General features: G+C 33.8%; 1 non-coding gene and 1 pseudogene across 1 annotated transcript; one reads left to right on the top strand and one right to left on the bottom strand.

Annotated features, from left to right (window-relative positions):
* Window positions 1–22,990: 22,990 nt before the first annotated feature.
* Window positions 22,991–23,681, bottom strand: LOC143380658 (vesicle transport through interaction with t-SNAREs homolog 1B pseudogene; annotated as a pseudogene).
* A 9,145-nt stretch (window positions 23,682–32,826) lies between these two features.
* LOC143380890 (U6 spliceosomal RNA) lies at window positions 32,827–32,932 on the top strand. Its single transcript, XR_013088759.2, has one exon. It is a non-coding gene; the product is annotated as a U6 spliceosomal RNA (small nuclear RNA).
* Window positions 32,933–72,089: the final 39,157 nt, after the last annotated feature.

Genomic DNA, 72,089 nt, shown 5'->3' with positions numbered 1-72,089 from the left:
CCCAATCCTTTTTAGATTCTATTTTGAAGCAGGTCTCATTAAGTGGTCAAGGCTGAACTTGAACTTGTGATATTCCTGCCTCCACTGCTAAATTGCTTGGATTACAGGCTTGTGCAACCACACCCAGTTTCATTCATCAGCCTTGCCCTTTGATCAATGCTACTATCCAAATCTCAGTATAAAACAAATATCCATTACCCAGATTATCCACTAACATGATCACAGAATTGCTGATAAATAATGGCATAGGATATTCAGGATATCTATATTTTAAAAGTAACGTCTATCACATCAAATAAAACTTTTGAAAAGGGAAGCAGAAAATGGATTTTTTTTTAAATTTCCAAACTCTAGATTATCAGTTATGTGGAAAGCCAAGAATGTTAGGAATGTAAGTTTTTCAGTTCCATTTTCTTTTTGCAATGTTAGTGAATTTAAAAAATTGACACATGACATTCTATTTATCTTTTCTTTTTTTGTGGTACTCAGAATTGAACCTAAGGCCTTGCACATGCTAGGCAAGCACTGAGCCACATCTCCAGCCATTTGCAATTTTTTTTTTTAATTTTGAGACACAATCTCATTATGTTGCCTAGGGTGGTCTAGAATTTGTGATCCTCCTGCCTCAGTCTCCTGAGTCACAGAGATTACAGGCATGTGCCACCAAGTCTAGTTATTTACCTATTTTTTTTAAACTAGTGGTTATTCTAGATGCTGCCTTCTCTCATATGTGTCTTTTCTCCAATTAGTAATTTGCTCATTTCTATGTGAAATAGAAATTTGCTCATTTCTATGTGTCTTAGCATAAGTTATTCAAACTTTTCCTAAAATTTATAGAAGAATATTTACTTAGAAAAATCAGTTTATAATATCATTAAGGGTCTTATAAAAAGATACATTAAAACCTCTAAAACATTGATATTCTGTAAGTTTATATTAGTTATGAAAATAAGAACTCAGTCTGAGATTAAACAACAATCAGATATTTGATGTTTTTCTTCTCTGAGTGCTTCATTATTTCTAAACCTATCTCTCTGAAGGGCTATTGAAGACATGCAGTGAAAGCAGAGTTTTCTACCTTGTGTGTGGAAGATTTAAAACAGAAGAAAATAATGGAATCTTATGAAAAAAAAAGTTACAAAGTGTGTGAGCAATTTAATTTAGTTCTGGTGCCATTGTTGAATTATTTGCAAACTGTGATTTTTAATGCAATTCTATTTTCTTTATCAAAGATGAACATTTCACATCTATGCTTTCAGATGAAATCATCATGACACTGATCATCCCAGCAAGCTCTTATTGTGGCATTTTTGATAGCACAGAGATTGAGATTCAAAGGACTAACAAAGACCCACAGGCCAACCTGTGTACACACTGTCTCCAAGAAGTCTATTTTATAATATGACAGAAACTTAGATCATAGACAAGGAGAGGACATTCATACTTAGTGTTGATATAAAGGCCACATAGATGTTTCTCTGTATACATAAATGCATAGATGTGGACTACGGCATTTCAAGAGTACATCATGAACGTGTGATGAATTAATTTTGAAATCTGTTTCAATATTCAATCCCTCTATTAGGGTTTGTCTCTTTCAAACTATGAACCACATTAATTCTGTAGGCTCATTCAAGCTACATAATCTGCACTACTTCTGTAGCTTCAGGATAATCAAATTATTTTCTCAGCAGATCTAAAGCATAAAACATTTATTCTGACACATTCATATTTTTATTACTTTAAACCTTAAAATGATGAGATATGAGTATGTCTTTTACTTTTATTTCTTAGTAGAGACAAGCAAATAAATTTTATAATAATTTCATTTTTACAGAATAATTTCCCCTATTTTGATTTGACATTATCATTTTTTTAAGAATCAATTTTCATTTTTTTTAAGAATCAATTTGTGTGTTTGTGCACTTACTTATATACAGTTCTGTCTAGATAGTTTGCAATTGAAAAGAAAAAGCCATTTTATAACCAGTTCTCCTTAACAACAATGGACTTTTTAGTATTTATTTGCTGAATGAGAAGCTGGTGATTTCCATTTTCACATGCCATCATTTTAATTTTTTCAATTCTGTAGTGAGCACAGGTTTGTAGCTTTGCTATTTCATAACATCACCATCTTTGCTGCAACTCTATCTGGCCACTGAATATACACAAAAGAATTATTATTGCCCAAACTTATCGATGTGTTGATTCAGGACAGATGAACAAAAGTTAAACTTGCACCGGTCATGGTACACATCTAATCCCAACATCTCTGGAAGCTGAGACTCCCAAGTTCAACACCAGCCTCAGCAACTTAGTGAGACTGTGTCTCAAGATAAAATAATAAATAAATAAGTAAATAAAAAGATTTGGGGAAGTAGTTCAGTGGTAGAGCTCCCCTGGGTTCAATTCCCAGTACCAGAGTAGGGGTAGAAAAAGCCAAAGTTTAAAATTTGGAAGGCAGGTTGGAAGAATAAAGAAGAAACAGTTGTAAACGAACATCATAATTTTTGTCATTTGGATAAACATTATTTCTTTTCAAAAATATGCTTTTACTTATTCAATTTCCATGCAAATCAGCTTTATAAAACCAGAATTTATATTAGGGAATAAAAAGTTCTCAACAACACCACAACTTCAAAACATCAATTATTCGACACCTTTGCTTTTGAAACGAACCCATTTCATACAGACAAGGATTTACATGTTATCAGATGAACAGACAGTCTTCAAAAAATATGACTCACACATAATAATTAAAATGTGTTTCCCAAAATAAAAACTTGGTCTTTTTTTATGTAGATAATTTTTAATGAGTTTTCCTTTCATGAACTTCTATCCTGGAATAAAGCAGGTATCGAGGTCCAAAGGTAAATGTGTTTTATTTTTTCTTGTTTGTTTTCTTGGAAAGAAAAGAAAACTGACATAATAGCTCAATGGGAGATACTAATCTATTCCCTTATATAAACTAGTATAGGACGACATTGATCTTTTTCCAATTTAATTCAGCTTACTTAAAAATGATACTTTTTAATAATTAATGATTGAGCAGCTCAGGAGGCTGAGGCAGGAGGATTGTGAGTTCTTAGCCAGCCTCAGCAAAAAGAAGGCACTAAACAACTGAGTTTTTAAATAAAATACAAAATAGGACTGGGGATGTGGCTTGGTGGTCAAGTGCCCCTGTGTTCAATCCCTGGTACTAAAAACAAACAAACAAACGAATGAATGAATATCTATTCACTTTTACTAAGTAAAGCCACACTTTACTCTGGTTTCCTTGATCTTTACCTAATGTTCATTTTCTATTACAGGATCCCAGTCCAGACACCAACACACTGAGTTCTCAAGTCTAGCCAACTATTGGTTGTGACATTTTCTCAGACTGTAGATTTGATAATCTTGACTGTTTTGAGGAATATTGATTAGATATTTGGTGGGATGACTCATTGGGTAATTTTTCCTATATTGTTCTTGCGTTAGATTGAGATTATGGGTCTGGGAGAGGAAGATCACACTGATTACATGCCATTCTCATCACATGCTATCAAGAGAGCAGATGATTGACATGATTTATCACTATGAACTGTGATCGCCTTGCTGAGGTAGTATTTTTCAGAGGTGTCCATTATAAAGTTATCCTTTTCTTTTTATGTTTCCCTGCTGTACTCTTTAGAAGGCAGTCACTATGTGCAGCTTATACTTTAAAACTGGAGTTATATTCTCCCTTCTTTAGGATGGAACATGCACATAAATTTAAAATTAGTATGCATTGATTATTTTTTTCATCTCTCAAATGTATTATATTTTATTTCTTTAATTTTTTATTTATATTGGTATGGAATCATGGACATTTTTATTAAACTTTTTTATATATCCCAATTAATCAAACACTGCTTAGTTTGTTATGTTGTGTAAATTTTTCCAGATTTGGTCACTGAGAACTGTTGTATCCCTTCAACACACTATCAAAGTGGTTTTCCATTACTTTTGAGCACTTACTAATTTTCAAAATATCTTCCAGGATTTTCTTCTTTATTTTTGTGTACCAGGTGTTGAATCACCCATTATTCCAAGGCGCAATTTCCTTTTATTGAGAAATAACACATTTTAAAAAAATTATAATAAAATTGTTTTAAAAATCAAACTCTGGGTTCTAGGAGTGTTTATTGGTAACTAGGTTTTCTGTGCTTTTACGATCTCTTTGTTGGCTATTAAGAATATAAACAACAACAAGTGTTGGCAAGGATGTGGAGTGAAAGGCACACTCATACATTGCTGGTGGGACTGCAAATTTGGGCAACCAATCTGGAAAGCAGTATGGAGATTCCATGGAAAACTTGGAATGGAACCACCATTTGGCCCAGCTATCCCACTCCTCAGTTTATACCCAAAGTAACTCAGTCACATCAATGTTTATAGCAGCAGAATTCACACAATAGCTAAATTGTGGAACCAACCTAGATGCCCTTCAATAGATGAATAAATAAACTGTGGTATATATGCATAATGGAATATTACTCAGAATTAAAAGAGAATAAAATCATGGCATTTTCAGGTAAATGGATAAAGATGGCTTACTTCACTTAGCATAAAGTTCTCCATCTCCATCCATTTACCTGCAAATGCCATGATTTTATAAGCCAATCCCAAAAAACCAAAGGCCAGATGTTTTTTTTTTCTGATATGAGGGTGTTGATCCATAATGGATATGGGACAGTGGGAGTAAGGGAGGAATAGAGGAACTTTAGATAGGGCAAAGAGGAGGGAGAGTAAGAGAGGGGGCAGTGGGTAGGACAGAATGTGGAATGAGATAGAAATCATTACCCCAAGTGCATGTATGAAGACATGAATGGTGTGACTCTACTTTGTGTACAACCAGAGACATGAAAAATTGTGCTCTATATCTGTATTATGAATTAAAATTCATTCTGTTGCCATATATAACAAGTTAGAACAAATAAATAAATTTTTAAAATATAGCTCTTTGTTGAACAAAGCTCTGAAATATGTGTGCATACTAGCACATTTATAAACACACATCCATAGTTTATGTTTAAAACCATAATCTGTGTCTCTTTTAAGATAAATGTAAGTTCATACTTATGCCTTCAAGTCCAATCCATCTCAGATGGATAAGTTTTGCCTCCTGCCCTTGTTTATCTGAAAATTCTCGTTCCTAGAATGAGAGACGTGACCTCGACCATCTACATCCATTTACTTGCTCTCTCAATCCCAGTATACATATATATAGAACAGTATCAGACTCAAAAACTCATAGTTTCATTGAGAAGTAATTTTACCAAATATATAATAGCACATTCATAAAAGTGTTTTTACCTTTCACTGTCTGATGCTACTCTTTTCCAAAATGACTTTGGCTGGTCCCTTATCCTCACTTATTTCACTAAAGTTGTTTCATATAATTGTAATACACTGACATGGTTTCTGTCAGTTTTAAATTTTTGCCTTGAATTTACCAAACTTCCTAAATGTTTTTCATTGCATATGTAAAAGTCTTATTTGTGTTGTAAAGTACTACGGATTTTCACAAAGGAATTATGTCTTGCACCCAGTCTGACAGAGTTATACCGAAGAGTTGCACAACCCTTAAGATTCACTGTCAAGCCTTGTTAGATCAGATAATTCTCAGCTTTGTAAGAAACCAGAAAATTCCCTTGCAAAGATACACACATTGTATATACATATTGGCAACGAGTGAGGGTTTCTCTTGTTCTGTATCCTTAGTAACAATTTGTATTCCCAGTTCTTTTTTCCCTTCACGTTCTAAAAGGAGTGTGGTGTCATTCCATTGTTTTAATTTGTAGTTCCCTATTATGAATGATAGTGACTTTCATCTATCATATGCCTATTTGCCATGTGTCTGTCTCTAGTGAGATATTCATTCGGCTAATTCTACCCATTTTTAAAGCTGGGCTGTTTCTTGTCTTATTGTTGAGTTTTAAGAATTTTTGTTACTTTTAAATATCAGTCCTTTATCTGAGTTTTGAAAAGATTTCTCAGTCTATAGTGTGTCTTCCCAACCTCTTAACACTGTCTTTTTCAGAGAAAATGTTTTTATTTTAAAAAGTCCTACTGTACTTTTTTTTTTCTCTATGGATCATGCTTTCAATATTTTATCTAAAATCTAATTGCCACACAATCAGACACCATTTCATGTTTACTAGGTGGTTGTAATAACACTACTCTTATGAAATAGAAGATGACAGGTGTTGGAGAGAAGGTGGAGAAATTGGAAATCTCTCATATTGCCAGTGGTGATATGAAATGGTGCAGCCATTGTGGAAAATGTTCACTCCTTAACAGATCAAACATAGAATTACATATGACATACTAATTTCACTTCTAGACATATACCCACAAAATTGGAAACAAATACTCAAATACTTGTACATGAATGTTCGTAGTAGCAAGATTCACTATACCCATCAATAGATAAATGAATGCACACAATGTACTATATACATGCAAAGGGATATTATTCACTAAGGAAAAGAAATGAAGCACCAAAACATGCTACAATATGGATGATTATTGAAAGTATAATGCTTGATTTTTCTACTAGAGGTTTCATAGTTTTGGTTTATTTTTACTTAGTGACTCGAACTAGAAGATAATTATTAAGTAATAGTGAATGTTACATTCTATGTGTTTTCACAATATATTTCTTTCAGTTATCTAATAACATTTTGTGCACTTATAAAAATCCAAAAAACTTTCATGTTATAAGTTAGGTATGAGTTGTTTCCCAAAACTCATGTTTGAGACAATGCAAGAAGGTTTGGAGGTAAACTGATTAGATGATGAGAGTTGTAACCCAATTAATGAATTAATCCCCTGAGAGGGATTAACTGAAGTCAGACAGGAAATAGTTGGAGGAGATAGGTCACAGGGGGCATACTTTGGGGTTTATATTTTGTGTCTATTTTTATTTAAAAAATCCAAATGATTATTTTTCCTAATAAAATGTGAGTTTATGGGGCAATCTAGGAAATGAAGTCAACAATATTGTTATATGGTACCCATCAGAAATTAAAACATACAGAAATGAAAGTTTACTTGATTACTATAATGAAAGACAAGGTCAATTAGTATTTACTGGTTTTTAAAAGTTTACATAATTTTCATATCACTATTAAATCTATAAGCATAAAAGTTCAAATTATAATGAATTAAAATATAATTGGGTTATAAATTATTTCCATGAAAGTGAAAGCAATTTAAAACAGTATTCTTTCTAACTCAATTGTTCTTTATGAAACAGGAAAGAGTATTATAAATATACAATGTATGTTCAGAGTAGACAAATAAGTAGGTTACATTTTGCTTATATTGGGAATCTAAAAAGTTATTATTAGGAGGTTACAGCCATCATCAATGTGCTACTAATAAGCTATTATGAATTAGCTATAGTTATTTTCCTTTAGCCAAACTATATTTACAGAAAACTAATATATGTATAGAAAAATAATATGTAATATATTATATATATTTTATACATTATATGTTAAACTAAACTATATTATATATTAAATTATTATTATTATTATTTTGTACTGGGGATTGAACCCAGGGATACTTTACCACTGAGCCACATCTTCAGCACTTTTTAATTTTTTTAGTTTGAGGCAGGGTCTCACTAAATTGCTTGGGGCCTCACTGAGTTGCTAAAGCTGGCCTTGAACTTGTGATTCTCCTGCCTCAGCCTCCTGAGTTGCTGGGATTACAGGCATGTGCCACTGTACCAGACAGAAAACTACTTTTTCATGTCTAAAATAAGTCTTTGTATCTTCTAAAATGTTGTATGTTCTTGTTCAGATACACAACTAAGTTCACTAGAGTTGGAAAAGGAAATAAGTGCAATAGAAATGACTGAAAAAAACCTTAGTCCTATCACCAGAGGACCTTCTTCAGTGCCGTCTAACCCTCCACTGTAGCCCTTGCTGGAATGCAATAGCTGATTCCTTGGACGAATTATATGCCCTGCTTATTATTTTATACCATATTTGGAATTTGACAGTATTAGTATATTTAGTGCCTCTTAAATTTTCAAAAGTTCTGGAGATGAATTTAGATAATTAAAATAATATTTAAAGGTGACAAGTGAAAGATAGTGCTCTGAAGCAGGTTCTTTCATCATATATGGAAAACAAAATATTCATGGGGAATGAGGATAATTTTACTGTGAATGCCTGTGAATAGTTACATCACCTTCAACAATATAAACAGTTGAAACCCGGTATATCTGAAATTCTTAGAAATAAAGATCTCGAGATTCCTTAGGTTTTTCAGAGTTATCTTGTATATATGGTTTCTTCATTGTAAAATATTTTTCTGGCATTTTGGATCTAATGAGACCCTGACCTGGCTCCTTCATTCAATTTAGATCATGTCGTCCTTGGCAGAAACTATATACATGACCCATGAGAAACCTCAGTTTGCTTGCTTTTTGATCAAAGCTAACTTATTAATTTCTGGTGACTGATTCTCATTTGAGTAATTAATTAATTCCAAAAAGGGAAGATTTCTTTCCTTCTAAGTTCTGAGTAGTGAATACACAATGTGTTTAGAAGCTATCCACTCTAATCTGAATACAATAAGACCTTTTAGAGTGTGTGTGTGTGTGTGTGATTTCTGTGTTACTACCTTTATAGTTCCCTGGTGTAGTTAAACATGTTGGAAGTGCATGATAGGGAAATAAAACGTGATGGAGCCTGTAATATGTGAAACCAATTTTCAACAATATTCACTTCTTTTTCTAATGTATGTCAGTTATTGTTCCAGACTCTCAAAAGCTGAACTGTTGAGGTAGAAGTAGTCAATTAATATCATTCTTCTCATTCCTGGTTTTACACTAATAAAAACACAAAGTAGCAATATATTATTGGTAAAGCTGAAATTGGACAATGAAGCTTTTTTCCTGAGCAAGTATATTTCTTTATATTGAAATTTGCAATCAGACAGATCCACCAATTTGCATATGTTTCTTGAAGAACAACTAAATTTAAGAGAGGAAAGAGTGAGTCAGAGGTGAGCATTATGTGGATACTTCCTTGTGCCAAGTTACAGAAAAAGACTAAATTTATTATGTTAATGAGTTTTCTCCAACTGACAGAAACATGGAGAGTAGGAAAGAAATTTCTGTCCCTGCCACCACATTTTGCTGAGATTGGACTGAGTAGCTGGATCAGAAGGGATGGCTTCAATTCAGACACTCAACAGGCTCTCAAGCCTTTCTCACGCAGAGGCACTGGGCTCTTGGCTCACATTGCATAACAACACAAGAAGGCAGGCTCAGTTCTCACAAGGCCACACCATGAAAAAGGCTCAACTTAGCCAGGAAAGACCTAGACCTAGGCTGCTAGCTCCCCATTTGGATTGATTTGCTAGCAGAAAGCTCAGCTTTCCTGAACAAATAGGACTGAGAAATAGGATGGGACACCACTCACTCAAATCTCCCTGCATTTTAAAAATGGAAGATGAGAAACTTACTTTCAAGTAGACCATTTCTCTTGTTGAACAAATTGAATAAATACCCAAACCCACACTTTGCTATGTGTACACTGTAATGAATGAGGTGCTGCGTTTATCTCCTGGGAGGGAAGAAGTACAGATTTTGCAAATCAGGTTTCTGTAGCAGGTGTGTCAATGGAACCTGCTTTCTGCTTCTAATACAGCTGCACAGGCTTCTGGCAGGCACCTTGAATCTGTGCCCCTCAACGTCAGTGATTTCATCTTGCTTGGCTCTAGGTCCTGGCATGTCTGTGCATAAATTGTCAATTTTATCACAGCTATAAAAGGCCCAAGTGTTAACATCAAGCGTGCAGATGCAGTGCCTGCCTGGCCAAGCACACTTCCTGGGCCACCAAACTAGTGCAGCTGCAGTCATTGTGTGCCATTAGCAGTGACAATCTGTAAATCTTAATCTGTTAAACTGTGGCACTGTCATGAGTTGATCCAAGGTAAACATTTGCTATTTCAATTAGCTAGTGGGCAGAACTCCACAAATAACATGCCATGTTTTCCCTTAGAGATTGTTACATATTTAAAAATCCAAGTATTATTTATTAAAAAGTGTATAATTTAACAATCACTGTAATGATTTTCCTTTTAGACTGTGTTCTTTGCTTCCTCAAAGTATCTTGTCTGTAAATTACAGTATTATTTTGAGATCAGGATTTCTGTTACATCTGTTTCTATTGTGTATAAGTATTTGTTGACTCAATTGACTCAAATTTATTCAGATCATTTTGTTGAAGAATGCTACAACCAATATACGATAAACTGATATAACTTGACAATCAATGAAAATATCACACTATAGATAGTGTCAGGCTTTGATAATCAAAAAAACAATAAGCCAAACATTACCTTTGTACTAATTTATTTCAAGTATTTGTTATGCAAACTGGAATTAGGATGACTGAAAAAGAGAATTACGGACCAAAGGGAATATGTCTTTATAAATTTAAAAGTCATTAACATTTTTTGTGTATAAATTTAATAATATGAGATTGAACACTTCTCAAAAATATTTCTTCAAAAATTCATATATATCACTTATGTACTATGTTCGAGAAATATGATGGTAAAGAAAATACATAGAATCTGTCCTACCTCCTAAAACTTATATTCCATCATATATTTTGCTGTGATTACTAAATGAACTTCTTAATTCATATAAAGTCATTTCTCTAAATCAGACTATAGGTTAGCTGTAAATATCTAAATCAGTAGGGATAGATTACAGTATTATTTTTCTATGATTCTGGCTTAAGGTATCATACAAAACTGCAACCAAAATGTCATTCAAAGATACAACTGTAAAAAAAGGAAAAAAGAAAAATATTGCAATTGTTTGAGACTTGACTAATACTGGGGATTATGATTCCACTTGCACTCAGATGGTAGTTAGTTGGAGGCTTCAGTTACTTGCTTTAAGGACCTCTCAATCTGCTGGTTCACAGTGACATCTGGATTACTGCAGGGAAGTGGTCTAAGATATAGAAACAAAAACCATATTGGCTCATATAGGAAGGATCCTAGTCATACAGTGTTGCTATTGCCTTTTTATTCACTAAATGTAGCTCACAGTCAAAGAGAGATGAATATTTTTAAATTATTTATTTATTCTAATTTGTTCTATATGATGGCAGAAGGCAATGCATTTCATATTACATATATACAGTACAATTTTTCAAGTCACTGATTATACACAAAGTATTTTCACATCAATTGTGTTTTCATACATGTACTTAAGATAATGTCTAGCCCTTGGCCCTGCTGGCTCCATGAAAGAAGGTTTGAATTGTGAGAAAACGCTAGGGAGTTTTGAATCAAAGAGACAAGACTCTAATTACACACCTCTGCATGGACAAGCCCTTGGACCTGGAGAAGAGTGGGGAAAGCTCTGACACAGCTGTGTCTAAGCGCCTCTCACCCAGCCAGGGAGGTAACTCAAATCACTTGCAAGGATGGCCTCCCACAGTAATGATGTGTAACTCATTCCACTATCATTCCTACCCTCTTATTCCCTCCTTTCCCCTCCCACCCCTTTGCCCTATCTAAAGTTCCTCCATCCCTCCCATGTTCCATCCCCCAAATCACCATTATGAGTTAGCATCCTCATATCAAAGAAAATATTGGACCTTTGGTTTTTTTAGGATTGGCTAACTTCACTTAGCATTATATTCTCCAACTCCATTCATTTACCTGCAAATGCCATGATTTTATTCTCTTTTAATGCTGAGTAATGTTCCATTCTGTAATACACCAAAGTTTCCCTATCCATTCATCTACTGATGGGCATCTGGGTTGATGCCACAATTTAGCTATTGTGAATTGTGCTGCTATAAACATTGATATGGCTGTGTCTCTGTAGTATCCTGTTTTTAAGTCCTTAGGGTGCAAACGAAAGAGTGGGATAGCTGGGTCAAATGGTGGTTCCATTCCAAGTTTTCCAATGAATCTCTATGCTGCTTTCCAGATTGGCTGCACCAATTTGCAGTCCCACCAGAAATGTATGAGTGTGCCTTTTTCCCCACATCCTCGCCAACACTTGTTATTCATATTCTTGATGGCTGCCACTCTGACTGGAGTCAGATGATATCTTAGAGTAATTTTGATTTGTATTTGAGGGATGAATATTTAAGAATGTAAATATCTGAAGCAAAGGATCGTTGGGGTCTGTCTTGGAAACTTATTACCACATGTACTTAGATGAGTAAAATATGTTAAAATATTTGTTAATTATGCCCTATAGCTTACCTTGGTAATAAGCAAAGGTGGCAAACTATATTCAAGAAGTCAAATGCATCTCAAGAAAAATATATTTATGACATTTGAGCTGAGAATTTTTTCCTTAGTTAAAGGGTTTAAAAAATGAACAAAAAAAGACAAAGATGTATATGTGACAATACCCCAATAGCCACATGTTTACTGTCTGTTTCTTTGTGGAACAGGTTTGCTAAACCCTGGTAATCAGGAGTAGATCCCAGGCAAAGTCAACATCATCATATTTACCTGATATATGTCAACCAGATAAAAGTCTGTTAACTGTACTAACTTAGGTTTATGTTTTTCTTTTCATTTATATGACCCAGGAGTAAACTTTTGTTAGTATTGTTGGGGTGGATTTTTTGTTGTTTTTAACTTTGTCCTATCAGCTCACTCTAATGACTCAGGACACTGTTGTCAACTCATAAATGAAATCATTCTTATTCAGGCAGCATTTGGTATCACATTCAGACTAAATCTCATTATGTCTACAGGAAAGCCAGCCCAAGAATAGAATAACCACAAATGAATCATAATTAATGCTTCTCAGTGTTTCAAAATTTCTTGTATACAGCTTGGTCTCTCCTACTCTATCCCCACCACACATTGTTTCCTTTTGGGGGCTACTGTGTTCAGAGTCTTATTTTTGTTCATTTCTCAGAATGACCATTTAATCTGGATCAATATGTATTTCAGAGACCAATTTTTTCACTCTGAAGATTTTACCTATTTGTCCCCCAAATTCCACTCTTTGAGATATTTCTCTACTGCATACAATATCAAGTGAGTCAACAAATGCTTATTATAAATAAGATATCAAATAGATCATTTTATGTACTGAGGGGATTACAAAGAAATAAAAAGTGTCACAGAGGAAATCTTAGGCAAATAGGCAAGCATGTCTTTGCAAAGGTGAGGTTAGCTAATAACCAAACCAAGTGAGTGAAGTCATCAGTATATAGAAAAGAAGAGGGATAGGAAACTTGTCCAGTCAGGTCTCTTACATATTAAAAGTAGGTCACTGTGTGATATTTAACCTTAGGATCATGTTAGAACATTTTTGTTAAAATCCAGAAAGACCAGGATTTTTTTCTTTTCTTTCTTTCTTTTTTTAATTTGTCAGAAATAGGTGAATGAAAACTCAATATTCAATTTTGCCTTCTTCCATCTTTAATATTTTCTTCAAGATCGATGGCTCAGAATGATAAAGAGCTTTCTGTCCCAAACCTGTTTTTAGCAAGTACCTGGTAATTATATATATATCATAAAAATTAAACCTATTGACCACTGTTGGAATGATATCATGAATATTTTCATCATCTTTAAACAGCTGTCCAGCCAATATAATATAACTGAGTAGGTGAGAAATTGAACCTATAATTGTTGCAGATGTACTAAATAAAGCCTGAGAGAACATTAGGCATACTGAATCAACAGATTATTTTAAAATGGCTTTGTGCATATGTGTTTAATCGCACTAAATTTTAATCCATATATGAGGAATGCAATTACATATGTTGAATCCTTTTATAAAATAGGAATCCAAACACTGTTTATTCTGTTAAAAATTGTCTTCTTTTTTCCTTTTTCTTTTTGTAAGGGAAAGCACATTTGCTTGGAGTAAGTCTCTTCTGGGCACTTGATACATGTGCTTTTGTGAAACTGACATGAGAAATGAGGAAGGTGGCTGTAGGAAATGAAGCTGCTTTCTCTTCTCTCCAAAGTTTTGTTAACCTTATTCCCACCTTATCAAAGCAATTATCTGATACATACAAATGTTAAATTGGAATAAATATAAATGTATATTTGCAAGTCTACCTGAACTTTCTCTCTGATTTAAACATTGGAAACTCTTTTTTAGAAGGGAGACTTGTTTGTGTTCTTAGGAGAAAATCTAATGTCACCTACTTATTTCAGTCAGAAAGAATTTTCTGAAAAGAACACTGAGGAACCAAAGGCATGATGAAGTATTCAGTTCTAAGAGTTCCTAGACAATTTGAAAATGTCAAGACACACATTATTCTGTTTATATTAAACAACCTGTCAGCCCAGCGCATTTGTGAAAAATAACAGTGGGGTTCTGTTTGGTATTTCCAATGTCTCCACATTTAACTACCTCCTCTCCAACCTACAGCCTGAATTAATATGACATAATATAATATATATTCTTTAAAGCCATTAGAACCCTTCAGTCACAGAATAACTTTTTAATGTTTAAATTAACAGAGAGTTAGTGATAGCATGATGCGACTCAAAGAATAGACATGAATAGAAAGTAACATTTTTAAAAACACCAAAAAACAGGGTGAATATAAAGAAAAAAAATGACTTTCATCTGAAACACAATACCCAGCTATTGGCAGTGTGAAAGAACACATTGGTTGTATTAAACATAACTGATTCAATTTCCCTCATGACCTTATATAACACAAACAGCTCTGCTTCAACTAGACCACTGCATGTACTTTTTTTGTTTTCTTTTGCAGTACTGGGGATTGAACCCAGGGACTAGAGCATGCCAGGCAAACACTCTACCACTGAGCATCATCTCAAGCCCTTTTCATTTTATTTTGAGACACAGTCTCCCCAAATTGCACTCTGGATGGCTTCAAACCTGCAATCCTTCTGCCTCAGTTTCATGAGTAGCTGAGAGTCCTGGTGAGCACCACCATACCCAGTATGGATATACTATATGTATATGATATTATACCAATCAATGCAAAGGTCCTGAATGCTGTATTCTAATTAAGAAATCAAACTAGGTAGGTACTATGCAAGGAAACAGGGCCTTTTGTTTTACATATGACAGTAGAATGCATTTCAACTCATATTATACACATAGAGCACATTGTTGATATCTCTGGTTGTATACAAAATATATTCACACCAATTCGTGTCTTCTTACATGTACTTTGGACAGTGATGTCCACTTATTCCACCATCATTTCTAACCCCATGCCCCTTTCCTTATCTAGAGTTCATCTATGCTTCCCTTGTTCTCCCTTCCTACCCCACTATGAATCAGCCTCTTTATATCAGAGAGAACATTCGGCTTTGGTTTTTTGGGATTGGCTAACTCCACATAGCAATATTGTCTCCAACCCCATCCATTTACCTGCAAATGCCATGATTTTATTCCCTTTTATTGGTGAGTAATATTCCATTTTGTATATATACCACATTTTTTACCCATTCATCTACTGAAGGGCATCTAGATTGATTCCATAGTTTACCTATTGTGAATTGTGCTGCTATAAACATTGATGTGGCTGTATCTCTGTAGTATGCTCTTTTTAAGTCCTTTAGGTATAGAGTGAGAAGAGGGATAGTTGGGTCAAATGGTGGTTTCATTCCCAGTTTTCCAAGGAATCTCCAAATTGCTTTCCAAATTGGCTGCACCAATTTGTAGTCTCACCAGCAGAATATGAGTGCACCTTTTCCCCCACATCTTCACCAACACTTATTGTTGTTTGTATTCTTGATGGCTGCCATTCTGACTGGAGTGAGATGAAATCTCAGAGTAGTTTTGATTTTCATTTCTCTAATTGCTAGCGATGATGAACATTTTTTCATATATTTGTTGATTGATTGTATATCCTCTTCTGAGAAGTGTGTTCAGGTCCTTGGCCCATTTATTGATTGGGTTTTTTGCTTTTTTGATGCTTAGCTTTTTGAGTTATTTATATATCCTAGAGATTAGGGCTCTATTTGTTGTGTGATGGGTAAAAATTAGCTCCCAATCTGTAGGCTCTCTATTCATCTCACAAATTGTTTCTTTTGTTGAGAAGAAACTCTTTTTGTTTGATTCCATCCCATTTATTGATTCTTGATTTTAATTCTTGCACCTCAGGAGTTTTATTAAAGAAGTTGGGGCTTAATCTGACATGATGGATATTAGGGCCTACTTTTTCTTCTACTAGATGTAGGGTCTCTGGTTTTATTACCAGGATCTTGATCCATTTGAGTTAAGTTTTGTGCAGGGTGAGAGATAGGAGTTTAATTTAATTTGTTGCATATGGATTTCCATTTTTCTCAGTACAGTTTTTTGAACAGGCTATCTTTTCTACAATATATGCACCTTTGTTTAATATAAGATAATTGTAATTTTGTGGATTAGTCTCTGTGTCTCCTATTCTGTACCATTGGTATACCAGTCTGGTTTGGTGCCAAGACCATTATGTTTTTGTTACTATTCCTCTGTAGTATCATTTAAGGCATGGTATAGTGTTGCTACCTGTTTTACTCTTCCTGCTAAGGATTGCTTTTGCTATTCTGTGTCTCTTATTTTCCAGATGAATTTGATGACTTCTTTTTCTATTTAAATGAGGAATGTTATTGGGATTTTGATTGGCAGTGCATTAAATGCATATAGTGCTTTTGGTAGTACGGTCATTTGGATAATATTAATTCTGTGTATCCAAGAGCAAGGTAAATCTTTCCACCTACTAAGGTCTTCTTTGAATGTTAATGTTCTAAACTCACCAATCAAAAGACATAGACTGGCAGATTAGATAAACAACAACAACAACAACAACAATATGCTGCCTCCAAGAGACTCATCTCATAGGAAACAACATTCACAGACTGAAGGCAAAAGGTTGGGAAAAATCATACCACTTACATGGACTATGGAAGCAAGCAGGGGTTTCCATCCTCATATCAAATAAAATAGACTTCAAGCTAAAGTTAATCAAAAGGCATAAATAAGGACACTACATACTGCTCAAGGGAACCATACACCAACAAGACTTAACAATGATAAATATATATGCCCCCCAAAATGGAGCATCTACATTCATCAAAAAAACTCTTCTAAAGTTCAAGAGTCAAATAGACCACAACACAATAATTTAGAGTGACTTTAACACACCTCTTTCACCACTGGATAGATCTTCTAAACAAAAGCTGAACAAAGAAACTATAGAACTTAATAACACAATCAATAACTTAGACCTAACTGACATATATAGAATATTTCTTCCTTCAACAAGTGAGTACACTTTCTTCACAGCAGAACATGGTTCCTTCTCTAAAATAGACTATATATTATGCCACAAAGCAAGTCTTAGCAAATATAAAAAAGTATAGATACTACCCTGCATTCTATCAGATCATAATGGAATGGAATTAGAAATCAATAATAAAATAAAAAATAAAAGCTACTCCAACAACTGGAGACTAAATAATATGTTACTGAATGAACAATGGGATGCAGGAGACATCAAGGAGGAGATTTAAAAAAAAATTAGAGGTGAATGAGAATACCAATACAACATGTTGAAATCTCTGGGACACTATGAAGGCACTTCTAAGAGGAAAGTTCATTGCATGGAGTTCATTCCTTAAAAGAAGAAAAAAATCAACAAATAAATGACTTAACATTACCTCTCAAAGCCCTAGAACAAGAAGAACAAATATATACCAAAAGCAGTAGAAGACAGGAAACAATTAAAATCAGAGCTGAAATCAATGAAATAGAAACAAAAAAAATTTACAGACCAAAAAGTTGGTTCTTTGAAAAAAATAAATAAAATTGACAGACTCTTAGCTAATGAAGAGAAGGAGAGAGAAAACTCAAATTACTAACATATGTGATGAAAAAGGAAATATCACAACAGACACTACAGAAATACAGGAGATAATTAGAAATTATTTTGAAAACTTGTACCCCAATAAAATAGAAAACATTGAAGGCTTTGACAAATTTCTAGAGTCATATGATTTGTCCAAATTGAATCAGGATGATATATATCATTTAAACAGATCAATTTCAAGTGACAAAATAGAAGATGCCATCAGAAGTCTACCAACAAACAAAAGCCCAGAACCAGATGGATACACAGCCAAGTTCTATAAGACTTTTAAAGAAGAACTAATTCCTATACTCTTCAAATTAATTCAGGAAATAGAAAAAGGGAGGACTTCCAAACTCATCCTATAAGGCCAATATCACCCTGATTCCAAAACCAGGCAAAGACACATCAAAAAAAAAAAAAAAAAAAAACTTCAGACCAATATCTCTAATGAACATAGATGCAAAAATTCTCAATAAAATTCTGGCAAATCAAATACAAAGACATATCAAAAAGATTGTGTACCACGATCAAGTGGGATTTAGCCCAGGGGTGCAGGGTTGGTTCAACATATAGAAATCGATAAATGTAATTCATCATATTAATAGACTTAAAGATAAGAATCATATGATCATCTCAATAGATGCAGGAAAAACATTTGACAAAATACTGCACATCTTCATGTTCAAAACACTAGAAAAATTAGGGATAAGAGGAACATACCTCAACATCATAAAGGCTATGTACGCTAAGCCCCAGGCCAACATCATTCTAAATGAAAAAAAAAAATTGAAGACATTCCCTCTAGAAACTGGAACAAAACAGGGATGCCCCCTTTTACCACTTGTATTTAACATAGTTCTTGAAACACTGGCCAGAGCAGTTAGATGAAAGAAATCAAAGGAATACACATAGGAAGAGAAGAACTCAAGTTGGCACTATTTGTTGATGATGATTCTATACCTAGAAGACCCAAAAAGTTCCACCAGAAAACTTCTAGAACTAAGAAATGAATTCAGCAAAGTAGCAGGATATAAATCAACAACCATAAATCAAAGGCATTTCTGTATATCACTGACAAATCCTCAGAAAAGGAAACAAGGAAAACTACCCCATTTACCATAGCCTCAAATAAATAAATAAGTAAATAAAATATTTGGGAAACAGATTCTTAAAGGCATTTTGCTTGCACTTGTCAAGCTGTCATCACTAGAAAATAGCAGAGACTAGAAAAAAAGCTAGTCTCTGTGTAAGACAGCTGGCCAGCAAATGATGGTCGGAGGGATGAGACCTGAGCTGCTTGAGAGCAATGTAGTTAAAGTGGATGGGGATATGCAGTCGACAACTGAATTTTTCAGGCATACTGGCACATTAGAAATCAGGCAATGTCTTCCACTTCTCTCCATGGAGAGTGAGATACCCTGAAATATCCTCCAGGTAAAAATAAGCCTTATGAAAATGGATAAAAGAGGAAGGAGAAAAATGAAAACCAGAATGCTATCTGATTCCAAAACTGGAGTTGTTCCTGGTGCATATTCCAGGTAGAAAACAATGGATAGTAGCCCTGGATTTGCCATCTACTTTCAATTAAAAAGCTAGAAATGTCCTCTGAGCTAGGGAGAGAGTGAAGCTGTAGCTCCAATGTAAAGCTGAGTCCATGTGGCCAGCACACCCAAAAGGAAGGATTTGGGGTAGTCTCTCTTCCTGGGAGAAAGATTTCATTTTACTCTTATATTTTTACCTTCAGGTGGCAATAATAGTATCCTCTAATAATTATACCCATAAATCAATCCCCAAACAGGTCTTCAAAATGAAGTTATGCAATGTCTGATAAGTAAAGCAGAGGAAACAAAATCTAAAATAGCAATAATTTATTAATAGTAGGGAAAAATGAAAGAAATGAAGCAATGCTCTCTCAGAGGATTGAATCCTCAAATAAAAGTGAAAATATTCCTGCATGGTGTTTGACTGCTAAGGAAATCAATACTGGAATTATAGATTAAAAAGTATGAAATAAGGTTGGGGCTATAGCACAGAGTGCTTGATTAGTCAATATCACTTAGAAATATAGAAGTAAGAATTCTAAATATAATATTTAGAGTAAAACATCCACATATTTTTAAAGAGCCAAAGCCAAAGTGATACTATGTTAAAATGCAACAATGCAATTAATTAAAAATTAATTCGAAATATCTATTAATGTAATTTAAATATATTATATTATATTATAAATAAAAAGACTTCTGATTCTTCTAATAAGCAAACTAGTAATAGAAAGACACATTCTTTTTTTTTTTTTTAATTGGAGATTGAACTCAGAAGCACTCAACCACTGAGCCACATCCCCAGCCCTATTTTGTGTTTTATTTAGAGACAGGGTCTCACTGAGTTGCTTAGCACCTCTTCATTGCTGAGGCTGGCTTTGAACTTGTGATCCTGTCTCAGCCTCCGGAGTTGTTGGGATTACAGGTATGAGCAACTTTGCCTGGCCAAAAGATATATTCTTAACATGGATTTATCTATAAATACCTGCAGCAAACATTGAAATCATTGGCAAAATATTCAAAGCATTTTATTTAAATCAAAGAAAAAGAAAAGAATGTTATGTATTCATCAAGTAATGTTAGTTCAAAAAATACACATTATAAGTATTTGAATGTATACTTATGTTAATGTCCTTGATTCTGATTGTTCAGAGATTATTATTTTGTTATAAAATGTTATATCAGTTACACAATATTGTATTTATGCACTTGAAATACACTGCTTTTCTTAAAGAGATATTTGTAGGATTCATTCAAATTGATGTTACATTCCTCTGTGGTATTACATAGAAAAATACCAATGAGATACTTCAGACTCATTATTAGAATTATCAAGAGAGACTAGTTATGTAGCTAATGGCCACAAGAACAATGATAAATAAAACGTGTAACTATCTAACAGTAAATATCAGGAAATATTTTAAGATACATTTATGATAACAAAAATTATGAAATAACAAATTTAATAAAAATAAAAACATGAAGAAAATTATAAACAACATAAAAATTCTAAGTGAACAGTTTACTTAGTGAAATGTAAATAGTTATCTGTGTTTTCTCAGCAACACATCACTGATAGCCAAGGAGATAATATTAAAATAATAATAATATAAAAAGTTTTCTCAACTAAATATTTGAACCACTTTGAGTTGAGTTTTGTGCAGGTTAAGAGATAGAGGCTTAATTTCATTTTGTTACAAATGGATTTCTAATTTTCCCAGGACTGCTTCTTGAGGAGGCTTATCTTTTGTCCAATGCATGTTTTTTTTTTTTTTTTTTTTTTTTTTTTTTACATCAAACAGTTTTCTTTAATTTGCAGGATGGCAGTAGACAGGAAACATAGGTAATAGTAGCACACACTCTCTGATTATTACTTTTGGGATAGGTTCAGGGTGCAGGTTTAGCCAGTATAAATCAGTGACATAAACCGTCAGAGAGACAGGTCATATGGACAAAATGATGGAAATACTATGGTAACATGCCTGGTCGTTGCAGTTTTGCACACTGCAATCAGCTATGTTCTGCTAAGACAACACACTGAACAGATACAATGACACTAAGTATCATGTACTATAACATAATATCAATAAGCCACTAGGTGTATACACCCATGATTCTAGTCTTTATAGTCACACCAAATATTCTTAGATACTGTATTCTTGAACACTAGTTTATTCAGATGACTCTCAAAGAGGTAGATTAACTTTATCCAGATTAACCAATTAAGAAGTTAGTTCTAGAGAAGTTGGCTATGTAGAAGGGGAGGGAAGAAGATCTGGATAGGTTCTTCCCTTCCCCTCCAGGCCAAAGAACAATGCTGAGGACTTGGGCAAAAGTTCTCAAACCCTCATAGAAGGCAACATATGACTGTATCTTCCCATGGCCAAGTGTAAGATGCTGGGCCAGTCTGCTGGGAGACATAAAAAATGTATCAGATGTAGAACTTTCCTCAGAACTCAAGCATGAAGGGATAAGAATATACATTTTAGGGCACGTGGTACAGTGTCTTAAGGGATACAAACGGGGTGGGGGATGTAGCTCAGTGGCACAGTGTGTGCGTATCACGCAGAAGGTCCTGAGTTTGATCCCCAGCACCCCCCAAAACAATAACAAAAACAGATAGAGCATTAGAAAGCCTGATAGCTAGGCCTATTATGTTAGCTGAATAGGGATGAATTATTTGATTACCTTAAAGGTTTCTTTCAGTACTTCAGCTTATAGTGTTTTAACTTGAATTGATGGATAAGAGGATGAGGTGCAAGGGGCTTTCTTACAATAGATAATTTTATAGTGAAAAGTGCTCCTGTTTTTACCTTGGCTTGTTCTCATTGTCCAAGTGGGACAACCCTCACTAAAAGCACCAGCTAGGCGATTTTCTGAGATTTTGATACTTATTCTTCCAGGGTTGCTGTCAGCATTGGATCTTGTTGAAGTCAATCCTCGGTTGGCCACTTCAGATGAAGAGGCGAAGGCTACAGCTAGCCTGGCAGTGGATGTGACTGCTTCAAGTTTTGGTCAGACAAGGGAAGGAGGACACATTGTCTATGACCAACTTCCTACTCCCAGTTCACCAGATGAATCAGAAAATGAAGAACGTGTGAGAATCTAGGAAACACTGTGCACTGGCACATTTCACGATGGGCATTCCAGATTTGCAAAGCATTCAAGGGGACAGATACTAAATGGTTGGCTGGACTGATACTGCCTTAATAAGAACATGGATACATTTTCACGATTGTAAAGTTCCCCCTCTCCATTTTGGTGACCAATAATACTACTGTAAATGTTTTTTTTTTTTTTTTTTTTTTTTTTAAATTCACAAGGTATTGATATGTTACAGTACTATGTAAATTTGCAGAAGTCATAAACTGCATTTATTACCTTGGTATATCATATTGGTCTTGTCATTGTTCCTTCACATCTATGTGGTTTTTCTGGCTGCCCTTCCTCCTCCCAGTCTGGCTACACAGTGCATCCTTGAACTGTTAGCCCACAGCAGCCACATGCTTATTCCACTCCCTAATAACATTTGTCCACAGGGTCAAGGTTCTGATCCACACACCTTTCCCTATCGCAATTTCAATGCTTACGGAAGAATTTGTAATAAACCAGGCCTCCCAGGATAGCTAGCTCCAGTAAGATGATAATGGAAAGCAGCAGCTTGTTGGTCGTCACTTTTCTGGACATCCAACGGAGAATCTTTCGACTTTTGCTCAAGTTTTCAAGTCTGTTCTTGGTACGTTCCAGCTGGTCTCATCGCTCCCCCAGCTCTTCTATGATTTCTGAGCCAATCTGGTCAGTTTCTGTAGCAATCCGATGAGAACGCTCAATGCTTTGAGTGGCCCTGTTTAGGCTTCCAATGCCTAGCAGAAGCAATGCCCTTTGTGAATGCAGCCCATTCATATGCTCATTTTCTAAAGCGTGTGTGCCATACTTCATGTCTCCTCGGCCCCCAGGTGTGGCTGCTGTCAAAGGTGTGCTTCTCACCTCCCGATGGAGTTTGCCAAGGTCCTTCCTGTAGTTTCGCAGCTTAGACAATCATGGGGTTACGGAAGGACAGGGGTGCAGACCGTAGCTCTTCCTCCATCTCTGCCAGCGCTTCATTTGCTTCCTGGTGCTTTTCATCAAAATCTCTGATCAACTTCTTCTTCTCTTCGGTCCTGGCCGTCCCCAGCAGCCGCTGAGGTGCCCATCGTAGGTCTTCATGGAGGCCGCGGAAGATTTCGTGCAGCTTCTCCAAATATTCAGAGGAGGCGGCCAAGGTGGCCATGGTGAAGCCGTGCTTAAAAAGCGGCCACTGAGATTCTAGGCCCTGGGCCTGCTCCTAGCCCAGCGGTCAGCCTCCCAATCCCAAAGCCATCACGGCTACCACCGCACCACCAATGCCCGGAACCCCATTGCATGTTTTTGGCACCTTTGTTTAGTATAAATGACCATATCTATGTAGGTCTGTCTCTGTGTCTTTTATTCTGTACCATTTGTCTACATGTGTATTTTAGTGCCAATACCATGCCATTTTTGTTACTATTGCCCTGTAGTATAGTTCAAGGTTTGGACATCTCTAGCAATTAGAGAAATGCAAATTAAACTCTAAGATTTCATCTCATTCCAGTCAGAATGGCAGTTATCAAGAATATAAGTAATAAAATGTGTTGGGGAGAATGTGGGGGAAAGTATATCCTCATATATTTCTGGTGAGACTAAAAAATGGTGTCAACCACTCTGGAAAGAAGTATGGAGATTCCACCAAAAACATGGAATGGAACCACTATGTGATACAGTTAGCCCACTCCTCTGTCTATACCCAAAGGATTTAAAATCAGCATACTACAGTGACACAGCCACATCAATGTTTATAGCAGCTCAGCTCAATTCACAATACTGAAGTATGGAACCAACCTACTGCCCTTCAACAGATGAGTGTATAAAGAAAATATGATATATACACATAATGGAGTATTACTCAGCCTTAAAGAAGATGGAATTATGGCATTGCAAATAAATGGATGGAACTAGAGAATATCATGCTAAGTGAAATAAATCAAGCCCATAAACCCAAAGGCCAAATGTATGTTTTCTCTGATAAGCAGATGCTGATCCATAATGGGGGGTAGGTAGGGAAGAATGAGGAACTTTGGATTGGGCAAATGGAAGTGAGGGTACAGTAGGAAAGATGGTGGGAAAAGATGGACATTATTACCTTATATACATGTATGATTACATGACCAGTGTGACTCTACACCATGTACAACCAGAGGAATTAGAAGTTGTGCTCCATTTGTGTATAAAATGTCAAAATGCATTATTCTTTCATGTATAACTAATTAGAAGAAATTTTTAGAAAGAGGTAAAAAAAGTTTTCTCCACTAAAGACCTACTAAAATATGAAAAGACAAGATATGAGCTAAGGGAAAAACATTAATAATGCATATGATTAACAATGGACCAATATAGAGAATATATAAACTGATCATACAAATAAATAAGCCAATAAAAATTTAGGAAAAATATATGAATATGCATGTCACAGAAAAGGAAACACAAAAACATCAATGAACTATCAAGAGACTTTGACCCTCTTTAGTAATCCTGGCAAGGAAATAAAAAAGAACACACTGAAATACAATTGTCAACAAATAAAATTATAATGAATATTAAAGGAGAGCCATTAGATGGTGTATGAATATTGTTATAAACACTTTGAAGAGCAATGTGGTAATACTTGATAAAGCTGAAGGTACACACATCATAATATCCAACAACTTCACAAAACATCTCATACATAAATATTATTTAGGTAATTTCATTAAAATATCAAAATATCCATTGTTAATCTGAAAAAAAAAACCCTATAGTTCACCAAGGAAAATGTAGAAAAATAAATTTACGTAATTTTACATTGAATTAGGATAATATATTTTATATCCTATTATATATTATAGTATATATATCGTATTAATAGTGTATGTATTTTATTGTGTGTGTGTGTGTTTCTGTATAGCCTTTTCAATCTATATAAGTCTAATAAACAGCTGAGAGAACAAAAATAACTGGGGTGTATGTTTGAGTGCATGTGTGCCTTATTAGGATATCACATTAAGGGTTTTTTCCTACCTCTGAGCTACATTCCAGTTCTGTTTTTATTTTGAGACAGGCTCTCAATAAATAACTGCAGCCAGCCTTGTGGTCCTCCTGCCTCAGCCTCCCAAGTCACTGGGACTGTAGGTGTGTATCCACATGCCTGACAAAAATAACAAATTTTAAGATATGTCACTACTACCATAGTGAACATTTTGTGAATGCCTTTTGGGATATATTGGTATGAATTTCTATTGGATCTATATGTAAAGGGAATTACTCTATTATGTAATTTTGGTACTTGCATTATTACAAAAGAATCTGACAGTTTTTCAAATTGATATATTTGTTTACATTCTCAATATCAACATACAAGAATTCCAGTTGTTTCTTATCCTTTCTAACACTTCTTTTTCATCTTTGCAAATAGAGCCAAACTTCTCATCTGAATTGTGATTACAACCACATGTTTTCTGTTAAACTCAATATCACTATGGTCATGTAATGATCTCCAAATTTACCACATTTCTTTTCCCCTATCTTAAATCTTGAGAAACTCAACTATCTCCATCAATATCCTATTCTCTGGTCAATACTCTTCCATACCATTTTTTCCCATAGTAGTTTAATTCATGGGTACAAAAGACAATCTACACAGGGCATCACTAATCCAAATAGCTCACTTATTCCCATTAAAGTTTCTTAATTCAATGTTATTTTGTAACTTTCCGTGATGTTTCACAGACTCATCAGCATACTTTTCTTTCTCAGTGAAGTTCTTGCTCTCAAGGAAGTTCCCAACAAAAGAAAAAAACACTGTATCTCATGCATCATGTTACGTTTTTCATTCTTCGTAATGCTTTATCTGTATGCAAAGTCCAGGTTTTACACATTTGGAAACTAATTTAATAAGTCAATCTAGAAAATGTATTAGCTGTCTTGGTGCTCAGGAAAATGAGTTAGCATTTAATGACTAATTTAGATTCTGATGCACTGAAATATTGGGAAACTGCTTTACTAGAAGGTCCTATATTGTTGCAACTTACCCTTTTAGTTTTATCATTTATTTATTTTAAATATTTATTTAAATCAATAATAAAATGATGTTATGTTGCATAGAGCCTTGAAAATCACACATAGCCTTTAAAAATAAGTCTTTGCACTCTTAAACTTTGATCCATGCTTTGGTTATTATTGAAATAGTCTGAGTTTTAAAATGTGAATTAATTTTTAAAATGCCTTATGGAAAATACTAAAAGCAATCCTTTTGTCACCTATAGAGAGTTTTTAATTCATATATCAAATCTATCAAGAAATAATAAAACAATTATTGATGAAAAAAATGTCTTTGATTAACAGAATTATTATCACATATAATCAGTGCACTGTATCTCTGGGTTCTGCATCCATAGATTCACCCAACTGTGGATCTAAAATATTTTTAATTGTCTTTTAAAAATATTTCTTAGTTGTAGTTGGACACAATACCTATATTTTACTTATTTGTTTTTATGTGGTGCTGAGGATCAAATCCAGCATCTCTCAAGTGCTAGGTGAGTGTTCTACTGCTGAGGCACAACCCCAGTCTTTAATTGTGTCTTTACTAGACATATAGAGAATATTTTTCTTGTCATTATTCCACAAACAATAGAGAATAACAATTATTTATATAGCATTTCCATTGTATTAGGTATTGTGAGTAACCTAGAAATCATTTAAAGTATACAAGACGGCTAGGTGCAGCAGCACGTGCCAGTAATTCCAAATACTGGAGAGGATGAGGCAGGAGCTTCACCTGTTTGAAGCCAGCCTCAGTAATTCAGAAAGCCTTTGTCTCCAAAGTAAAATAAAGGGATGGAGATGTAACTCATTGGTGGAGCACCCACCACTGAATTACACCCTAGGTTCAATCCTCAGTACCCCCCAAAATTAAAAATGTGGTATATGTACACAATAGAATATTACTCAGCCATAATAAAGAATGACTTTATGATATTTACGGAGAAATGGATAGATCTGGAGACTATCATGCACAGTGAATAAACTAATCCCAGAAAACCAAAGGTTAAATGTTTTCTCTGATACGTAGAAGCTAATCCACAAGGGGTGGGGGTAGAGGGAAAGAACAGAAGTTCAGAGGATTACACCAAAAGCAATGAAGGGACCGGTGTGGGGATAGGAATAGGAAAGACATTGGAATGAGTCTGACTCGACTTTCCTGTGTACATACATGAATGTACCACAATTAATTTTCACATCAGATGCAACCAAAAGATTGGGATCCTAATTAAAATAAGATATATTCCATGTTTGTATAAACATGTCAAAATATACCCTACTGTCATGAAAAAAATTCAAGTGGGAAATATAAGTAATAAAGCATACAAGCATGTAAAGTTATATGCAGATACTACACTATTTTTTAAAAGGTACTTGAGCATCTATAGATTTGGGTGTCCATGGTTGGGGTAGGGACCTAGAACAATCCACAACAGATCCTGAGAGATTACCGAACTCACTGCTTACCCAAGCTGTGTTATAAACTGAGGTTTGTCCCTCATATGTTAAAGTCCTAACTCCCAACATGACTATATTTGGAGATAACACTTGCAAGGAAGATTACTGAATGATTTCATCATGATAGGTCCCTGATGTGGTAGAATTAACTTTCTAATAAGAAGAGGAAGGGAGATCACTTTCTGTAGGCATACATAGTAAAGGCCATGGGAGCACACACAGATAAACTCCCTTTTTCCCACCATTGTATCCTGTGTGTTTCATATAGTGTTTGAAACTTGGTAAATAGTCAATGAAAGTATTGTTAGAAGAATAAATTAAACGAATAGTTTAATATGATTTGAAATCTGGTAGTAGTATACAAAATGAATGGAAAAAGAGAAGGAAAAAGAAGAATTAGATTTTTATAATAGTATTTTGATTGTGAAGACATTAAGAATCTTTACTAGGGACACCTAGGTGGGAAGGTAAGGAAAGGATGTATATAGATTATGAAAGCAACCTCCACACAGGATCTCCATGTGGCTTATACCTTACTGGATACATTAACAAAATTGAGCTACCAGTTATTAGATATAGTGAACATATTACAATCTTTATTTTATGTTGGCATTGTTCTTCAAATAACTTTTTTTATCACTGCAACTTCAGTCTGAATTTCCCAAAGACTATCATTGGGAAGCTCAGGGTATGGGATTTTTTTATTGGTAATTTGGATACAAATTTTTCAAAGAATTTACTATGGCTACAAAATCAGGTGCACATAAAGTTGAGATATAGCTCTAGTGTACGTCATGTTAGTATTTCCCTGCTTTTCCCAAAGACTGGACCCACAAGGCACACATTTATTTATTTCAGTTTAGATTTGTAATTCCCAGACATGGTATGCTTTTTTGCAAACAACTGTAGTTGTTTAAGTGAAGTAATATTTTTAGCTCTTAAGGTGTATTTTTCAAAGACAGGCAACTGCTGTAAAACTTAATATGAGTTAAGAGAAATCATTTTCCTAATATCTAAGGGAGTCTGCACAGGGATTCATCATTACCATTATCACTAGGCAATGTTAGCACCAGAAAAGCTGGATATTATTCACTCTAAAAGCTTTGAGGGCACACTATACATCACTTTCTTTCTTTTTAATAGACTTTACTAGAGGAAATAGGAGTATAGAGAACAAAAACTGCAATGATTTCCCACACAATCAAAATTTTTAACCACAAATATAATTTGTAAAATAGAATTTTTTCTCATATTGGAGAATTAAATATAAGTAGATCCTTTTACACTATATTATTTAGTGTGTTGTCAAGAACATTAGAATTTTTACAGTTGAAAGTTGCATTAACTGTGTTCTTTGATGGTAGAGATGAAGTTAAACATCTAAATACAACTTCCTCTCTGGTGTCCACATCTTATGACAGAGAAATATGGATCTTTAAATTGCCCAATCTTAATCACAGTGGAGACTAATAGTTTATTTTGGAAATAAGATCATTTTGAAAAGAATCATCTTTTTAAAGATTTATAATAATTTTGCTTATGAAACTTGTTAATTTATATGTTTACAAACTAACTCAGGGAACAAAACATGTAAACTACAGTTACCTATTGATTTGGGAATCCTGGTATTTTATAAATTCTTTTCTTATCACAAATCAGGTATTGGGAAGGAAGGTTTGCAATATTTACTTCAACTCCATTTTATTCCCTTTTTTTAGGTCACTGTTTTTCAAATGTTCCCACATTTAAGAATCACCCAAAGCCAGGTGTAGTGACACATGCCTGTAATCCCAACTACTCAGGAGGCTGTGGCAAGGGGATCATAAATTTAAGGCCATCCAGGGCAACTTAGTAAGACCCTCTCTCAAAGTAAAATTTGAAAAAAAAAAAAAAGGTTAATTGTAACTCAATGGGAGAGCATTTGCTTAGCCTGTGTGAGGCCCTGGGTTCAATTCCCAGGTTTGCAAAAAAAAAAAAAAAAAAAAAAAAATTAAATTAAAAAAAATTACCCAAGGATATTGTAATAATCCCAGTGTTCAAGCCACAACTCATGTGAATTAAATCAGAATCTCTGGAAAGAGAACATTAAAATCACAAGTGTGTGAAGTTTCCCAGATGACTCTGATACACAGCCAAGAATGAGACCCAAAGCTCTCGACTCTGAATTTCTTCATTCTCATAATGAAGTGTGTTATATGAGAATATTCAAAGGTTGGTATAAAGGTAAAGGTCTAATTTCCATATTCAAATAAAGTGTCAAAAGCTCTGAACCTTTTATCTAAGATGTTCTGCGTCTTTCGTCCTTCATTTCCCTCTTCAAAGGCAAACTTCTTACTAGGAATTTTTCACTCTTAAGCACATGAGCAGGAGAAGGAACATGGTTCACTTCAGTAGATAAAGATCTATCTGCTTCTCAGACTTCAATTGCACTTTTCAAGAATTGATTCTATCTAAACAAATGAATGAAATGATTAGCAACTAATGCTGGCTTGAGGCCTCAAAATCTAATTTAAAATGTATTTAAATTTAAACATTTCACAATTGAAATAAATGATTGATGTCCACAATAGTTAAGAAAACTATGTGCCAAATATCAGAATGCTGAGAAATCTTTATTCTGTGAATATTAAATTCTGTGTTAAGACTTTAAATGAAAATGTAAGCCACCATAGGGGAAAATATATGGATAAAAAATCAAATATGAGTCTCTTTATTTTATATAACATTTAATTGTCTAGAAATATGTGTTCCAGTGAATTTCACAGCACAAAAAATAATGTCTGCCTTGAATCCAGCTATGAATTGCTATGTGCCTGGCCATGTGCTCAGGCATATAAATAAAAAATATATTTTTATTAATATATCTAGTTTTGAGCTGGGGATATAGCTCAATTGGTAGAGTACTTGCTTTGTATGCGCAAGGCCCTGGGTTCAATTCCCAGCACCACACACACATACACACATACACACCAAAAAAAAAAAAAAAAAAAAATATATATATATATATATATATATATATACACACACACATACACACACACACACATCTATATGATAAAACATTTAGAATATGAAAATGGCCTTTTTGCTCAATATATACAATTCTGGAGTTTGTTTCTCTTCTGTTTTTGTACTTTTTAAAATTCATGTAAAATTTACTTAAGGTATTTTGAATACCTTTTTGAATGTACAGTTCTTTGTCTATTTTGAATGTACAGTTCTTTGAGTTGAATGCATAAAATTATATACCAACGGGATATAAACTTTTGTTATTTTAACTATAAAAGATCTTCTTTATTATGAACTTTAAAAAGAAGTGTTGCAATTTTGAACTAAGTCACAATAAAAAAGAAATGTGAGACAAAACTCAATGATTGAGAAAATTAGATAAAATCGTCTTCTATTGGAAACTGAGCAGAGAAAGATGTCAGGACATCATCACTTATATGTTATTTCTATATGACTTCTGTGAGACATCGGTTCCCTTAAACAACAAACCTTTAGGGAAGGGAATATTAATATGATTAATATAAACAAAGAACATGGTATGTGCAAGTGATATATTAAAGATAAGTATTTACTAGTCAATCTTGCAAAAGTAGATTTATATACAACTAGAAATATTTCAAGTTCTTTATTTAAAAGGCTCTGGGTCTATATTTTAACATATGATGTTGAGCTCAATATCATATTCTAGTGTTTCCCAGGCACAGTACTAGAAAGCCCTTTCAGGAAAGCATTTCATAAAAAAGAAAAAGTTCCTGCCCTAAATATGATTATACTCTACAAGAAAGAGACAAAACGTCATTATAAAGAAGTGTGCTAATAGTATGAAGGATTACTAGAGACTGCAATAGAGTGGCTCCCTCAAAACTTTACTAACATTCTTTTTCCAGTCATTGAGACATGCTTTGCTCTTCAGAGAAAAATCGAATCACTTGTCACTTGAAAGCTTCTTTTCTGATATACTTATGCTTTAGTTTTATACATTTCATCCTAAATCATAGTATCATATGTGGATATGCTGATGCTTATGAGAAAACAATTTCCATTGCAGCCAATGTTACTTGCAAGCTCTTTGAAATTGTCCTACTAATGTGCTTTTCAGTGTTTAAGGTATACAATCTTTGGTGTGGGTTTTATAGAATAGGTATGAAACTTTAGCTATGAAGAAAATAAGACCTTTAAATGAATACAAAACCCATATTAAAATGCACTAAACCCCTTTGCTTTTCACTAATATATGCTCTCCCAGTAGCAGAGCATCCACAAATCTATTAATTTGATTTCTGCCCACTGCTCCATTTGCCACATGAAATTGGAGTTCATTTTCTGATGGGGGCATCATCCTTTCTGACAAATAATATGATTCAACCTTCCCAGCCTCATTGTTATTACTTTTAATTTGCAAGTCAGGGAACTTTGTTTAAACTTACTTTTTCCTAGGAATCTTGCTATACTCTCTTGTAGTCATTTAAAAATGTAGCTGGTGATCTTGACAGTTCTCATTTTAAAGAGTAGAGTCTCTTTGTCCTCCCGTTAAATGAGGCCCGGATTTAGTAACTTGCTTTTAACAAATAGAATAATGTGTCATGAAAAAGAAAAAGTGTCATGAATGATGGCGTATAATTTCTAAAATTAGGTCCAAATAGAATAGCTGCTTCCTTCTCCTCCTCCTCCCCACCCCCCACCCAAGCCCCTGTCTGTTTGGGCTTGCTTATTTTAAAGGAAGCCCATTTTATGTCATGGAAGCCCTCGACTTCCTGTGGACAGGTTCATGTGGAGAGAAACTGAGATCATCCATTAATAATAGGTCTTTTGTGCTCACCTTGGCAGCACATATACTAAAATCAGAATGATACAGAGAAGATTAGCACGGCCCTGTGCAAGGATGACATGCAAATTCAAGAAGCATTCCATATTTTAAAACAAAACAAAAATAACAGGTCCCATGGGCAACTTAGGAAGACCTGTCTCAAAATAAAAAAAAATGAAAAATAAAATTTAAAATCTGGAGGTGGAACTTAGTGGTGAGAGCTTGCTCAGTGTGTATTCAATACTTAGTACTGATATAAATAAACAAAAACAACAACAAAAATCTAGGCCCAAGCCTTGTATTGTTGGCCATCTTGCAATCAAGTTTTCCAGTCTCAGTTAAACCTTCGTGGGACAGCATCCCTAGCTAGAACTTGGTGAGAAGTTACGGGAGAACTGTCCAGCGAAGAAGCTTAGTATCATTAACCCATCGATTCCACCAAAGTTAATGAATACTAATTGTTTTATTACACTATATTTTGTGATAATTTGTCCAATAGCAACAGATAAAATACAATTTTGAGTATCCAGTAGTAAACATGGTTCTTCAACTATCCACAATCATGTGTGAGGTTGGGGGGAGTTGAGAGGCGATTTTGGAATTGAGCAGTGGGAAGAATCTGGAACGATGTTGAGGGCTTTGGGCACCATTTCTGTCTTGCCCTCATTCTGGAGTATCTTTCTCTCAGATGAGGTCATATGGCTGTTGACTTGTGGCCTTTTTGTCTTATTTACATATCACCTTCTTGGTGAAATATTCCCTAACTACCCTATTTAAATTTTTTGAAAAGAACCAAAACTCCTATTTCCCTCCTCTGTGTTATTGTTATAATTAATATTAAATACTATTTAACATAATATACAGTACAGTTCTTTGTAATGACTTTTGTCTCTTCCCTGTAGAGTATAATCACATTCAGGACAAGAACTTTGTTTCATGAAATGCTTTCCTGAAAGGGCTTTCTAGAACTTTGCCCAGGACACACTAACACTCAGTGGCTCCATCTCTGATGAATGAAAAATGACCTTGGGTAAAGAAACCATGTTGCAGGTTAGTGATTTCAAGGGCAAGGACATCTTCTAAAGGTGGAGAGGTCCTCCCTGAATATGTGTTTGCCAAGACCTTAAAAGCAAGCAAGATTATCTAAGATAAGGCAGTGGGTGCTGTGCTACAGAGAGAAGACATTGCAAATTGCATCAAGACTCTGTGTCTAAGCACACGGGTCACAACTGCCAGGGAGTCTAAAGAAGGACAAAAAGGAAAACCAAGCAACCACTTCTTATTTAAAGTTCTCACTAAAAGAGACACACACTTAAAGATTTTTATTTGTATCTACCTATTTTTTAATCAACTAGTTGAATTCTCTCTCTCTCTCTCTCTCTCTCTCTCTCTCTCTCTCTCTCTCTCTCTCTCTCTCTCTTTCTCTCTCTCTCTCTCCTCTGTGTGTATGTCTGTGTGTAAGACCAGAAACTTGTGATCTACCCTTCATTTTTCACTCTACTTTCCTCCAATCAATAACTAATTCTCAGGGCCTTTCTGCTGCTATACCAAGTAGAATCTTCCAGTTTCTCTATAATGATTTTGTTCTTTCAACCTTTATTTTCTTTAGTCTTCACTTGAGTCCTGTTCACAGTATCTTTTCAACTTCATTCTACTTATATTTATCACCCTTTGGCTAATTTTATGCACGTTGTCTTGTTATTTTTAGAATGAAGGCTAAAAGCCTCAACATTTATATGAGAACCTACCAGTCCTCACATTCCATTATTCAGCAATATAAACATACTCCAAAGAATGTACTCTAAACAGCAGTGAGCATTTATTTAGATCTTAGGCTATATTTTGTGAATTTATCTAACTCATGCCTTCACCATATTTCTCTTATAATTAGCTTTTCTTTGCCACACTTTCTTCAATGACATCAGAATACATTTGTTTGTGTGTATATGTGTGTGTGTGTGTGTGAGTGAGTGTGTGTGTGTGTGTGTGTGTGTGTGTGGTGCTGGGAATTGAACCCAGGGCCTTGTGCATGCAAGGCAAGCACTCCACCAACTTAGCTATATCCCCAGCCAGAAATACATTATTGGATACAAGATTTCTATGCCATTTATGTATTTTATAATACATAAGATAGATTCATTTGCATATTTTATAATACTTAAGTGTATTATTACTGTCATATCATTTAGGAGACAAGTTGAATTATCAGCAGATAATAAATTCTAATTAATCATATCTATCTAGCATAGAACATTATTTTCAGGACGGACATGGGGTATGCACAAATCTAACTCTCCCAGTCTGATTGCCAATTGAGACTAAGTTATGTGCTTTTGGGACTCCTCCTGATCTTTTGGTACACTAGGGAGCCACTCAGCACAATGGAGCAATAACTTGTTAAATCGAATAAAGAAAGCAGTTTCTGAATTTGGCTCAGTATACATTTCTGGAAGATTTTGCTCTCAATAGACACCTAGGGCAATATTTTTAGGAAAAAAAATAATAAGATTAAGATAGATAAGAATGTAGTTATTGTTCTTAATATACCTCACTATGTTTTTGAGAAATTGAATGCTTGTCTGTGAATATAAACGCTATAACAAAGTCAGTGGTTTAAAATTCTAAATGAAAAGTATAAATAATAAAGAGAGAGAGAAATGGAGAAAGAGACACAGAGAGAGACAGAAAGATATAGAAAAATAGAAATAAAGACAGAGAGCAGAGTAAAATATTGTATATCTATTCTTTTCAATTCTCAAGTGTTCAGCAAGGCATGGTAGCACATCTTTTATCCCAGCTGCTTAAGAGGCTGAAGCAGGAGGATTGCAAACTTGAGACCAGACTCAGAAAACTAGTGAGTTCCTGTCTAAAATTTAAAAAAATAAAATAAAGAGAGCTGGGGATGTGGCTCAGTGGTAGAACACCCTAGACTCAATCCCCATTAGCACAAAATGAAAAAAAAAAAACAAAAAACTTTTAAGTGTCCTGGAAATGTTTCCTGCAAAAAAGGAAATGCCCCACTTATTCCAAAAGGGGGGAAAAAAACCTGCTGATTTCTTTTGACAAATGTCTCCACTTTGAGGCAACAAAATTTATATATTTTATAAAGAACTCATACATCTTAAAAAACTAGACTGTAGTTAAAATGTATAATGCTGTGTACAAATTCATGGAAAAATTTGTTATGCAAGAAAAAACATTCATTTAAAGTTTGAGACAAACATACCATGTGGATAGTGACCATCACAGATGAAAAATTTCAAGTCCTCTTTCTAAAACATGAAAAGAAGAAAAGTATTTTAAATTTATATGCTTTTTACCTTCAAGGTGAACACATATTTTCAGGGAAATATTGAGTGTGTATAGCTGCAAAGCTTGGAAAAAACTCATAAACTTCTCTAGGTGTGAACCAAACATAAAAAGAAGAAAAAAGAAATCTTGAAAACACCATATCTCACTGACATAAATGGCTAGTTTTTGTTTTCACTGAACTGAACTAGGTCTTGCAAAAAAAATATCTTTCAATTTATGAAATATTTTATTGCCACTGGTGACTAGGTACTTCTATTAGGACATTACGAGGACTCATTTTTAGACAGAATTTGGAGTTCATTTTTATTACTCTTAATTTCTGTTCATCCTCTGGTGAGAGTATATTTCTTCTACATTCTTTTTAACATTTCCCCTTTTAAAAATACAGAAATGAGCTGCATATGGTGGCACATGCCTGTAATCCCAGTGGTTTGGGAGGCTGAGGCTAATGGATCACCAATGTAAATTTATTTCCATTTGTATATTTTAATGTTATGCTCTCATAGTTATGTCATTTATATGATTCAGTGGAATAACTGTGCTGTATGTGTATGTGTGTGTGTGTGTGTATGTATGTATGTGTGTGTGTGTATATATATATTACATTTTAACTGTTTTTAAGTGTAGAGACCAGTAACATCATATTCACATAGTGCAATCATCACCCCATCCATCCTCAGAACTCTCTGGTTATTGTGAATGAAGAATCTTCTTTTTTTTTTAATTAAATTTATTTTAACTGATTCATGTAAAGCACAAAATTGAACACATTAATGGGGTAATGTGATATATATTGTATATATTGTAAAATCAGGTTAAACTTATCTATCTCTTCAACATTTATCATTTCTTCATTGAAAAAGTATTCAAAATCCTTTCTTCTAGCCTTTTTGAGATATACCTTATACTATTACTATCTATAATCACCCTACTGTGCAATAACGTACTGAAACGTCTTACTCCTGATTGCAATTAGTACCCATTAATGAAGTTTTCCCCATCTCTCTCCCCTCCACAGAACTCTTTTATCTCCTCTACTATTGCTGTGTACTCATTAATAATATCTTCTTAGCTGAGCATGATGGTGCACACCTGTCATCCTAGTAACTTGGGAAGTGGATACAGGAGGATCACAAGTTCTAGACCTGCCTCAGCAACTGAAACCCTGTCCCCCCTCCAAAAAAATAGAAAATAGAAAGGGCTGAGGATATAGCTCATTAGAGAACACCTTTAGGTTCAATCCTCAGTACCAAAACCAAACCAAACCAAACACCTCCCCATTCTCTCCTAACCCCAGACTCTAAAAACTAACATGGTACTTCCTCTGTAAATTTGACTACTCTAGGTTCCTCATAAAAGTGGACTCATACAGCATTTGTTCTTTTCTATGGTATATTTCACTTAGCTTAATATCTTAATATCTTGGAGGTTCACCCATGTTGCATCATGGGTCAGAATTTCATTCCTTTCTGATGCTAAATAAATGTAACCACAACTTTGCTATCCATTCATCTGTCAATTGGTTGAGCTGCATCTGCTTTTGGCTATTGTGACTAATGCAGCTGTAAGCATATGTATACAAATGTCATGTTAGTGCCTGATTGTGTTATTTTTGGGAAAAATCAAAAAATGAAATATCTGGACCATTAGGTGATTCTATATTCACTTTTTGGAGGAACTATCTTACTGTGTTCCACGCTTGCTGCGCCATTTTCATTCTCACCAGAAATGCACCAGAGTTTCAATTTCTCCACATCCTTGCCAAAACTTGTTATTTTCTATTTTTTAATAGCTATTCTAAAGGATGTGAGGTGATATTTCCTAGTTTTGATTTATAATTCTTCAATTATTAGCAATGTTGAACATATTTGCCATTGATTATTGGCCATTTGTACATCTTCTTTGGAAAATGTCAATTCAATTTATTTGTACCATTTTTTCATCAAATTGTTTCATTTAGTTCTTAATGTTTCATTTTTAATTATAGCTCTTTGTATATTTTGCATATCAGTATCTTATCAAATTCAGGTTTTACAGATGCATTCTCCCAATCCATGGGTTGTCTTTGGCCCTGGTAATGGTGTCTTTTCAGGGACAAAATGTTTAATATTTATGAACTCCAGTGAATCTTTTAAAAATTTCTTTCATTGCTGGACTTTTGTTGTCATATTAAAGAAATCATCACCACATAATATTTTCAAATTTTTCATCTATGTTTGCTTCTAAACGTTAGTTTTAGCTCTAGCATTAGATCTTTGATTTGTGTTGAATTAATTTTCTAATATGTTGTAATTTACATACCCAAGTTTAGTATGCACTCATATGGATATCAACATCATTTGTTGAGAAGACTGTCCTTTTCCCATTGGACAATCTTGATACTTTTGCTGAAAAACATTTAATCATTTGCATAAGGATTAATTTCTGAGTTTTCTTTTCTATTCAATTGAATTTCAGTTCTACTCACTTGGATTTTATGTCTGTTTTTACACAAGTACCATACTTTTTTGATTACTGTGCTTTGTTGTAAGTTTTGAAATCAGTAAGTATGAGACCTCCAACTTTATTCTCAATCTTTATTCTCAAGATTTCTTTGGCCATTTAGGTTTCTTTGAGATTCTATAAGAATTTTTGGATGGTATTTTCTATTTCTGCAAAATATTTCAGAGATTTTGGTAAGTAAGTGTACTGAATTGACAGATCATAGCAGGTAGTATTAACATTTTAATGATAGTTTTCTTCTAAACCATGTATATAGAATGTCCTTTTTATTACTGTTTTTTTAAGTGTCTTTAAGCAATGTTTTGCTGAACCATCCTTGTATCCCAGGAATAAATATTATTTGGTAATTATGGAAAATCTTTTAATGTTATTAAATTCAAGGGCATTGGTCTGTAGTTTTTTCTTATTTTTTATAGTGTATTTGTTGGTATCAGGATAATGCTATTCTCATAAAATGAGTTTGCAAAAATTATTTCCTTTTCAAGTTTTGGTATGTCATGTTTTCATTGTCATGTATTTCTAAGTATTTCCTACTTTATCTCATGATTCGTTCTTTAAAACATTTATTCTCTTAAGAGTGTGTTGTTAAAAAAATTATATAATTATTTTTATTATATCTCACAAGAGAATTATTTTCCCATCAGATTTGAAATTAAAACAAAGACAAAAAACTGGCCCTTCACCACAATTTGAGAAGTACTACTCTAGGGAATATCTGGAAATAACATTGCTGGGTCTTGGGTGTGCTGATAGCCAAAGGTATGTAAAAACTGAAGGGTATCCAAATGTCATTTTGCTTTCTAAAATATTTGTACTTATTTGGAGACTAGGGATACAGTGCAAGGGTAGAATGTGTGCTTAGCATATGCAAGGCTCTGGGTTCCATTCCTAGCACCAAAACATAAATAAATAAGTAAATTTAAAAAAAAGAGTGTGTTGTTTAATTTCCACACAATTTTCAATTTCCCAGTTTTCCTTCTATTGTTGATCTTTTATTTCATTCTAATTTAAAAAAATTGAATAAATTTAATCTTTTAAAACTTATCAAAACTACTTTCTTAGTTTAACCTATCATCTATCTAAAGAATCTTAGCCCATCATCTGTCATCTATCCTAGAGAATTTTTTCCATGAACTCTTGAGAAAAATACTTATCTGCTGCTGGATGGAGTCTTCTATATGTCTGTTAGGTCCATTCTGTATATAGTATTGTTCAAGTTTTATTTCCTTATTGATCATCCATTTGCTCTATGTATTATTGAGATGGGGCTATTAAAGTCTCCTACTATTACTGTAAAACAATCTATTACTCCCTCAATTTGATCAATAGATGTAGAAAAAGACTTGAGAAAATCCACTACCCTTTCATGTCAAAAATTGTGGAGAAAGTAGAAATAGGAGGAACTTACTTCAATATTACAAAAGCTATATAAGACAAACCTAAGAACAACATGAGATTGAGTAGTGAAAGACTGAAAGCATTTCCTCTAAAACCATAAACAAGACAAGGATGTTTACTCTCCCCACTCCTGTTCAACATAGTTCCTGAAACTCTAGTCAGAGCAATCAGGGAAATAAAGGATATTAAAGGAATACAAATAGAAAAAAGAAACAAATGAAAGTTATCTCTGGGGCTAGGGTTGTGGCTCAGCTGTACAGTGTTCGCCTAGGACCTGTGAGACCCTGGTTCAATCCTCACACACAAAAATAAATAAATAAATAAATAAATAAATAAATAAATAAAGGTATTGTGTCCAACCACAACTAGAAATAAATATTTTTAAAAAGGAATGTTATCACTATTTGCTGATAACATGATCCTATATCCAGAAGACCCAATAAACTCCACCAGAGGACTCCTAGAGCTGATAAACAAATTTAGCAAAGTAGCAGAATACAAGATCATACTCTAGGATTGACAGAATTAATAGTGTCAAAATGATCAGAATACCAAAAGAATGCACACATTCAATGCAATCCTTATCTAAAAACCGATGACATTTTCCATAGAAACTAGAAAAAAACAGTCCTAAAATTCATTTGTATGTCCATACAATTAAGGTGAATCTCTAATAGATGGCATATACTGGATTATATTTTGTTATTTATTCTGCCAATCTGTGGCATTTGGAAAGTTAAATTCATTTTCATTTAAAGTAACTACTAATAGGGAAGTACAAATTATTGCCATTTTGTTACTTGTTTTTTGTACCTCTAATATTATTTTTTTCCTTCAGCTTTCCTTTACCATCTTCATTTGTGTTTATTATTGGTTTTAATTCTAATTTCCTCTTGAGAATATTTTATATATACTTCTTGCAGTGACCATGGGAATTATATGTAAAATCCTAAAGTTATGATCATTTGTCTAAAATTGACATCAGTTCAACCTCAATCATTTACCAATGCTCTATTCCTTTATAGCTCTATCCCCAAATCTCACTTATCTTATCAAGGTGACAAATTGCATCATTATATATTGCATACCTATTAAAATAAAAGTGTAATTACTTTATGCATTTACTTATTAAATTCTGTTTAAAAAGTTGAAAATGAGTTTCAAATCAAAATTATAATCATGCTTTAGTGTTTTCCCATGTTTTTAACTTTATTGAAAAATTAGGCATCTTCTTATGTTAGATTTTCTGTTTTGCCTCCTTTCATTTCAACTTTTTAGAATCTCTTTTGCAATTCTCATATAAAGTGCAGTGGTAGTGAACTCCTCTTCTTTGAGAATTTTTAAAATTTTTACTCAATTTTGAATGACAGTTAGTCAGCTATAAAATTCTCAGCTGACTTTTTTTTTTTTTCAGTACCTTCAATACATCATGATATTGCTTTTGGCCTGAAAGGTTTACTACTTTGATTATCTTATCTCAATTGTAAAAGACCAGACATCTTTTTCTTATTTCTTTCAAGATTCTTTGTCTTTGTCTTTCCACAATTTAATGATCTGACTCAAACTAAACTTCCTTGGATTTGTCCTACCTGGAATTTGTTCATAGGTTAATATTTGTAATCCCTGTCTTAATTTAAACTTGGGGAGTTTTCAATCATTATTTCTTTTTCTTCTTAAGACTCCCATAATATGAATTTAGTTTACTTGATGATGTTCCATAATCTCTTAATTTTTTTTTCACTAATTTTCTTTCTTTTGTGTTATTGTTATTTCTTAGATTGGATAATTTTGAATGCATGCCTTCAAATCTGCTGATTCTCTCATTTGCCTACTCATTAATGCTATTCAATCCATCTTGTGATTTTTACAATTTAATCATTTTTATTTTTTAACTCCATAATTTCTACTAGGTTTTTAAAAATTATTTACATGTATTTGTTGAATTCATATATATATATATATTTCTTCTCATTACTCCCATTAGATATTTAACTGTATTTTCTTTTGCTCCTTAGGACAGTTATCTTAAATAGTTTGTCTCATAAATATGATGCTTGTGTTTTTTTTTTTTCTAGGGGATTTTTCTCTGGAGATCTATTTGTTTCTTTGAAAGGCCTGCATTTCCCACTTCTTATTTATACCTTTCAATTTTTAGCTGAAAGTAAGGGATTTTGAAAAATAGCCACCCTCTTAGTGTTTGTAGATGGGCATGGAAGGCTTCACTAATGAACAGGACTCTAGTCTTGAGATCAGCCTGGGGTAAAGGTTTAACATCTTCTCAGGTCTTTTGCTGAAGGGTCTTACCTGTGTGTCCATGTGTGCATTATTCATTCATTCATGTATTCATTCTTAAAATTTATTTTGCTGCTTTTAAACATCTTGATTTCCTAAGGAGTTCCAACTCTGTTTCTTTCCAGGGCTTTAAATGCTCTCTTGTGTTCTTATGTTCATCATCTCTGGCCTCCAGGTATCCACAAGTCTGCAGTCCTCCTGTAGTCTTCAGGCACCTCTGTTCTCAGGACTGCCTTCAGCAGTCTCCAGCCTGAGAACCTGTCTGTGCCCATTTGGCATCTGAAACTTAACTCCAGTGAGAGAGAAGCCTGTCCCAGTGGCATCCTCCAGATGGGTCAGAACATTTCAGTCAAGTTTTTCTCTGCTTCTCCCACTCTATAAGGGAGAACCAGCTGTTTTCAATGAACTACACACACCTTGTTACACTGGGGCAGAGTAGGACACAGGTGGATTAAAGTGCTATAAAATTTACTACCCTTTTGAATATGATTTGTTCTTATTTGGGCATTCACTTGATTGCTCTAGATATTTGATCAGTTCCCAGAGCTGTTATTAAGTTATTTTGGTCACTAGTAGTTGTTTTCAGCTTCCTAGAAATTCATAGTCCACCATCCTTTTGGTGTCCAAGAATCTACTTTAAAAAAAAAAATCAACATGAATAATCAGTGCAAGGAGTAAGACTTTTAGAAGTCCTGACTTCTTGCTCCATTCTCATTGTTTAGTAAGAGTTTGCTTAAAAAATGAAACTGCCCTTGGTATAAACATAAGAATACTCTTAAATACTGAATTTGAATGTCTTAGCTCAAGAAAACACTAACTTTATGTTTTAAATCATAAGTTTACCCTAAGTTCTATAACAAAGATTATAATATCTTTATGAGATAAAGAGATGCAAGGTGTTGAGAAATAAATTTCATTTTGTGCAAAGATTTATAATTAAGCACTAGGAATTCTGTATCAAGTATCTATTGCCCCAAATTAGTGACTTACATATTCAGCATTTACATAAACAAGAAGTCTGCATGTTGGCAATTTTGGCAATGATCAATTGGTCAGTTTTTTTCTGATCTCAGCTGTACTTGTTCACATATTATTATCTCATCCTCATATTGTAGGCTCAGTCATAGCAGTTAGATGTTGGCAGATTCAGTTGGTCTTGGCTGGGACCATTTTAGTGATTTGGCTGTGCTACATGTTTTCATCTTTAGCAGATTGGTCTGGGCATGCTTTCATAGTGATGGCAGAGATGCAAGAGAGCAGAACCTCATTTACAAGTTAACATACCATTGGAGAAGGGCAAATCACATGTTTAGTCCAATGTCAAGTGATAGAACTGGTCACCTTGATCTCAGTGATTGGGGATGATGATGTTATATGGCAAAGATGATGGGCACAGAAAAAAAGTGAAAAAAAAATGCAGTATCATTTTAATTAAAAACATCCTGTGAATAGGGTTTCCTATAATCTTATACTTATTCAAAAATGAAATATTAAACTTTTTAGCTATTGAAGGTCTCCTAGTATATCCCCTAGATATATTGTAGTCATTTAATCAGCTTTCATATTCTTAATTAGAACTAATAAAGTTTCATTTCCCATACCCTTATCCTTTAGCACCTAAAAGCAATAAATAGTTCTCACTACTGATAATAGAGAAATAATAAGTAATAATTGAAAAGCAAAAGAATCAGCACAATATTTTTCAATAATTTATCTTTTTTCCACTTAATAACAGCACAAGTTTTAGTACAGATTTATATAAGTTTATTCTTGTGATTTGCTTCATATTAACTTTACCAGTGGACATGAATGCATGGCCTATATCTTATTTTTGACTCAGTGACTAACCTCAATAATTTCACCAACTATGGTCCATGCATTTAACATTATAAAAGGCAGATGTGATACTCAGCCTTGTTGTGGGAGACTTCTTATTGAGAAAGCTACAGTACTAAAGAAAATGTGATAAAATTATAATATCTACTGAAGATTACACATATTAAAGGAAAATAATGGATTTGACACTAGGAAATAGGAAAGCATGTAGGTATAAAGGAAAATTTATTATGAAAGATTAATCAACTGAACATAAACAACGATTTATTCTATATCATTTCTCTGCCAACATTTTATCATGGTTACAAGGAAAAGAAGTTATAAGACATAATTAAATCATACAGCTGAAATGAATCTTGTATTTCATATTTATTACCAGACCTTTTTTTATCCTTTAAATAAAATAATACGTGAGATTTAAACTACAAAACAGATAAAAATGGAAAGTCTTATTGAATCCCTACTTCTTCTGTTTCCTTCATCTATTTTGCTCTACCTCAACAGTCAAAACAATTCAGCAAAACACTTAGGTAGGAGTGGATGCAATTCAAAAAATATCAAATCTGTTATGCTGTAGATAAGAAACTGAGGAATAAAGAAAAAGATTAAGCAACATATTATCAGAGTTATTTACTAATAGAGCTGTAAATCAAAGACAAGTCATTTAAATCCTGATTTCTGTTTACTAAAGAAAGAAGTACTTTCATGTTTTGTTTTTCTTCTGTTGACCATCACTGTCAAGTATTTAAAACATATTTTTTGAGTCATAATGACTATGATGTTGTTTGGAGTAATTGAAGTTATAAGACTGCTTGAAAGAAAATTAGAGCTTAAGTATTTGGTGTTTCAGAATTTTCTGTTCATCTTTTTTCCATGCTAATTCTCTTTCCTCTAGGAGGCCATTCCTTGATTGACATAATTCTGGCTGATACACATCTCATTCCATGAGTTATCGACATAAACCAGATTGCTGACACAGATAAATGAACAGAAAAGAAAGAATACCTCCATCCTCTTCACAGTCATTGTTTCTAAATTTATTTTTAATAAATTTTAAATTCCTTTTAATGGGTTTTTTTTTATTTCTGGTATTTGAAGTTCTAAAAATCGTTAGCAATTAAATTCAACTACATCCTTTCTAGAGCCTAAAAATTACCTAATTTTTTTCTGTTTGAAGTTCACAAAATCTTTTCAATGATAAGTGTTTATCAAGGAATTTCTACTTAATAGAAGAAAATAATACAGATCTTACACTGAGCACAATATTGAGACCTAGATGAAAATATTATCACCAAACTTGTGGGAAAATAAATTATGATTCAAGGTTATTACAAAATCAAGTTGGAAATGAAGTAAATAGCAAGACATTCTCATAAAGTGGTGCATTTATTAGATGTTATGGGAAAAAAATCAATAAAATATCCAAACAGCCAAGAAGAATAGTAGAATAAAAAATTCAGAATTGTGGAATCAATGTAAATGAATGACCTTGAGAGAGAAAACCACTTAGATTAGCAATTTTAAAAATTGTTTTTGCACTACAGAATACCTAGAAAATAAGAAAAACACAGCATATAAGGGATATAATGGATAGGATGTTTGGAAAGATTTCTAAGTGTGCAAGTTTCAGTAATTCAGAACAGCGTATATATTGTTGGGGGTCAAAAACTACACCCCCAAATAGTTGTTTTTACTGAGAGCATCTGGAGTGTGTTATATACACAGAAAGGCCTTCTCTGATGTTCCTTTATCTATATAAACACTGGGTCCATCAAAGAAGAACACAATGGCCTTCAATCTTCTTGCTGAAACTTCATTAACTAAGGAAGGTTAAACCAACATCATGGAAGAAGAGACTGAAAATAAAACCCCACACTCAGAATATGAGAAACTATGCCCCAGGCCAGGGCCTATTCTCTAGACTCAATCATTTCCCCTAAAAATTACTTATTTCATCTGCATAGGTGGCTGTGGGGCTAGGAAGTTGCTCAGTGGCAGAGCACTTGCCTGGGTTCCATCCCTTGTTGAGAGCCACAGCCAAAGGGGCTCCAGCAAACTTTCAGACTGCCAGCTGATGATTGGCTCACAGTGGCCCCAGCAACACCTAGCTGATTGGCTCCTCTGTGGAGATGCTCATTGAGCTGTTTCCCTGCCTTTTCAGACTACCAGCTGATGATTGGCTCACAGCAGCCCCAGCAACATCTAGCAACATCTAGCAGATTGGCTCCTCTGCGGTGATGCTCATTGGGCTGTTTCCCTGCCCTTTCAGATCACGGAGCTGCTCATTGGGGAACTTTTTTGGCTCCGCCCATGCGACCCAGCCAATCGGCCTCAAGAGCAGGAGGATTGTGGGAGGAAGAGGTTGTTGGGGTGTGTGGCTTGTGGGAAGCCGGTGGTGGCAGTTGGGCTCTGAGGGTTTTTTTCCTGAGGAGCTGTTTTGTTTATCTTGTGTGGTTCTAAAAATAAAGTTAGTTTATTTTGACAAGTGGCTCCTGAATTGTGCCCAGCCAGACTGTGGCAATCCCTAACACTGGGAAGAAAAATTTTCTACGAGTGCCTATAGCCTCACATTTCCCTCTATTCTGTCCCTTTTTGAGTTCATATTTTGTATATATTTACCCCACATGTGTGCATTAATGAATTTTTACTTTTTTTCTCCTGTTTATTTTTTTATTATTAGTTTATTTCATTAGGCTTGAAGACTTCAACCCCTTTGAAAAGGGGGAGAAAGAAGTTCTTTTTAGTCCTCTAAAATCAATACCAGATTCAAACATGAATTTAAATAAAAATCTTTAATTGTTCTCATAATTTTTCCTAGATTTAGTGAACATTTTCACTAAATGAGAAAATAAAATAACTTGCATTTTTACATTGATTTTTGAGAACTCTCAATTCTTTTACTTTTTTTTATTCTTTTACTTTTTACTTTAAATTCAAGTTAATACATTAAGATTTTAGATTATACACTTAAAGCAAATATCTAAAATGATCCTATTCTTACAAAAATAACTGCTCTCCCATTCACTTTTCTAATAAATAAAGTAATATTGAGATATCAATAGAGCTCTGAAATCAAGCATGCTATGTTACAGTTGGTTTCCCTTAGTATTAAAAAGATATTACTTTTCCTTTTCACTTATCTTTTCCCCACTTTAGTGTTTGACTTGTTGAAAATTATCACAAAATAATTACATTAATATAATTAAACCTTCTGAACCACAAGTAGCCTACTCAAGTTAGCCTACTGCATGGATTGAAGGCACAGCCATCCAAACTACCAATTCTGCCCAAGGTTCAAGGTTATTAATTAGGAGGTTAGAGGGAAAAGTCCACAAGAAACCACCCTTATTTTTTATATAAGGTGAAATGCAAATTCAGCAGGAAATGGTGGCTGGGTGACTAAAATAGCATTCAGGCTAAAGTTCCTTTGTCTTTAGGACATTTTAGAGTGGAGAAAGATTTATTACCTGTAGCAGGTAGGGAGAACACTGGCTTTGTTTGAAAAGCAGGTAGGGTGATCACTGCTGTTATTTGAAAAGCAATGCTCTCCCGAAAAAAGGAAGCATGGAAATTTTATTGGGGAACTTACAAAATATTCATGTAGGATAATAAAAGTAGTGATGGGCATGTTTCTGACCATGCTCAATTTAAGGTCAGGAATTACATGCTCAGAAATTAAAGATGGCAAATATACTTCTGAACCTGCTCTGTTTAAGATTATAAACAAAATGTTTTTAAAAAAGAAAGATGGTGGCATGTTCCTATAATCCCAGTGATTCAAGAGGTCCAGGCTGGAGAATTGTAAGTTTGAGGCCACCTCAGCAACTTAGGAAGACCCTGTTTCAAAATCAAAACTAAATAAGGAAAAAAAAAAAAACAAGAATAAAGAAATGTTGTGGGCATAAACACTTCTGGACATGCTCAGTTCAGTATTTTAATGAGCCAAGTTTAAGCTAGGTTATCTAAAAGAATGAGTCAGAGTGATTTGATGATCTTGGCTGGTTCCTCACATGGTTCTCCAAGGAGTATTAGATGAAATAAAAGGTAGACCATTTGAAGTGGCAACAATTTTTATATGAGTTGTATCCTGCCTCCCTTGCTTCCCAGCTAACAATGTTACACTCCTGGAATTGATGTGTGACAATGTGCAAAACATAGACAATTCTGGGAATCTCTCATATGATTTATTGTCCAGATTTTTTTATTAGGGCTTCCTTTTATAGGTGTGATCAACTGAATTCCCACCTAGTTGAACTTCAGGTCAACATTTACCAACTTGACTAGAATCCCCCACCTTAAATCACATGGTTGTTTTTTCTGTTATGTATATGTCTGCATATATAACAGAATAGCAGAACTTTTACTTAACATAGACACATATACATATATCATATGTACATATATATATGTATGCATACATGTATATATTTTTTTCTCCATCTGTCCTCCTGGGTTCACTGGTTGGGACTAATGAATCAAAAATGACAAAGTCAGGTTAATAAAAGTGAAAGTACTTTTAGTCATAAATATATGCATAGGAATTGATTTTAAAAAAGTTCTCAAAAAGTTTCCAGATGATGAAGGATAATATACTCTCTTAAACTAAACAAAAGAGAATGGGTTTTTAACTTGGAATGGGGAGGTAAATTATGAAGGGAAGAGATATATGGAAAGTAAGGGTTATATTGTTAGTAAGTGAGTCTCTCAGTTGATAAGATTTTTCTGTTGGAGTAGGCCTATTCTCCATTGAGCAACATCTTTACAAATGGAAATTTCTTCTATCAAATTGATTTATTAAAGGGAAACTTAAACTTTATTTTTAGGCAATCAAGGGAAGGTAAATAGTTGTACTCAAATCTTTGATTCTCAATTATCTTTACCTCAAAATATTTCTTATTTTGTTTACTTATTTGTACATTATTATAGACTATAATAAATACATCATTTGCATTTTATTTATGCATTCAATTGTTTTTTTTTTTTTTGAGACACTAGGGATTGAATCCAGGGCAGCTCTACCACTGAACTATATTTCCAGCCCTTTATAATTTATTTTGAGACAGGGTCTGGCACAGTTGCCCAGGCTGACCTTGAACTTGTGATCTCTCCACTTCAGCCTCTCAAGTCAAGGGGGTTACAAGTGTGCACCACCACATCCCGCTAATATTCTTTATTTGAAAGTGAAAAAAAAAGTTTGTATTGATATTTGGCAGATAGACATGAGCAAGAGGAACATGAAGGTAAGGAGTTAATTTTATAGGCCAGGGCTACACGCTGGCCTTCTACATGTTACCTAAGACTATGCTGGACCTGCTCTGGCTTAAGTCAATAGGATGTTACAATCCTTGGCAAACAACTTGTTACCTACAGGGCTGTTCTCAGGGCTGAGTAATGCAGGTGGAAAGACCCCTTCCTGCCATTAAGAACAATAAGGTACCCAAGTGGGACCTTTGTGAACTTCACACAGAGCAGAGATTCCAAGACTCAGGAAGATAAGATAATTAAAGCAAAGGACACTTATCATAAAATCTGTAAAACTAAGTTCCAATCAGAACCATTCAGTATGTGTAAAAGTGACTGAGAGTTGACTTTAGATCTTTGGCATGCCCTCTTAGTCTTATTATAATAGTAGAATTCTCCCTCCCACCATGGGTTTTGCTTGGGTACTGTGGGTAAGACCATGTGCAGTAGGGATTTAGAAATCTGCTGACTGACAATCCCACTATCAGTTAAGAGTTAAGAGGTGGTACCTGGGTGTGACTCTTTAGAAATTTCCCTCAGTACCCAGTAAAACTGGGAGGAAAACAGGGGTATAGTATCACTCTCCCTTTGAGACAGCCCACCCTCTCCCTTGATGGAATTTTTACTTTTTTTCCACTCTAATAAACTTTATTATATTTTTACTGTTTCCTGTTTTGCTTGAAATTTTCTCCTGCAAGAAAACAGAAGCTGAGAGACACATGAAATCCCTGGATTTCCAGGACCCCTGCTAACAGTGTCCTTCAATTTCAAATCTTCCCATATGTTCTTTAGTTCCACTCTCTATAACATAGCCCAAGCCATCATCATTTTTATATGATCTAATTCAATTGCTTCTTATTCTTCTTACTCCCAAATAGTTCTTCCCAAGTAATAGGCAACACTTTATTAAAAAGAATTTATTTAAAGTGCAAAATTTACCTTAGTATCACTGTGCTTAAAACTCTTCAATTTCTTTCTCCTGTTCTTAGAATACATTGCCAAATCCTTAATATGATTCACAAGTCTCCACCCTTGCAGACATCTCTGCCTTCACAGTCTGGGGTATCTTTCTTCATTCTGTCTGTGCCCTTGGTATATTAATGGTCAATAAGATTTTTGAAATGTCAGTGTTCAAAAACTGCGGGATACTTTATCATCCTATTTCTCTTCACATAGAAATAGTGACTACTCACCTATTATATCTCAGTTTAATATATATTTCTATCTCTAAAAATTATAACAGAAAATTATAAAATATAATGGACAGTTACATAAATTAAAAGCTATCCTCACTAGATTAGTATTCCTTTGAGGATAGGAAACAAATATCAACCTTCTTCATCTGTTAGTTTTGCAATATCTACCAAACAGTAGGTTATTAAAATTATTTGTCAAATAAATGATTTACTTGTAGAAGACATAATTCTTCATTCTCGATTTTCTTAAGTAAGAAAAATAAAAATATTCCATTCTCAAGAAGTCTATGTGGTTCTGAAAAAAGGGGTCTTCTGCAGGAGCTACTTCAGTATTTTTTCCCAACTAATTACTGATTACAAGTATAAAAATGTGAATGAATACACAACTGTAACCAAACATATTGAGTTCTTTTGACAAGTGCAAAACCAACAAGCACAACCAGAAGATATTCATTCAGAGAGAGGGTTAATATTTGTAGCAAGTAAGTCAAACACTGGAATTATATGTAAAGCAGCACTCTTAATATTAAACAAAGAAAGCAAAGGGATCTTATTGGGGAATTTTTACACATTCTTATGGGAAAACCTAAGCAGAGCTGGGCACATTCCTGAGCATATTCGGCATAAGACCATAAATCATACGTTAGAAAAGGAAAAATGGTGGACACAAATGCTTAAAGGCAGACAGTTGATTATTATAATCAGCTAAGTTTATTCGAGGTCACCAAAAAGAATGAGTCAGAATGACTGTGTGATCCTAGCTAGTTAAAATCAACTTGGAAGACATGCTAACAGTATTTTCAAGGGGCCTCTACTTTCTCCCCTGTAAGTATGAGTTTACCCCTAATGTGTGTGCCTTCCTTAGCAACTAACATAACAGCCTAAAGAGCAGTCCAGATAAGCTTTTATAAGCTTATGTAAGTTAGCTTTTAATTGTATAGTTTGTGTGCTAAGTACAAAATAAAATGATTATTTGCATGTTAAAGTTCCTTATGTTTAGTTTATTGAGCAGAAACCAAACTTATATCCCTTAATTCTAAAATAAAATATGCATAGTTTAAATATTAACTTTAATTCTATAGGTTAATCTGAATTTACATAAATTTATGATAATGATGGCAATTAACTATAACAGAATTATTCTCATTAGAGGACAAAACAGGCTTGCTGATCACTATGCTGGCTCTAAGCCTTCTCAACTTAATGAATGCTAAAATATTAAAATCTCATCCAGTTTACCATGGAGCCATAATTTATAAGAATAAATGCATAATAATCCTTTGGACTTCGGAGGTAATTTATGAGCAATATTCTCACAGAGGATGATGATAATTCACTCTCAATTAGCCCAGCTTGATTTAAATCATTGATTGCCCCATGTTTAATAATAATTTTGTAATAATGAAATTAATAGTTCCTTCTATTTTCGGATAGATGTTTTAAAGAATTCATGGTGAATTTTAACTCTGAACATGAAGATTTATAAATATCTTCTTTCAACTTTTCCACTTCAAATTGGTGTCTCCTTCCAGGTATTGTTAACTTTATAAAAAGAATCTGATTCCTTTGGAAATGTTGAGGTAGTTATTTTAGCTCCATGAATTAAATCGTCTCCTCTCTCCATTCTACTTACCTCCAGGGGTTCTACAAGAAGGCTTGTAGATATCTGATTCTTCAAAAGTTATAGTCACAATATTCACCTTCAGACATCTGAATAACATATGGATAGAAGTAATTATTTCTTGTGATTTTCTATTTTAAAATAAAAGAAATAATTCACAAATATTTTTAAATGACAGAATCTTTGTCTGAAATATATTATAATCATTATTAATTAAGTAGATCTTACCCTAATTCTGCTAAAAATGGGTTTATGTAATAATTTATATATTCAATAATTTTAACAAATGAGGAAAATTTATCAACAGTGGCAACATCTAATGAGATTGGACTCATTCCAGCTCCACTATGGATTTTAATATGTTTTCTTTTCCCCATGGGTTGCATACATACTCAGAAGACATAGATATAAAATGTTCTGTCTGAAACAATGAGGTTACCTTGCTTGGCTCTATATTTTCATCTTAGTTGGAAAGGGGGCAAATGCTAGCATAACCCCATATCTCATTGGAAAACTCCTGATGGTCCCTCAGGTTTTAATCAGGAGTAACATCTCCAGAAAACACTTTTTCCACAGACCCATTGTGCCTGCCCAGTTAGTTTGATGGCCTGAGAACTCCAAACATTTAAAAAAAAAAAAAACATGTCACAGTTTGTGGAAAAATACAACAATAATAGTAAAAAAGAAGACAATAGAAAAATTTAGAGTGCTGCTATTTTTCTTTCCTTGGAAACCTCTATCAGTAGAAAGGAAAGATAACTGCAAGATATCATGTGAACCCTGACTAAGGCTTCTCTCATCCAATTTGTGACCTGGGAAAAGTTATATCTCAGGGCGTCTGTTTAATTTACAAGAAGGATGGGAAGGGGATGGCCAAAGAGATCATAATTTCTTAACAAGAAGTGTGCAATCAGTATAACACTTGGAAGTCAACCAGCTGCACATAATGGGACTCACTATAAACCTACTAAGTTGGAATCTATGACTGGGCCATATATGTGCACTTAAATGATATACCTGCTATTCCTGAACACCCATAAAGAGGATGATTTTGGGGGAAGTGGGTTACCAGAGATTGAACTCAGGGGCATTCAAGTACTGAGCCACATCACCTGCCCTATTTTGTATTTTTTTTTATTTAGAGACACTGTCTCACTGAGATGCTTAACATCTGCCTCACTTTTGGCTGAGGCTAGCTTTGACCTCGCAATCTTCCTATCTCAGCCTCCCCAGCCACTGGAATTACAGGACTGCACCACTGCACTGGGCAGATGTGATTCTTAATGTCTTTTCTAGTTTGACATTTATTTTTCTAATGTTTTATGAATATTTAGCAATTTTACTTAATAGGCTAATCTATCGTAAAGACACTGACCAGCCAGGTACGGTGGCACATGCCTATAATTGCAGCAGCTCAGGAGGCTAAGATAGGAAAACTGCAAGTTCAAAACCAGCCCCAGAAATGGCAAGTTACTTAGCAATTCAGTGAGACCTTGTCTCTAAAGAAAATACAATATAGGGCTGGCATGTGGCTCAGTGAGGAGTGTTCCTGAGTTCAATCCCTGGTATTAAAAAAAAAAAAAAAAAAAAAGACACTGAGCAAAGGGAAACACCTTTAAATATTCTACATGTCGTCTGTGTATGTGTGTGTATATATAAATAAATAAATATAATTGAATATGTATTAAAAGACCTGGAGTTAGCGTTTAAAGTAGTTTGAGTGTGTTAGCTTGAAATTAAAATAGACTTCTTTGAGAGCTTATACCAATTTTTGTGTTAGCAAGGGTTTTGTTTTCTTCTCCATTTTTCAAATTTGACAGAATGATCATTTTGAGTGTTATTCTCTTCTAGGTCCCAATCGAGTTTCGGGAAGGCCACATTCTTATCATGGCCTTTCCAGCTCTGTGTTGTTTTATCACTCATGAGCTCATTGGTTAGCAAATGACACAGACCCTGTTTCTCTCTGGGGAAACTTCTTCACAGCAAAGGAAACCATAAAAAATGTAAACAAAGTGCCTATGAAAGGAGAAAATCTTTGCCACCTGCACCTCAGATAGAGCATTAATCTCTAGGATATATAAAGAACTCAAAAAAGTTAACACCAAAAAACCCACAAATAATCCAATCAATAAATGGGCAAAGGAACTGAACAGGCAATTCACAGAAGAAGAAATAGGATCAGCCAACAAAATGAAAAAATGTTTAATATCTCTAGCAAATTAGAACCACACTAAGATGTCATCTCACTCCAGTCACAATGGCAATTGTGAAGAACACAAGTAACAATAAATGTTGCTGAAGATTTTTGGGGGAAAGATACACTCATACATTGCTAGTGGGACTGCAAATTGGTGCGACCACTCTGGAAAGCAGTATGAATATGGAGATTCCTCAGAAAACTTGGAATGCAACTAACCTTTGACCCTGTTATCCCACTCTATGGTATATACCCAAAGGACCTAAAATCAGCATATAATAGTGACATGGCCACATCCATATTTATAGCAGCCAAATTCACGATACCTAAGCTATGGAACCAACCTAGATATCTTCAACAGATGAATGAATTAAGAACATGTGGTACAAAAACACAATGGAATATTATTCACCATTTGCTGTTAAGTGACTGGAACTGGAGACTCTCATGTTAAGTGAAATAAACCAATCCCAGAAAATTAAAGCCAAATGTTCTCTCTGATAGTTAGATGCTAACACACAATAAGGAGAAAGAGTAAAGAATAAAAGTACTTTCGATTAGACAATGGGGAATGAAGGGAAGGCAAGTGGGATGGGAGTGCAAATGATAGTAGAATGAATCAGACATTACTTTCCTATGTTCATATATGAATATAGGACCAGTATAACTCTACATTATGTGTAACGAAAAGAATGGGAAGTTATACTCCATGTATGTATAATATGTCAAAGTACAACCTACTGTCATATATAACTAAAAGAACAAATGAAAAAATTTCCAAAATTGTGCTTACAAGGAAAGAAAGGAAAATTATACAAACCTTAGTTAATAGGAAATTAGCTTTTAAAAGTATGGTATATCCAGACAGAATGTCCTATGTGTTCTGACAATAATTGTACAGAGCCTAGAATGAAAATGTACAAGTTATACAACTGTTCAAGTTTGCATAAAATTATGTATAGTGTAATTTGTTTTTTGAAAAAATTGATGTATGATTTAAAATATTGTATACAAAGCACTAAATCCAAGAAGATTGCTATAAGGAGATCCATGAAGGAACTTGGAAAAGCTTGCCAATATGCAATAAAAATTACCATAACATTCACATTTATCAATCTAATTTATAAATTTAATAAAGGGCTATTTGTTCTTGAACATTTCTGCTGTGATAAATTGTCCTTTGGAACAGAATATCCATAAAAACACTCAAAATAGCATAGAATAAATATAGGGCTGTCTTACAGTAATTAGTGCCAAATTAGGGAAATCCAGCAACTTAGATTTAAAAAGTAATTCAGTCTCTGATAAAACTGGTGAAAAATCCCCAGATGAAGCAGTAACTTCAGGCTAATTTTGCAAAAGATTACTCCAAGGACCAGGAAATGTTCTGTTTGAATGCTAAAGTATTTACAAAGATATCTGGAGAATAGACTCATGGTGAGAATCTGCTGTAACAAATTCCAACAAGTTTTAGCAGAAAGTCAGAACAGTGTATGTCACAAATTGGGAAATGCAAGACTGAAAAAATGGCATCCATTTCCTTATGGCAGCTAAAGGTTTGCAGTTCTCTTGTTCAAAATTGTTCGGAATAAACTATTAAAAAGTGAATAAATATTGAAAAGACATCCAATAATAAAACAATTATACAAGTTGTATTTATTAGAGGAAAGTGAATTGTAGAGTATGCTCGGTTCCCTGTTGTGTATCTTTCTATTTTAAGTTTCATGTGTCCAGCTTGTATTAATTTTGCAAACTTAGAAAATACAAAATTAAATGAAAACCTTTAACAGTAACTGTTCAAGATGAAAATTCTAATAAAAATATAAAGCACAAATTCTTTTTCATGATATGGTTCAAATAATCCATTTAGAAATATGGAAGCCAATAGTTTTTTAACCTTACATATCTACATAATCTGTTCACATTTGTTCTGAGTAATTTATTCTATCATTAAGGTATTTTACAGAAATGCCATAATAGTCAATATTCTCTATCTATAAAGGGAAATTTGGATTATTTATTGAAATGAGTCAACCTTAAGTTTTTGGCAGAATATACAGCACAGTATACATAAATATATTTTACTAATGTACGAAAAAATTTATTTAGAAATTATTATTCCAAAAATTAAAGTGAGTAAATGGGAAAATATTCCATATGAGGAAAAAATATTAAACCTATTTTGTTTGATTAAAGTAAAAACCAACAAAAAATGAAACAATGAAGATTTATAACACAGCACCAAATGCTGAAGTGGATAAATGAGTCAATTTAGCCAACATTTTACCTATATCACATTAAGGTTCATATCATCAATAACATTCAATAAATTTAAGATACACCATAACTCAGAGTAATAGTTTCAATATGTGTGTGAAAGCTAAACAAAAGAAGATTCTTGTTTTTTTTTAATTCAGAAATTAGGATAAATACGTAATAAAATTCATTTTCGGTCAAAATTGATGCTTGCCGTGATATTCGCCTATTTTGGACTGTGTTCTTTTAATCCCATTTTGTAGTTTTTGTATTATTGAATTAATCATCTCTGCTAAATTCATAAATTCAGAGAGCACAGTGTTTTTAATGCTGATTGCATGACTTTGATTTTGTTTAATGTGTCTCTTAGAATGTTTAACATGGGTAACTTTGCAAGCAAATTTCAGGTCTAAGTCTCCGCCATTATTCAATATGTGCCTAGCCTCATTTCCCATGGTTACCATTTTCCGTGACTTTGATAGCAAACTATTATAGTATGCAGTATACACAGTAACCAGGGGATATTTCCAAACTATAACATATGACCCTTCAATAGTGTCTCTTAGATGAATATTTGTAAGAAAAAAAATGGAAGCAAACAGAAATAACTATTAAACCTCACGTTTTCACTTAATTTTAAGGACCAAGATACTAAGGTATCAATATATATCCATAGATAGGAATAGTATATTAATGTTGTTCACTGTGGCCTCCCAGATCCAAATGCTTTAATGCAGCCATTGGCAATGCAATTTCAGAAAAATCACTCTGGCATGCACTCATCTATCATTTACAACTTTTTATGGAGCTTCCACTATGTGTATACAAGTGTGAAGCAAATAAAGATGGCCTCAGCCCTAGTAATAAAGTACTACTGAGAAAAATGTAGTGACGCTAAGGGTCAAAGGGATTAGATGTGTATGTAGTGAGAAATAAGGAGGAAATAAGATTATCAGTGAGGGACTGTGGAGGAAGGGCATTAGGTTAAAATTGAGACCTAAAGTAAAGGTAATAGTTATCTAGGGAAACAGTCAACAAAGGTGGAAACATGTACAAAGTCTCATGAGTAGGAAAAAAAAAACACACTTGGAATGGTTTAGGAATTGAACATAGCATGATTCCTTGAACATAACAAATAAGTAAGAAATTCACAAGAGATGAGACTGGAGAGGTTGACATGAGCTGATCTGATAAGATATTTTTAGACCACATTTTCTTTAGTGTGATAGAAAGCCTTTGGAAGTACTTAAGTAGGAAAATAACATTCAATTTATATGTTTTGAATAATTATTTTTGTTTTACTTGTTCCTTTTAGATATACATGATAGTGGAGTATATTTTAACATAGTATGTACACATGGAACATATATTTTAAGTAAGATTCCATTCTTGTGGTTGTACATGATGTGGAGATTCACTGTGGTGTGTTCATATATGAACATAGGAAAGTAAGCCTTCCAAGAGGTCTGTGATTTTTAAAAAACATAAATAGATCCATATTTGTATTTTTGAATCATGAATTGACGCAGTTTGTATTTTTAAAAATTCCAGAACCTATTGGAAGGCAGTTAAAAGTGAATGTATAGTGTTTTATTTAGGCAAAAAATTGCAAAGGTAGACATCAGAAGTAAGATATAATCCATGTGTGAAAAACGGAAGTGTTGACAAGATTTTGGAAGAGACTTGAGAGGTCTAGGTGGCATATGGAATCAGTGTGTAGAGGAAGTGACTTAAGTTTCCAAGTAACAGTATGGATGGAGATACTGAAGACTGAAGGAGGAGAGAGATTTGACAGGTATGATTAAGTGTTCAGTTCTAGACATGTTAATTTGAAATTTATGTCAGACATCTGAATGACAAAATATGTTGGCTATGTAAGGCTTGATCTGAGAAGATAATTTTTGTTTAGAATTTTAGATGTAGTAGAATGTATTGCATTTCAAAATGTAAATATACATTAAATGCCTACTTTATAAAAACTTCCTGTGCTCAAGATTATTGGAGTCATTAGAAAAACAAACAACAGCCTGAAATAGAAAGTTAATTCTGGACTAAATGGAACTTACTGTTGCATGCTGGAACTTATAAGTGGCTTGTCAGGATTCATATGATTCAGACAACGGAAAGTTCTATTATTGAGGCTTAAAAAAGGTAGAGGCTTAATTGCTCCATCCTACAAAAAGTCAATTTAGGGATGGGATTATTACTCCAGGTCATCATCAGAACACATGGCTTTCTAGCTTTTAATCCCACCATCCCTCAAAATGCAAGCCTTTAAAATAAGGCTTCTGAAATCATGGTCATATATTTGTTGTATCTCTAGGTGATGTATCTGCATTTCTTTCCATAATTACTAGAATGGCAGTATTATGAGGCAATCCCTAGCTGGATAGTAGTCTAGAATCTCCATTCATGAGTATAAAAAGACAGGGGGACTTTTGTTGAGAAGATGAATAGTAAATCATTAACTTTGATATACTCTATGGTGTAATACCCTTCACAATTTAAGACTCCTTTTTTAACTTTATTTTAGCTCCATTAACAGTCATTTCTATAATATTATTTTTACTCATTTGAATGTTTCTCATGATTTCATGCTGTTTTTTATTTTGTAATTAACTGTAATATTCATGAGACGTATCTGTGAATATTTTATAAAAAGCTGTTGCTTTCTTGTAACATTCTAAAAGATATATGCCATAAGCTGGCAACTATTAATATGTGTTTAGTAAATGTGACTTTAATATACTTTAAAAGTGGAAAAATATCTAAGTCTCCACAAGTAATAAAACAGACTAACATGTATCCATTCTGAATGTACTCTGAAATAGTTTAAATGAGTAGGATACACCTACATAAAAACCTAAGAAGACACCTATATGATAAGATTAGGTTAAAAAAATGGTAAGCAACACATAAGAACAAAATAGGCCTGGGTCAGCAATCATTTTCTGTAAAGAGCCAGATGGTAAACCTTTTAGGATTCATAGCCTCATCAGCAGTCAAAACTATTCAACCCCTTCATTATGTCATGAAAGCAGCTATTGAAGACATGTAGGTGCAAGAAGATTACTTTGTTACAGAAAAAAAAAAAAAAAAAGCTTATTTATTTTTTCTGTATTTGTAAAGGGTACATTACTGTTGTACATAATGACAGATTCATTGTTACATATCCATGCCTGCACACAAAATAGCAATATAATTTGCCCAATATCCTTCTCCCACATTTTCCCTATCCCTCTTCTGTCTTGCAGTAAGTAGGTAGTGGTTTACTAACTCTGATTTAGACGATGATTCTAAAAGAAAAAAATAATAATAAAAATGTAGAATATGGGCTGGGGATGTGGCTCAAGCGGCAGCGCGCTCGCCTGGCATGCGTGCGGCCCGGGTTTGATCCTCAGCACCACATACAAACAAAGATGTTGTGTCCGCCGAGAACTAAAAAATAAATATTAAAAAATTCTCTCTCTCTCTCCCACTCTCTCTCTTCCACTCTCTCTTTAAAAAAAATGGAGAATATGATTATTAATGAAAGATGCCTTCATTAATTTTTTTGCTCTCCTCTATGTTTTGATGCTTTTTGAAATTTGTCTGTGTATTTTAAAGGCTTTCTTTCTACTGTTTTGGCCTATAGCCTCCCCTCTAGTCACTGCTTTTATATTACCTGGTTAGTAAAATAAGATGGCTTAATAAATTCCCTGATCTTTTTACAGATAAGTGAAATGAACATATTTCTGAGCATTTCATAAGGAGACCAGCTGTGAAAATGTACTGATACAAATAGGAATTCACTGCTTTTTCATTTGGATCCTCAATGTATTCTCCTGAAATAGGCACTTTAATATCATTATATTGTCAAAAATTAATTATATAAGATTACTCAAATAAGATAATAATAAGTATTTATTTGATTTTCTTAAATATTTTTACATTGATTTAATTATACTTTGTATAAATACCAAAAAGCTCTATAAAATACGATTTTCATTGCCAAAGTGAAATTAATCCCATGATATGATAGTTAGTAGGTGAAGATTTTGGCAACTCATGTGTATAACTAGGAATTACTTGTTCACTGAATGACTAAGAAAAGAAAGGGACTTTATGAAATTGATTTGAATGGTTATAAGCATTTAATCATATCACATTCTGTACATCAATTCTGGTCCTTCCTCAAATCACATTTTCCCTGTGATATCTTAGTGATAGCTCCAGGCAGAAATCACCTCTTCCTCCACAGTGTAACTATCATCTCTCTTAATATATCCTTTTGAGACCTATCTGTTGCTCACTAGCAATTTAGGTATTTGGCATTGTGTAAATGTCATCTTCATATCTCTCACAGCAACTAGTACAGTGTTAAATACTAAGAAACATAAATGAATGTTGACTTGTTTCAAATATATTCATTTTTGTATGTAATCCTCTGATTTAGGTGTTGGAAAAATCACTCCAGTGTGCTCTTTGAGCCCCTATCAATTGATAAATTCAGTAAAAGAATGAAAACCCTTTATTAGAGGGAGTGATTTTGGCAGTAGAATGAATACAGTTAAGTAGGTTACCCCTGGGTTGTTTGAAATCCTATGAGAGAGCTTTTATAGACATCTAAGTTTTTCGTTGATTCAATAAAAAGGACACTTTTATATAATGAGATTATGGTATACTCGATTTGCGAATAATTTACATTGTTAAGATAGATGGATAGAGCTCAGCAAGAGATAAAATGAAAGTGTTTAGAAATGTAATTATCAGCTGGTATTAGAGGGTGTCTGATCTGGAAACATTATAAATAAAAAATGTAAGAAGTTTTAGGGAGTTTTAAGGAGAATCATGATTGTCTGATTTAAAGAACCAGAATATAGATGAAGCTTTGGAATTTGGGGATGTAAAATGTTTGGGAAATGACCACTAGTCTAAAAGTTAAAGGGTGTGAATGCCGTGGTGATGTAAGAATATGTTTCCTGAATACTGACTAATTGATTTGAAAGTGAAATATGGGCTTATAGGTAAAGAATACAGTGACTGAAGCTGGGCACTGGGGAACTAACCCATAATCCCAGCTACTTCGGATGCTGAGGCAGAAGGTCTCAAGTTCAAGACCAGTCTCAACAACTTAGTGGGGCCGTAAGCAATTTAGAAAGACTCTGTCTCAACATAAAAAGTTAAAAGGGCTGGAGATGAAGTTCAGTGGTTGAGTGCCACTGGATTCAATCCCCAGTACCATACAAGAAAAAAAAAAAAAAAAACAAGAATACTGTGACTGAGACTATTACCCTTCTCCAAAAGCCATTTCCCCCATGATAGAGTTGAATAAGAAATGGCTGTGCAGCTACTTGTACCATGACTTCTTCCCACTTAGTTGTGGCCAAGGGATTCAATTTGGAACTATAAAATGTGAAGAGAAAGGATTTGTTTCATTTCCAAATCATGTTCATAAAATGAATGTCGTTTCACTCCCCTATATTTCTTCAGTGCTGCCACTCTAGATGCAGTCTTAATAGAACTGGATCAATATTTAGACAAAAATATGGAGACAAATGTTAAAAGTGGTTATCTCTTTCTCTCAGCTTAAATATCCTACCTCTCTATGGTTAAATTAAAATGCAATAGGGAATTAATATTTACTTTATATTTAGCTTGTCAGACAAGTGGGAAAAGAGGAGCTGATGACAAATAAAACAGGAAGAAAATAGTATACAAAGGCAGAAAAAAAACAGTATAGCAATCTTAATTCTTAATAGAATTAAGAATCTAAATGTAAGGTTCACAGTTTTGATTTGTAAAAATAGAGTATTCTCTAAGAAATTTGTATTTCAGATAACGTTTTTAGAATAGGCATTCCTCAAACAACGTTTTGGTCTTACTTATAATGAACTATTTGTTTTTTGTCTGAAATCAAATATAGCCTGATGTCTTGTGTTCTATCCAGCTACACTAAAATCAGACATGACTAGGTTTGCATTTTACTCAGCCACTCTACTTCAAAGGAAAATATTAAAACATGCAAATATATGATACTTTTTAATTTAATATTGGAAATATGTCTTAGCCCACATGCAAAAAGCATTAACTTTAAAATATTGACAAGTCTGAATGTTTTAAAGCTAGGAATTAATATTAAGACTCAACATTTGAAATAGTGTGAAAAATATAAGCTAGAATGCGGGAGACTGTGAATAGATATAGTCTATAAAGAATTAGTGTTCTAATGGATAATAAGTGCTTACAAATTGAGAAGAAAGCACAAAACATGGCAAATAAAAATTTCTTTCATGAGTTTCAAATTCAAAAGTAATTAGAAAAATGATAATAAAAATGAAAATAAGCTACTATTTTATATTTATTAAGACAAAAATGAGAAATTTTTAAAAATACTAAATCCTGGATAAAATTGAATCAATAAATTTTAAAAATAATTTCTGGTTTTCATCAATCTGATTGGAGAAAAATGGATTTTCATTGCTATGTTTCTCAATATAAATCATTCCATAATTATGACTGAATGTGAACATCTGTTCATATGTTTAAGAGCTGATAATACATAATCATACACATATTATACATATAAAGTATAGTTCATACATGTATATACTAATACATGATAATACACATATCTATATGATTATATATATATATATATATAGAGAGAGAGAGAGAGAGAGAGGTTATATATATATATATATATATATATATAGAGAGAGAGAGAGAGAGAGAGAGAGAGAAAGAGAGAGAGAGAGAGAGAGAGAGAGAGAGAGAGATTGCGAGAGAGAGAGTCTATTTAGGTCTTCTTCATATTTTTCTATGTGGCTTCTGGCCCTCTGTGCTTTAATTCTTGTTCATATAAAATCATATATGTTGCCAACCAGTGTGGTTCCTATATTTAAAACCAAGTCTTTGCACAGATCATTCTTTATAAAAACTATTTCCCTTCCTTGGTACCAACAAAAATGATTTTCAAATTTATTTCTAAAAGACATTTTCTAATATCACTACACTATGGTATTTTGAGGAACAAACAAAGACCAACTCTTTGCTCTGTTTTTTCCTAAGTTTCCAAGTGGAATTGGCACCTCTCACTTTGGAACTTCAAACAAATGTCTTCCATTGTTGTTTAAAGATTTACTGTCTCTTCTCTTCAAATAGATTTCACGTTTGTAGAATAGCAGTGTTCAACCTTTAGGTGTTTGAGACAAATGTTTGAATGATAGTATTTTGTGTGTCAAAATAAAAGGAATTACAATGTAAACAACTGTTTGAAAAAGCAAATCTAGAGAATCGTGAAGGCCGTCCATAAGTCTTGGTGGGATCACTGGTCACTTTTCAGTGCTGTGTTACCTTTGAGTAATACACAGTTTATTAGCTTATTCCTAAGTTTAACAAAAATTTACACCTTGTTAAAAATTTGACATTATAATTCTGAAGACTTCACAAATAAAATAATGTTGCTTAGGAACCAGAAAACTGTAACTTGCCAATGAACTCTGTACTGAAGATGAGGTGAGTAGAAAAAGATTTCCCACATAGTCAATTTTATATTTCCACTATTTTTTATTTCAGCATTCTGATGAAGGTTGTATTAAAAAGATTACATGTCAAATTTGATTAGTTAAAATCAGAAGTCATATTTGAGTTAGTCAGCTTTCCATTGCTGTGACAAAATACCTGAGACCCACAACTTAAAAGTAAATCGTGTTTTCAGTTTCACATTACACAGGTTTCAGTCTAAGGTGTGTTGTCCCTATGGATTCTGGGCCTGTGACAAGGCAGTATATCAGGGCCAAAACACATGACAGAGGAAATCTGTTCACCTCATGGTGGCTGGGATAAAAAGAGAGAGAGGAAGAGACCAGTAAACTTGTATCCCCTTCAAAGAAACACCCACAGTGATTTAACTTCTGGGAAAGATGGCTTTAGTATACATGATCCTTTGGGGGAAATTTCAGGTCAAAACTCTAGCAACATCTAAATGACTTATATGACTCTTTCTGATGTATAATAATAGTTCATTTTAATTAGTTTCATTAACATCTTAAATTAATTTTACATTTTAATTCATAAATATACAATTTTTATAATTTTTAATTGTGTGTTCTTTAACATTGAAAAATACAAAGGTGAGTCATACTTCTTAGTGTTAAAGAAACACTCATTGACTTATTCATTGATCATAATTTGTACCTGCTCACTCTAACATAAGCTAAATTAGCTTAGTGAAAAAGATAGAATCAGTCTAAAATCCTAAGAAAAGAGACCAAGTAAGGAAGTCATATCCAGGCAACTGGACCTCTCCATAATTTTCCCCAGACGTCCCCAATAATGAAGATGTCCAGATTCTGATAAAAGGAAGATATTAAAGAATCCCTAGAAGAATCTCTTTGTCCCCTGAGCAAGTAACAGTCCAATCATTCCACACTTGGGAGATGTTCACACATACCAGGAAAATTAAGATGATACAGATATATTTCTCCTCTTTCTAATGAAGCAGGTACAAATCAGATCCCCATCTAGATGGTGAGCAAATTGTTAGCTAAATGATAAACCAAAACACCTATTTTATTTAAAACTGAGTTTCTGAGAAGCACAAATTTTTGTAGAATATAATTTCAAGTCATTAAATACCTTCAAATGCTTTGTAAAATGAATAAGCAAGAAACCGGAATAGTAGTAATTATTTTTAGAATGGGTCGTAATAGTTCCTGAAATGTTTTCTAATTAGTATGCTACAGGTGAATATTTAGCACAGTTAAAAGTAAAATGAAAATATTAGTAAACATTCCACTTTTTTGCATCATTTAGTTGAGAAAATTGAAAATCTGAGTTACAATAAATTGTGCAGTCTTTTATGTTAACATTAGCAAAGTATTTACAGAAAATTATACAGAAATGGAATTCATAATTCATAGAAACCAAAGTTTTATTAGTGGAAGAAATATAAAAGATAAGCTGATTAAAAGTACTTAAGGTGAAATGTTTCCAAAACTTAGTGAAGTAACTGAGGCTGAGTTTATGTTATTTCCCAGTAGTATAGAAAAATAATGTAAAACTTATTCTTCAAAATCATTTTTAAATTTATCTATAAATTTAGGGGGAAATCCCAACTATCTATCTTTTACCTAAATTTCTGAAATAAATACAACAGTATAAATTATAGCCATATCAATACACTATCGATAAAATAAAAATTAAGCAAGTCATATGAAAATTATAATTCCAGTTTGTTACAATAGTGAATTGGATTATAATCTGTCATGCTTTCTTCAAAAGAAGCTATTAATTTATTTTAATTAGTATATCTTACTAATTGTTTTCAGGAGTCATCTTGGGAAGCACATAGTTGATATGTGAACTGAAATTAAAAATGAGTTTATCATCAGAGTAGTTAATTCTGGCTATTTCACTCATATTGACTGCTCTTACATTTGACAAGTGTGCCTAAATAAATTTTCAAAACTACATTTCTCCAGTAAATAAGGTGAAATGCTTCCAAAATATAAGTGAAGTAACTGAGGCTAAGTTTATGTGATTTCCCAGTATTATTGAAAAATTGTTTGCAGAAGGGTATAACCGTGTGTTTTGGAGGAGCTCTTAGTGGTGGTGGGCTCTTGATGGTAGTTGGGGGGGGCGGGGGTTATAAATCAGAAAACCTAGAAGAAATGGGTAGAAAGAAAAAGGAATAATGAAAAGAAAGAAAAGACAAGGAGAGAGGAGAAAAGTAAAATAATTTTTTCTGACAAAATTAATTGTTTTTCTTTTCTACATTTGTGTCAAAAAAATGGCTTGTAAGAATAGATAAGTTCTATCCTTATTAAATGCTGACCTCTTGCTACATTCTGTCTCATACCACCTAAAGCAAAATTGTCCTTCAGCAGCCTTTAAAGTGTTCCTTTGGAGGGGGTACTTATATTGGACCTCAATCACCCCTAGATCATTTTAGTTTCTGGAACTTTGATAACTGTCCACAACATGGTCCATGATTCAAAGATCACTCAAAGGATATATATGCAGAGAGAGAAAGAGTTTTTAAAAGGAAGGAATAACCTGCTAAATTAGTCATTGTATAACCATATAGTAAGTTCCTATGCAGTCCTTTAAATAGCTGGAACAAATCTATATATGCTAATATAGCAAGAAGTTCAAAACATAAATGAACTGAGAAGTGTCTGATTGCCCAAGGACTTCAAGGAGTATACATGCTTCCTGGCCCTGGACTTCAAATAGTTTTATATTATTTGTGCCACATTAATTTTGATTCGATACTACCCAGAGCCAAATTTTTCTCTAAATCATGTAGCCAAATAGTCATATATACACAATAAAGGTGAAAGGAGAACAATAAGAGAGAGAAAATCAGAGAAAATGAAAATATATATATATATATATATATATATATAGTTAAAGTTGATTTGAGGCTTATGCTACAATGGCTGGTTTTATCATAGGAAATTAAAAATATTGACCCTCCAAAACACACAGTTATACCCTCCTGCAAAATTGCCAGAAATGTGAAATTCTTACAATCAAAAAATAAGTCTGTCTCAGACAGAAAGTCCTACTGAAAACCACCGTGAAGAATAAGAACTGTTTTTATGTAACAGTTCAAAATTTATTTAACTTAATTTTTGTTAAATATTTTTAAGTTGTTGATAGACCTTTGTTTATTTATTTATTTGTTTGTTTATTTATTTATTTATATGTGGTGCTGAGAATCGAACCCAATGTGTCATACATGCCAGGCAAGTGCGCTACTGCTGAGCCCCAGCCCCAGCCCTCAATTTAATTTTTTTTTTTAAAGTCTGCATTACAAGAAAAATAAAGATAAGCCCTCCAAGGGTAAGCAGGCCCAGAGTGTCCATAGTTGGTGCATGATCTTTGACTTCCTGGCCTCAAAAACTATGAGAAATACATTTCTTCTACTGTCTTTAAAGTGTCCAGTCTAAGTATTTTGTAATATTTTTGATAAACACTGTGAAGACAAGAACCTAGGGAGATGTAAAAACCATATATTGATGGGACTGACATCACCTAGGGGCTTAATTCATCCTTTCCAAATTGTCCTTTGCAAACTTGTTTTCAGTATTCTTTACCTTTGTCCCACATTCTAAATTCTATAGAAAAGCCATAGTAAGATATTAACTAGTAGAGTCAGCTATTCCAGGGAAACAGAACAAGAGAAAATGGCTATAATACTTCCTCATAGTAATCTTTCTTTAGTTGACAGAATCCAGAACATCAGAATGTACATCAATGAAATGGGCCACTGCAGAATTAATAATTATTCTCTCCTACCAGCCCTCCTGTCTGTAGCTAAAATACACTTCCTAGCATTTCCTATAGAAGTTCTTCACTTGTGGTTGTTAGTTTAGATGATCATTGGGAATACAGTATGGTCAAACTCATCCAAACTAGCTTATTGTAAAAAAAAAAAAAAAAAAAAAAAAAAGTTATTTGTTTGTGAACACCTTGCCTTTTGAGTAACTGTCTTCTGTTGTGCATTGAGCCAACTGAGCCTTTGTATGCTAACAGGAATCTTTTTGATTGGTTATACAGGGGAAACTATTTTAAGATAATCCAGTTGAAAGCTGAAAGATACTACAAAAGAGGCTCCTCTAAGTTTAAAGGAAGTGTGTTGCAGATTAGAACACACCGTAATGCAGAATGGTTTGTACAAACTTTGGTAAGCTTTCTGTTTGAGTATAAGAAAGAGGAGCTATGAGTTTTGATTGCCATTGCATTTGCTGAGCCCCAGCACAGGGTGCCAAAGCTCTTAGGCAGTTAGTCAGGGTAAATTACTCTGCTGCTGATGTTCTACACTCACAAAGCTGGAAATCAGACACTGGAAAGAGAACTGGGCCACTGTATCCATCACACCTGCCTCTAACCCTCAGGAATCAGGAGAATGGACACTTGAACATTGCCGTGAGAATCCTTTGGGTCTTCAAATTTTCTTAACAGAGGAAAAAAGCCAAATGGACAGAAAGATGCTCACGGTCTCACTTCTATCCAAATGCATCTGATTGGCAGTCATAATGTTTATCCAGAAACAAATCTGGAAGTCCAGGAAATGGGATTTTTAGCCCTCAGTGGAAAAAAAAAAAAAGGAACTGCAGTCAGACAAGTCAGTTCACAGCATTGGTAGAAAGTTGCATGAGACAGCATTGAGATGATAAATAAAGACTGACTTGGGACTATTTAAATACAGGATTTTGGATTTTATTCTAGACATAATGAAAAGACACAGGGATTGTGAAACTAAAGAAATTTGTAATCTGGTTTACATTTCAAAATATCTCTTTAGGTGTGTTTTATTTATTGGGTTGTGCATAGAGAGGAAGAAGGGCAGAAAAATGTCTATAGTTCTACTATAGGTGAGAGGTGACTGGGGATTGAACTATGGAGAACACAGGAGAGAGAGAAAGACATGGAATATATTTTGAGAAAGAGTTTACATATGATTTAGACATGGAATGTGGGACAATGACAATAATTGAAATGAGAGCCTTAAGTTTGATTTGAGTAATAGTAAAAATAGTGTCATATGTGGTCATGAGGAAGCAGAGGAACAAGATAGTGTCATTGAGGATGTTGTAGCTCAGAATAAGATACCCCAAAGTATGATGCTTAGACATGCTGAGAAGTTTGAATTAAAGAAAACTAAAGACCATAGAAGCTGTCTTAGAATCAAGGTCTTTCTAATGTTCCCTTATCCATGTCATTCCCCCCACCCCAATAAGTTCAGGAAAGGACTTTCTCTCTGAAATTCCATTATCTGACAGCTAAAGAAAGTTCATCCTGAAAGAAATGCAACTGTCTTGCATTCCATCCCTAAAATTTAATTAACTAGGTAAAATTAACTCATAGACAAAAAAAAAGGTTTTCATATAATTATATCAAATTTATCATCTATTTCTCTGAGGACTTCAACTTGAGAGACTTTATCTGCATAATAAAACAACCTTTGTTCATAGTTCAGTTTCACCACTCACTTGCCTATAGCTTGTTGCCACCTTCTCCAGAATCCAGGGGATATTTGTCTCAATCCCTCTTTTGTTCTTCAGCCATTCACTTCCCAGGAAAATCGTCCCCTCCTCCCTCAGAATGGATACAATCTCTCCCATTTTCCATTCTACCATGTAGAGTATATTTAAACTCCAACCATCTAGCCCATACTTTAGTCTTCAAATTTTTTTTGGCTCCTTGCACATGTACACCCTGTTCCACTACCATTGGTTTATTTCAGCAGACTCCAACTTTGAACCTTCAGAGTACAAGTTTCAAACTTTCCTCTGTGAATTTTCCACAGAAATGAAGAAATCTTTTTGTCTGTGGAAACTAAGAGATATTTATGTAGAGTCTGGAGCTCAATGGAGATGTCAGCACTGGAGATGAAGTTCTGGGAGTCACTATAATGGAGTGATATCTAAAGGCATTGAAGTACTGAATATCAACCCAAAAGAGGGAATAGGGAGAAAAGGAGGAAGTGTCTGTCCCAGGATTGAGTGAATCTTAAAGAACACTGAGTACCAGAATTGAACACATAAAGTCAGATTAAAGAGAATTAGTCTGAATTGTTATTAAAAGGTTGGAGAGTATTTCAAGAAGGAAAGAATAATCAACTTGATAATTTAGTCATTGTTAAACCATAAGTTAGATCTCTAGGAAGTCCTTAAAATAAGTGAAACAAATCTATATATGCTACTGTAGAAATACAAAATATACTCATAAGTGAGGAAAACATCTATTACTCTCTGTGTGATATGCTTCCATTTTCAGAAATATAACATTTCATATATATTAACATTTATAACAAGGTACATTAATAATAACAATAAAAGAGTGATCTCGTTGGTTTACTCATTGCAATCCACAGACACATTAGAATATCCTGACTTATAAAATTTATTTGTTCTTTTTTGGAAATAATTGTACCATCCTGTGAGACCTCTAAGGATTCAGAAGTCTTGGAAAACAAATGAATGGAGAATTTGAGTGGAAGTTGACATTGTACCAGATAAGATGATGAAGCAAAGTACTAGCTGTTATTTATCTGCCCAAGAGAGCAGGCAATGTTGCCAGAAATATATGAAACAAATTCTGACCTGCTTTTTCAATACATTGGCCAGTAGTTAGAAATGACATATAAAGGGGCTTGAGGCAGCAATGGAGGGCATGAGGAGAAGGACCGCCATGGTCCTTCTCCATTTTGGTCTCCATTTTAATTCACTGAAATGTCTGATTATTTATGCTCAAAACTTAAGGGAAAAGGCTTGGTTTTGTTTTGTTTTCTCACAACCTCCCTCCAATTATTTCTGGAACATTTACCCACTTTCACCATGTCCTTTTGTCACCAGAAGTCTGAGGAGTTCCCAGAGAGGGGACCTCAACTAGGAACTAGTAGAGTCCTTGGCTTTCACGATGGAAAATAATTTCAACATCAAAGGTTTATTTAATAAAGGAGAGGCACTTTCAAGGGAGATTGTAGGCCATCTCCAGAAGGCTAGACAGAAACCCCTTGGTGAGAGGTGCTAATATTCATAGAGGGACATTTGCTAGGTGCCAGACTAGAGGTAGAGCCAGAGCAGAGTTATAGAATTTGATGCCATTTTTTCCAACATTTGTGCTTTGTTCTTATGTTACTTTTTACAGCAGGGACATGAGTCAAGGCCATGCGATAAGGACAAGGGCTGAGTTTTTCAGGAAAGCTTGTTCTGAATTTCAAAGATTCATGGATTTGGAATGGAAGATTAGAATATTCCGGCATTCCAATGCCTCCTGGGTGCTTTTCTTTTGAGACTCAGTGTATCTCTTCTTTTCTGAATCCCCAAATGCCTATCTCATTTCTGTGAAATTTCTCCTCGCCTTTGTTTAACATCTGATTTGAATAAAAGTTGTATTCTTCCTAGATATCCAGCCCCTATGACCCATGTGACCAATCTTCCTAGTTCAAGAAGACCTAGCAAAGTTCACTGCATGAATAACCTTAAGAAAACAAGAGTGATTTATTTGTCAAAAATCTACTTCTGAAATAAATTCTATACTTCATAAATTTCACAGGAAATGCTATCAAATCTCCAAATAAGCAGATAATTCCCTCAATATTGAAATTGTTTTATGGCAAATAATGAAAGGATCTGGAATATTTTTATAATATGTTATTATATTAAATAGGAAACTAAAATAAAAGTTCTCACAAAAGTTACAGAAATGGTGGTATGCATATCTTCAGTTAATAGGAGAACCTATTCTTAAAATCATAATTATAATTCATCATGTTTAAATTAGGATAATTCCTGATTTTTCCATTCTAGAAAGTTGCTTATTAGAACATATCATTAAGAGGTAGACACTTCACAGAAGAAATATGATTGGTCAACAAATATATAAAAAAATGTTCAACATCTTTAGCAATTAGAAAAATT

Source organism: Callospermophilus lateralis, chromosome 14 (genome assembly GCF_048772815.1).
Source record: "Callospermophilus lateralis isolate mCalLat2 chromosome 14, mCalLat2.hap1, whole genome shotgun sequence".
Lineage (NCBI taxonomy): Eukaryota > Metazoa > Chordata > Mammalia > Rodentia > Sciuridae > Callospermophilus > Callospermophilus lateralis.
Note: the sequence above shows the minus strand (reverse complement) of the source record. Positions and strands in the feature narration are given on the sequence as shown.